The sequence below is a fragment of the Homo sapiens genome, chromosome 21 (genome assembly GCF_000001405.40).
Source record: "Homo sapiens chromosome 21, GRCh38.p14 Primary Assembly".
NCBI lineage: Eukaryota > Metazoa > Chordata > Mammalia > Primates > Hominidae > Homo > Homo sapiens.
The window spans coordinates 20,565,070-20,637,158 of NC_000021.9; the positions used below are offsets into that span (position 1 = coordinate 20,565,070).

Sequence of the window (72,089 nt, forward strand, 5' to 3'; positions counted from 1 at the left end):
CTTTCTGGTAGTTTTTTCATAGGAAATTCAGTACTGATATGCTCTTGGTCCATTTAATCCAGATTTTATCATATAAAGGTAAAAAAATCAGAGAATATATGAAAAACAATACTTATTTGATAAATTGTCTTTCTCACCAGTAGAACAAAATGCATTTGATTCATAAACATGGAAAGGAATACAGATATAAGCAAATATGCATACACACATATCCATAGTTACATAACTAGATAGAAATGATTATATATCTCGCAATTTTTAAGTGATGAGAAAAGCCCTATTATAATGTGCCCAACAGTTGAGATTGTTGTTTCGCTTTTTCTACTGTGAAATAAAAGACAGATATTTTTCAGCATAATACAACTCTTCCATTTACTTAACAATTTTCAGTTATTAGAAGCAGATGGTGTTTTGGTGGTAAACACAATTAATTTACATTTTAGAGAATTTACTTAATTAGAATTGGACTCCATGTCTCGCATACATTGGATTTCATCATTATACATACTGTTTATAATTCTGCCGGCTGTCATAAATGTACACTTATTTTTTCAATTCATAAAAATATAACTTCTAAAAAGGAGATAATCTATCCATTTTCCTGCATAACCTGAAAATAAAATACATTGTTTCAAAATTTCATTTTAAAAGATGTTTGAGCCATCAATTTATCTTGTTTTAAAGTGCGTGAAGAAGTCAAAGTATGTACAACTTTAAGTACATATCTCCATTTTATATCTCTTCAATGTTAATGTATTTTTTTAGTTCTAAAATGTTAACTGAAGTATTTCATACTTTATAGATCTATAAAAATACTATTGATGACAAAAACATGCTTATTGAACCATGAAAACATTTCCAATTTATTCAGTTTATTTCCCCAAAATGTTACCAAAGTATATTTATATAGTCTGATGATAAGTAAACACTCTACCCAATTTCAGATGTTGGTTCTGTAAAATGTTATTCATTGAAATGACTGATGTTTTACACTTTTTTTTCTTTTTTGAGACTGAGTCTCACTCTGTTGCCCTGGCTGGAGTGCAGTGGCATGATCTCAGCTTACTGCAACCTCCGCCTCCTGGATACAAGTGATTTCTCCTGCCTCAGTCTCCCAAGTAGCTGGGATTACAGGAGTGCAACACCACGCCCAGTTAATTTTTGTGTTTTTAGTAGAGACGGGGTTTCACCATGTTGGCCAGGAGGGTCTGAAACTCCTGACTTTAGGTGATCCGCCTGCCTCGACCTCCCAAAGTGCTGGGATTACAGGTGTGAGCCACCACGCCCAACCGATATTTCACACTTCGGATGTGCATGCATGTATGTGCATGCTCATGCATGTGTCTCCTCCCAATTACATTTGGTATTCTAATTTTATATTGCTGGATTAAATATATCATAGAGGTATTAATTCAAGTTATTTAAATTTTAATATTTATGAAAAATGCTCCTTCTTACTATTTCAGACTTTATTTTACTTGTGCCATAGATTTATTCTTTAGAATAAATCATTTATGATGTAATTATTTAAAATAAATCATTTATGATTTAATTATTTAAAATAAATCATAAATAAATAAATCATTCTTTAGAATAAATCTATAACATTTATTTTATAACTTTCTCAGGGTTATAAGATCCCTTTTACCTGTCATGCAACATCAGCAAAGGGTTATTTTAATACTTTGAGCATATTATTATTTTGCTTCATGGAAATGCAATTAATAGTTTTTCTTGAATAATTTCCTTTAATAATGATCTCTACTTAGCAAAACAGGCTATGGTTAAGAGTATGTCCCTAAAAGTAATTTTTAAGAGGGATGATCTTGTTTTGTTGCCCAGGCTGGAATTGAACTCCTGGGCTCAAGCAATCCTCCCACCTCAGCACCCCAAGTAGTTGGGACTACAAGCAATTGTCACTGTGCCCCAAAGAGTTATGTATTTTTAATCTAATTAGAATAAAATTCTAAAGAATATTTTGAATTTGTTTAAAACAGCTTAAACTTAATATGTTCTTAGAAACTGTTCTTAACAAGTTTGGGGGCTTAGGATTAGATTTGATTATTACTTATCTTACATCTAAAAAATTAATTCTACATCATCATTAAAAATGATGTCCAGATATTACGAATGATAATTTAGGGTCCAAAAGTAATAGTTAAGTGGTCTGACAACTTCCCTTAATAGTAAGATGTTATAATCAATAGGCTTATATTTTACATCTTGTTAGCAGGTTTTATTGAAATACCAATAAAGCATCAGTAAAAATTAATTGTCTTTGTCGGTGATTATTTACTTGACTCTGTTGTTAATATTTCAGACATCAGCTTTACATTTTTACCCCCATTTAATGGAAAGCTTTTTTATTTTCAGAAAAAAATATGGCATCTATCTTTCCACTGACTATTAGGGAAGCTATCAAGTAAATATATTTAAGGTAATAATTAGTAATAAACTTTTTTTACCTACTGCATGAAGTATTTTAGATTTGGGAGAAAGAGTGTTTAGATATCTATTTCAGTATTCAGCTCCAGCTCACTCTACCTCTAATATTGTTAAACTATTTATCTTCTCGGATTTATCATTTATCTATCCTGGTATCACTAAGCAGTCAAATTGCAAATCTATAAGGACTTGAATTTTGAAAAGTGCCACCATAGCTTTGTCAATCTAAAATGTAGAATGCATGTACCAGACTGTACACATACCCAAGGAAGACCCAGGAAAGAGAAAGGCACCAGGCACTGACTTCTGGCTGCAAAAGTAGGAAGTAAAATCTAAGGCTGTATTGTAAAGTGTCTACAGTTTGAATGCGTGTCTTCTTGGTCCCCTTGTCAAAGGGTGAAGAACATATCATCAAGGCATTTAAAGAAATCTGGCCAATCATCAGCCAGCTAATATATCATACTTCCCAGATGGGAATGCAAGGATGGTAAACTAAAAAAAAAAAAAAAAATACTTTAAGAAGAGTAGCAGAGATCTCAATGATCACACAATACAGAGAATACACATTATTCCAGAAAAGTTGTTAAACAAACACTCAGCAACCAGGACAAAAATAAACTCTGAGGATGGAGGAATAAATAATGGTTGTTGCAATACATTATTTAAAATTGACAATGTCTAGTTTTTAAAAATAAATTATGTAGTATGCAAATAAATAGGAAATTGTGTAAATCTGCAGGGAGAAAAGCAGATAATTGACAGTTTCTCTATGGAAAGTTCCCCAGATTTTGGAGTTAACAGTCAAATAATTTAAATCACCAATATAAATGTGTTTAAAGAATAAAGGAAAACATTTAAAAAATGAAAAAATAAAAGAAAGTATGGAAGTGTTTCTATCACCAAGTGGGGAATATCAATAAACAGAAATTACAAAAATGAGCCAAATAAAAATTGTACAATAGTTAATTTAAAAAATGAGTGATCACTAGAGGAACTCAATGGCAGATTTGAGCTAGAAGAAAGAATCAGTAAACATAAAATTAGATCAATAGAATTTATCCTGGCTGAGGAGCAGAAAGAAAGTGATGAAACATAAATACAGCCTCACAGAACTGTGGGACATATTGACTGTACCAATATATGCATAAGGAGAATCCCAGAAGGTGAAGAGGAAGGCGTACAGATTGTGATGGAAAACTACCTATATTTGATATGAAATATAAACCTACATATTCAAGAAATTCAGTGTGTTCCAAGGAGGATAAAAACAAATAGATCTACTCATACTCCCCATGCTCAAATTTTTAAAGACAAAGACAAGAACATTTTTAAGACAGCAAGACTAAAATTACTCACGAATATGAGAGAACTCCAGTAAGACTGTGAACTGATTTTTCTTGAGAAACCGTAGGACAAAATACAATGGAATGATACTTTCAAAATATTGAATAAAAATAATGTCAAGCCAACATTTAGGATACAACTAAATTCTTCTTCTTCGAAAAAATGAAGGATATATTAAAACGTTTTCAGATACACAAAAATGGAGAAAATGTGTTGCCAAGAGACTTTTCATACAAGAAATAGACAAGGGAGTTCTTTTTTTAATTTTAGATGGAATCTTGATCTGTTGCCCAGGCTGGAGTGCAGTGGAGCAATCTCAGCTCACTGCCACCTCTGCCTCCAGGTATAAGTGATTCCCCTGCCTCAGTCTCCCAAGTAGCTGGGGTTACAGGTGCCCACCACCACCCCCGGCTAATTTTTGTATTTTTAGTAGAGACAGGGTTTCACCATATTGCTCAGGTTGGTCTCAAACTCCTGACCTTATATGATCCACCCGCCTCAGGCTTCCAAAGTGCTGGGATTACTGGCATAAGCCACCACTCCTGGCTAGACAAGGGAGTTCTTTTGGCTGCAATAAAAGTAAACCAGACAGTAACTCAAGTCCATGTGGATAAATAAAGAGCATCAATAAAGCCATCTTCATAGGTATTAAAAAAGACAATACAAATATTTTCTAGTGTAACTACTTCTTCTCTACATTGTAAATACAACTGCATGAGCAATTATTATAAAAGTTTATTGATAGGCTTATAATGTTTACAGATGGATTTTATCTGACAATAACAGTGCAAAGGATGAAGAGTCCAACACAAGACCACACCAGAATACACATTTATCTAAGTGTATACGGAATGTTCTGTAGGATAGACTTTGTGTTTGAGTATAACATTAGCTTCAATAAATTAAAAAAGAGTGTATTCTATGATCATAGTGGAATTAAGCTGGAAAACAGCAAGGGGAAGGAATTTAGTAAACTCACAGATAAGTGAAACTAAACAGTTAACTCCTAAGTAACCAATAGATCAAAGAAGAAATCACAAGGGACATTAGAGAATACTTTGAGATAAGTGAAAATAAAAACACAACATGAAATTCAAAAACAAAATAAAATAAAAACTAAATATAAAGGGATTTAGCTAAAACAATGCTTAGAGGGAAATGTGTAGCAGTAAATTCCACTGTTAAAAAAGAAAAACAATCTGAAATCAATAACCTTGTGTTTCACCGGGAAAAAGATAGGGCAAGAAAATCAGCGCAGGTATAAGGAAGAAAATAAAAATTTTATTAAATAATAAAATAAATGAAATACAGAAAAGAAACATAATAGAAAAAAATCAACAAAACTAAAGTTGTTGGAAGATCAACAAAATTAATGAATATCTAGGAAAACTGATCAAGAAAAAAGAAAGATTCAAATTTATAAAATCATACATGAAAAAGAAAACATTATTATTGGCCATATAGAAATAAAAATGGTTACATGGAAATATTATGAACAATTGAGTATCAGAAAATTAGATAACTAGATGAAATGGATAAGGCCTGGACACAAAATATTAAAAGTAACTTAAAGAAATACAAAATCTGAAAATAGCTTTAAAAAGTAAAGACATTAAATTAGTAATCAAAAACTTCTCACAAAAAAAAACAGGAAAAGAGAGAATTCTACCAAACATTTCAAGAAAATTAACAGCAAACTTTCTCAAACTATTTCAAACCATATAGAAGGAAGAAACGTTTTCTAAGTGTGTCAGGCCAGTATCACTCTGATACACAAATGCAACAAGCACATCAAAAGAAAACAAAAATGTCAACTGATATTGTTATAGAAATAAGACTTGGGCATATGTTGCTTTTTTAAAGCCAGTTGGGACCATTAGTTAATTCAAAATCCACTGGCAACAAATTCAAGTTTTTACCTGTCCAGTTGCTTTACATATAACCTCAATAAGCAGATTTTTACCCATTTAGAGTCTATCTGTTTTGCACACTCCAAAAAACTACACCCCAAATCTGCTATCCATAGATAAGAAAACCCCTGAGGCCATAAAAGACCAGGAGCGCTGCTGCTCTTAGGAGTTCTCTGACTCAGAGACTCCCATCATGCTGATCCATGTCATCACTTTAACATGTAAGGCCCTGCCTGTTCCCTTGTCTCTGAGGTACGTTTTCCTTCTTCTCCTTCCCAGTGGTGGCCTTGCACTTTTGTGTCTGAAAGGACTCATGCTGTGAGGGACTTACCCTCCAAGGCAAGCCAGTCAAAAGTACCATCCAAGGAAAAATTGTGTGCTACTGCCTCCTTGTGATCTTATCCATTTCCTTGATCAGCCCTGAAATCTCAAACTCCCTGTACTTAAGTATATAGATGCAAAAGTTCCTAATGAAATATTAATAAACCAATTTTATCAATATATTGAAAGACTTATACCCTATGAATACATGGGTTTTATCTCCAGAATACATGAGAGGTTCAACTTTTTTTAAAAAAAATAAATACATGTAATACACCAGTTTAATAAAATAAAGGATAGAAATGCTTTATCATTTCAATTGAAGTAGAAATAACATTTGAAAAATCCAGCACATTTTCATTAAAAAGAAAAAAAAACACTCAACAAACTAGAAATAGAATGACACTTCCTCAGTCCAGGGTCATATAAAAAATCGCACACCTAACATCATAATCAATTGTAAAAGACTCAAAACTCTCTCCCTAAAATCAGGGAGAGAACAAGGATGTCTGCTCTTGCCATTTGTTTTCAAATTTGCATTGGTGGTTCTAGCCAGGAAAATTAAGCAAGACAAACAAATAAAATTCATTAAGGTAGAAGCAAATATGTAAAACTATCTTTATTTGCAGATTACATGATCTTGTATGTAGAAAAACCCTAGGGAATTCATAAAACAATGCTAATAAACAAGTTTATCACAATTATAGGATACAACATTATAATACAAAATCAGTTGGACTTCATTATAATTTACAAATATCGTACTTCTAAAAACACTTGGAAAGTGAAAAGACTACTCAAGTAATAGAAGACTTTTTTTTGCAAATGGTATGCCGGATCAAGAGTCTACTATCTAGATTATGTATGGAACTCCGACAACTTAACAATAAAAATGACAAATGAACTAAGTATACAAATGAATTAATTATTTGAATAAATATTTCACCAAAGAATATATAACCATGACCAATAAATACATTAAAAAATCATTTATCCTTATGGATATTCAAATAAAAATTCCAAGAGAATACCACTTCTCATACACTAATATGGCTATCAGCAAAAAAAAACAGGCAATAACAAGTAATGACAAGGATATAGAGAAATATGAATCCTTACGTATTGCTGATAGAAAGGTCAATGGCGCAGGACTTCAGAAGACACTTTGGCAGTTCCTCAAATAGAATTATTTGAATTTATTTAAATTACTTGAACATAAAATTACCATATGACCCAGCAATATCACACTTAGGTGTATGTATTGAAGATAATTTTAAAAATATGTTTACAAAAAATTGTATACAAATGTTCAAAGTAGCACTATTTAGCCAAAATGTAAAAAAAAAAAAAAACAAACCCAAAGGTATATTAAGTGATGAATAGATAAAAGGTATTTTCGTCCAATGGAATATTATCTGGAATAACAGTAATCATGGGTACATATGAAAACATAGAAAACATAGATGAATCTTGAAGACATTACACTAAACAATAGAAGTCATACTCAGAAGACTAAATATGTATCAATTGCTTTGTATGAAATGTTCTGAATGGGGAAATTCATAGAGATAGAAAGTAGGTTCGTGGAATTCGGGACTGGGTTTGGAGAAGGTGATAACAAGAATGAGCATTGATTGCTAATGAGTACTCCGTTTCTTTTATGAGTGATAAGAACTTTTAAAAATTATAGTGATGATTGCACAATCTTGTGAATATACTAAAGTACATTGAACTGTATAATTTAAATGGGTGAATTGAATTACGTATGCATTATATAAAACTGTGAAAATAAATCTTCATGTTTAAAATAAGATTACTTCAAGCATTTAAATTCTATGATTAGGGGCTCTTTTCAACAAGGAGTCTTTTTGTAAAACATATATACAATTCAAAAATATAAAGATATCAAATAATTCAACTAATAAATCAAACCTAACCCTATCAACCAAAAACTTCAACTATTAAATGTTTACTTTTTCTATGCCCTTAGTGGTCTCTATAGCCAAATTGCCTAGAATTGAATCCTAACTCACTATTTATCTTTTGTGTTACTTTGGTTAATGTATTTAACCTCTCTGCGCCTAAGTTTCCTTTTGTTAACTCAGAAGGTTCTAGTGAAGACTAAATAACTCAATTTCCGTAAAGTGAGTATAGCAATACCTGGCATGTAATAAAAGCCACATAACTGTCAATGTTATAACAATAACACATACAAGCACACACACACACAAATGTCTTTGCACATATAAATGTTAACATGTGTGTTGACACTTAGTACATAATTGATATTATTATAATCACTTTGACTGTAAGAATAACCTAATTAAGATTTACAAAATTGATGTCTTTGAACTTTTTTCACTTAAATGTACATTAAGATTGAACATAAATTTATATGGTTTTATGTGACAATCATTGCTTATTAAAATTCTAGCACATAGAACTTTATGCAGAAACAATAAAAGAATATAAAGGAAGAATATATGTAAGTTTGAAAACCAAAGGGTAGACTAAATAGAATAGTTCGTGAGGTGTTTAATAATAATGTTTCTTGAAAAATATTCCTTGTAAAAATATATTAATAAGCTTTTCAGTCTAATTGCACAAGTGTTGATTTTTAAATGAATAACAATTTGTAATGTTAGCTGATCTTATTTTTTATAAGCCTATGTCTCCAGCAAATCAGAAAATTTTGAATCTAAGGAATTTTATATAGCAAAGTAGTATCCATTACACTTGGGATTGAAAATATCTTTCCAAATCATTAATAGCTTTAATATCCAAAGAACTACGATACTGCCTCAGGAAAAAAATATCAAAATTTCTGTGGCCATTTACACATTTTCTTTTCTGTTTTTATATGTACAGAACACTGAAGGCTGAGAGATAAGAAATAAGAGAAAAATAATAAAATAGACAAACAAAGAGATAAAAATTTATTAAAACTTAAAATATATATGAGTCGACTAACTAAAAGAAAAATTATTTATGTCCTTTCAAGGTATGGACTCTGTCTATTGCATTGTTTTCACTGTTTTATATATATCAAATAAAATTGCAGTGTTTTTATGTGTGTGTCTGGGTGTGTGTTTATGTGTTAATGAACAAACAAAGGAAAAATTATCTAAATTATAAGCCATTTTAACTATATGATTCTGAACTTATTAAATAGTGTATTTTTGAATTCTTATTGATTTTGTCTCTGAAGAGGCCACTGAACCTGTCATGCATGAAGAAATTGCTTCGGAGGGCAACAGATTTATCTGGGCAATTACTATATTGACTAAGGAACCAAGGAGCCCAAGTTCCTTCTTAACACAATTGTTATTTCATTGACTAGTGTTACATGAGAGACAAGGAGAGTCAGAGTTCAAGGACAGCGGAACGATGATGGTCTCCTGGGAACGAAGCGCGATGCTCCATAGAGACTTGAATTCTAGAATAAATCGCTGGAATTGTGTTGGCAGCAGTATGGATCCATTGTTTGAAACTAAATTCATCACGGTGGTTGCCACGCTGACTGAAATAAATGCCCAACAATATACAAACGCAACCATTGTTCCCCAGTGGGAATTATTTTAGTCATTGTTAGTGTGTTTTTTGTTGCTTACATTATATCTGGAAATGCAACTGATATTTGGGAGGCAACTAATATCACAAACAACAAGAAGTTAATTTAACAGTGTTATATTTTTTCTTTCTAGTACTAATTTATTTTAAATGGCATACCATGGCCCATAAAAAACTTACATAAGTTTCAAGTCTAAATTGTATGATAAGCCCAATTTCTCAAAAAGAAAATGGCCATTATTAGAAGTTATATTCAATGCAGCAACTAGCCTCAATGAGAAAAGTCATACATATGCTGGTGTTTAAATATTCAGTGTAAATGTATGTTGTCCACTTCTTATTACTTGATGAATACTAAGGGAAAAATAAGCCTGAGTGAAGAAATAAAGACTTCTTGTGGGTTAAAAACTACAAAATTGGTCAGGTGCAGTGGCTCACGCCTGTAATCCCAAAACTTTGAGAGGCTGAGGTAGGCAGATCACCTGAGGTCAGGAGCTCAAGACCAGCCTGCCCAGCATGGCAAAACTCCGTCTCTACTAAAAATACAAAAAATTAGCCCGGCATGGTGGCAGACACTTGTAATCCCAGCCACTCAGGAGGCTGAGGCAGGAGAATCGCTTGAACCCGGAAGTCGGAGGTTCCAGTGAGCCAAGATCACACCACTGCATTCCAGCCTGGGTGACAGAGAGAAACTCCATCTCAAAAAACAAACAAACAAACAAGCAAACAAAAACACTACAAAATTAGCTTTGTTTTCACGTATTCCTTTCTCAGGTACTTTATATGGGACCTCTTTGTTTCTTCTCACTATCATAATTCATCCTTTGCCCCGAGTCTTGAGAGAGAACCATTCAGGTTCCCATTGCCCTCTTCCATAAAAATGTCTCAAAACATGGTCCCTAAACCTACCCTCTTGATGTAAAGGTTAATGCTAAAAAAACACAGAAAAGATATAAGCTTAATGCTTTTCTCCATTTATTATTTGCATTCATTTAATAATTATTTATTGAGCACCTGTATGTGTTAAGAGTTGAATGTACAATGACACGCACATTATGTCAAAGAACTTCCAAGTGCTTACGTAAACTTGCTTCTTTGCCAAACATCCTTACGTTCATTTTAATTTAATTGTAAAGTAAACTAAAACACATTGACACACACATATACACAATGTACTTAAAAGTGGTCATTGTTTCAAACTGCATAGTTATTAATAATGATATTACCAGGAGTAGCTTAAAATGGTGACAACTGGTTTGATTACAGGTTTACTTGCAATTAAGGTAGAAATTTGTCAATGTTTAAAAAATGTAATTATTTTAGTATTTGATCACAAAGAATTAAGTGAAATAAACATAAACGTAGAAATGAAGAGTACATACTTTTACTGATGTATCTTTAACAGTTTTGTATTTTAATCCTTAGAAATATTCATATAAACCCAAACATTTTGGCTTAAAGTGCTATATTTTGACAAATATTTGAGGACTTTTCATGGACTCTAATGTGGTTTAAATTATGTCTCCTCTGTGTATTTATCTCATAATCTTCTGCAAAGTAGTCAAATGGCTAAGCCTCAGATATATTACCTGCAAAATAGAAATAATAATACCTATGGGCAGATTTATTATCAAGATTAAGATAACATAGGCAAAGTAATTAGCATAAGCGTCTAGCACACATTAATATCAATAAGTGGTAGCTGTCATTTGAGGGCATATTTAGCAATAGACCATCTTCCTTCCCACAAATGAAGTACCTCCCAGTAAGCAAACGATGGAGATATAATTCCTAAAGCCACATTTCTAAACCTTATGGCGCTAACACCAGATTTGGAAAATTCTTGAATATACATAGATTTGGAAGTGGAGAAATGAAAAGTATTCTCAGAATTGGACAATGTTTCCTTGGAATTGCTTTCATCACTTCAAGACTTCTCTCAGCTATGAGATATCATTTATCTACTAATTTTCCTGAGTATAATTTTTGCTGTTCACTTCTAGATTGCAATAAATCTTTTATTTCTATAGTAATGATATGAAATATGAAATTTCACTACTCAAAAATCTTACATATTTTAAGTTTTTATGTCCTATATCAAAGCAAAATGTATGTAATTAACTCCTATATTCCAGAAAAACATTGCTTTATTAATTACATTAATAGGTGTGATTTTCTTTATTAAATTATATTTTACTTAAGGCTCAAATCAGCCCTATTTTTTATGTTAGTGAAGTTTTCCTACTCATTAATGTGAAATGTTTGCTCAAAGACGTAATAGGGCACTGTTAATGGAAAGGATTTCAGCGAAGTGTGAACCATTTACAATTAGGTAATACCAATCATGGTGAGAAAGAAGTTCCAGAAAAACTAACAGTGTTAATATTAAGTGTATCATGGTGCCTGCAATCCCAGAACCTTGGGAGGCCAAGGTGGGCAGATCACCTAAGGTCAGGAGTTCGAGACCAGCCTGGCCAACGTGGTGAAACACCGACTCAACTAAAAATACAAAAATTAGCCAGGCATGGTGGCTCGCACCTGTAATCCCAGCTACTCAGGAGGCTGGGGTGAGAGAATCACCTGAACCCGGGAGGCAGAGGTTGCTGTGAGTTGAGATTATGCCATTGTACTCCAGCCTGGATAAAGGAGTGAGACTCTGTCTCAAAAAAAAAAAAAAAGTATGTCATGGAAATGTTTAATACTTACTAGAGTAAATCAAGCTAAAAATTAAAGTACTGTTAGCAAAACATTTTCAGAATGCAGTGTCACTTGGGAATGAGAATGAGTTTAAAAGAAGGAGCATAAGAGTTAAAAGTAAAATGTTAATAAATGTTTAAAATTACAGTATTTTATAATAAAAATGATAAGTTAAACCATCAAGATTGTCTGTTGAAATTTCCAAGTGGACTTACTGTAATTCTAAAAATTCTTTTTTTAGAATTTTAGATGACTTAGAAACTCATCAAAGTCATTTAATATTCCATAAAAATAACTAAAAAATAAGTTTATTCCTTTAAGAACAATTATATCCACAAAGAAGAGCAAATGTCAGAAAAAAATATATTAAGCAAGTAGAAACATATGTGAAGACTATCTCATTTGTGAAAAATTAAAATCCTTCCAAAATGGAACTCTTTTGTGGCATATCATGAAATTATAATTGAACTAAATCCAGAGTATATCCAGAGTTGAGCACTGTGAATGAATGAATGTTAGATAAATATACAGAAACAGAGTGTGGCTGTGGAGTGTATACACCTGTCTTATATCAGTGAGAGGGATCGTATGCTCATCAAGATTATCTACTCATCGGGGATTCTTTCTAAACCTTCTTCTTTTTTGTTGTTGTTTCTTTTTTTATAATTTTTATTTTTATTTTAAGTTCCAAGATACATGCGCAAGATGTGCAGTTTTGTTACACAGGTAAACGTATGCCATGGTGGTTTGCTGCACCTATCAACCCATCGCCTAGGTATTAAGCCCAACATGCTTTAGCTATTTTTCCTAATGCTCTCCCTTTCCCTACCATCCCCCAACAGGCCCCAGTGTGTGTTGTTCCCCTCCCTGTGTCCCTGTGATCTCATTGTTCAGCTCCCAATTATAAGTGAGACCATGTGGGGTTTGGTTTTCTGTTCCTGTGTTAGCTTGCTAAGAATAATGGCTTCCAACTTCATCCATGTCCCTGAAAAGGACATGATATTGCTCTTTTTTATGGCTGCATAGTATTCCGTGGCATGTACGTACCACATTTTCTTTATCCAGTCTATCATCAACGAGTATTTGAGTTGATTCTATGTCTTTACTATCATGTATAGTGCGGCATTGAACATATGCATGCATGTATCTTTGCAATAAAATGATTTATATTCCTTTGGATATATACCTAGTAATGGCATTGCTGGGTCAAAGGATATTTCCGGTTCTAGATCTTTGAAGAATTACTACACTGTCTTCTATGATGTAGTAAACCTTCCTCTTTAAATTATCCATTTATAAGAGAAATATTTGAAATATTTTCATTTGAAAGAGTGTACTGAAGAAATGTCTGCGTAAAACAAAACACTTCATTCTATATCACGTGGAGTTAGAAATCACTTGGAATGTCCATTAATTCTTGATATTACGATTGAGATTACACACAGATCATATTGACAAATTTTTTTTTTAAAGTTAACCTCTGAAAAAATGTTCTTGCTCTCTTGCTTCTGAGTTTGAAACAGAGTTGAGGGAATATTGTGTTATAACTGACAATGGGAATTAGCACTGGAGTTCAGCTTAGGTAAAATCATTTTCTAAAGTTATGCACTTTCAGTAAGAAAGCAAAATGAGTTACTATTAAGATGTAAAATATGTGGCTGTGAGTACTTATTTTTACATATTGACAAGTTTACTTTCAAAACGTAATTTCAACTACATCCAGAAAAAACTGATATATATATTTTTACACCTATAGACTTATCTAAATGTTAATCATTATACTTAGAAGATGGGACAATGAGATATACATCATATATTTGAGATGATTTTATATGACACAGTTTCATAATCAACCAAAATGGGAAAACATGCAAACATTTGAATGGCTTACATAAGAAACAATCCAAATTAGCTCTCCTCTTTTTAGTCAGAAAAGTATGGATGTAAAATTGTCAGGTACTTATGGAAGTAAATACAGGAAGTTCTTGTGAAATGCATTAGGGTCAACTGGAATTGAATACTTGTTCAACATTTATTGACATTATATTAGCAACAGGTGATGTGAGAAATAAGACAGTCATATTTCTTTTATTTTTTCTTTTTTCTTTTCTTGAGTCGGAGTTTTGCTCTTGTTTCTCAGACTGGAGTGCAGTGGTGGGATCTCAGCTCACTGCAACCTCCACCTCCCGGGTTCAAGAGATACTCCTGCCTCAGCCTTCTGAGTAGCTGGGATTACAGTGGCATGACACCACGCCCAGCTAATTTTTGTATTTTTAGTAGAGACGGGGTTTCACCATGTTGGCCAGGCTGGCCTCAAACTCCTGACCTCAGGTGATCCATTTGCCTCGGCCTCCCAAAGTGTTGAGATTACAGGTGTGAGCCACCATCCCTGGCCAAGACAGTCATATTTCTTAAAACATTTATAGTTATGTAAGATGAACAAAGAAGTCAACAGTTACAATGGGAAGGTATAAATGCTATGGCAGTGAAATGTTGTCAGTTCTATAGGATCTGGGAGAAAATAGGACAGTCTTTGCAAAATTGGAAAAGAAAAAGCACTTCATGTAAAACTAATACACACACACACACACAGTCTAATACTGTTTCAGGGTAGAGAATCAGAATTGGGAAACATGTACACCATCATGATTCTGAGGTATTTGACAAGTCCCTTTACTTCTCCGGTTGATCTCTGGCTTTAAGTTTTAAATTAGAAACATACCATTTAAAATATGTGTACAAATGGAGTGACTTTTTGTGTTCCTCTTTAAAGAAAGCTTCACTGACAATGGAAAAGTTGACATGATTTAATGTTTTTCCCATGAACATAATATTCATATTTGCAGCAATAAAACAGCTTTGCCATTATATTCTATATTCATTAACAAAAAGTACTATTTTAGATTGCTATAACTAATGACAAATTTTAAAAGATTTTATTTATTGGCACTTACCACAAGCCAGGTAGTTTGCTGAAATCATTGCATATACCAACTGATTTAACACCAAGCATACTGTGAGATTGGACTTGCTATCATTTCCATTTTATAAGTAAGAAAACGAGTACAGAGAGAAAAAGACACTTCCCAAAGCCTCCCTGACAGTTAAGGGGAAGAGCCAGGATTCAAGTATAGTTTAAGAGCAAGTTCTTATAAACTACATGCTAAATACATTACAATATCATGTTTTACATTTTTCACTAGGGCTTTTAGGCCAGATGATATAAACTCACATTGATCCCTGTTCCACTGGTGGCAGGCCTGTGCAAACCTACCCCGAAGTCCAAGGAAGCTAAGAGGACAGGGAAGAAAGAGGTTGACATACCCAGTTTCTCAGAAAGAAACATTGAAAAAAGCCATGTCTGTGTCTTGGGCAGCAGTGAGACAAGATGATGAATTCTTGTGCCATCAGCCCCCAGACTCAGGGCTTCTATACCATAGAGAAAGGGCATACATGATTAAGAAGAGATATGTAGTGCAATTGAAGTATGATAAAATCAAGGTTGTTTTGACCTAAGGGCAGGATTTGCATACCTGCTTTTACCTAAGGAACAATAGGTAAGCTAGATATCTTAGACCTTCCTTAAACTAGGGTTAATTAGACATCAGTATAGCAAATTAGCATCCAAGATGGAATTACTTTAGACTCCACAGTCCCATTATATCAACAGCCCTAGCATAGGCCCTTATTTATAAGTACCCAGTGCTATACTGTAAAATAACATTATAACCAGTCTTTTCATTAAAAGACTATTTTAATCGTTCTTCCAAACAGATGTTGGAAGATTTTAAGATTATTGTTATGTTTATACAGATATGCAAGTAGAATAAGAAGAGTACTTTCATATAGCACCATGAGTATGAAAGCAGTAGATACAATTATTAAAAGTATAAAAAAAGTAAAAAATCTTTAAAGGATACACGGTTACCTTTTTAAATCATATCTAACTGCCATGTTTATATGGAAGAAATAAAGAGCACATAGTTATTTCTTAGCCAAAAAAAAAAAAAAAGCCTGTGATTATACAAAGGATATCTAATTAGGGAAAAAATGTAATCATAGCACTTAAAATTAAATTAAATATAACCTGAGTTTCAGTACCAGCTCTGTTGCTAAGAAGCTGTGAGGCCTGTGAAAAATCATTTAATTTCTCTGAGCCTCAGTCTGTTGATCGGTACTAAAGGGAATAGGAATCACAAATTGATCTCTGAGGTCCCCTCAGACTCTCATAAACTATGATGATATGAAATTAGCAGAGTTTGAGTAGAATGAATTCAATAGAGGTAAACATGCCAATTACTGCATACTAATTTAGTGCTTCTCTCTCTGAAAGGCTTGTGCTTTAAAAGACACATATAGCAAATAGAAAAGATTTATGTAGAGATACTCAAACTATTTACCACCATATTTTACTTGCAGAAAAATATTTCCCAAATCAAACATCTTAATACATTTGAAATTTAATAATGAAAGAATTAACTCTAGCAATTTAAAGAGAGGTTTGGGGTTATGTAAAAATCTTCATATCTATATGCAACAGAAAGAATGCTCCATTACAAGCTATATGCATGGCTGTATTTGTGAGGTAGCCTTTTCACTAATTTCCCTTGCATGTTCTATTCAAACAGCTGTTTTTTGTTAGATAAACATTATTATATCTATTACATTCCTTTGCTCTATATTAAAACAAACTTATACGCCACTAAATTCTAACATCATACGTTGGAATTTGATATTGTAAGTATGTCTCTGACATGTATAACTTTTTTGAAATTTTTTAAAAATGTATTGGATATTTTTCTAAGAACAAGTAGGAGTTATATTTTAAATGGAAACATGTTTCTTTTACTAGCAAAAGAGACTCTCCTTCTAGTATTCATCTCTCAAATTCAATGACAACTTATGACAAATTCAAATAGGAGACAACTGTCCTTTCAGAAAAAAACCTCTAAAATATTTTGGGATTTTTTTCCTCCCACATAAAAACCTCTATGTCTAAAAAGATTACGTTAGATTACAAATGCGGAAACAATGACACAAGAGGGGAAGCAGTGAGTGCTTCTATGAAAGAAAAGACTGACTACTCCAAAGATGATATACGTTTTCAAGGCAATGATGGATACCTTTAACATGCCTTGTGAGACAGAAGGATTAGTTCTTTCATCTTTCAGCCTGGCCAACACCTGCGTCCTCATTTTCCTAGGTGTTGAAATAGAAAGAAAGCACGGAGGCAGCACAGCTCTGCTATAAAAGGCTTTGCCTCCAAATACAAAATATAACTTTTGCTTGAATTCCTTTGATTACAAGATGTTTATATGGTCATTTCGATTAGCCTTGCAATGAAGCCAACTGCAAGGACAACTAGGAAATATCTGGGTGCTCACAAAAACAGAGCAAAGAAAATTTTGATTAGCAGTTAGAGACTCAAATGTACCTATGGTTTTTGTATTGTGTTTGTTTTGAGCTGCTACCAGTTAATTCTAACTTTTATGTTATAATGCAGCATAATCAATGTCCTTGAATTAACTTCCTAAAACATAGAGGATAAAAGGCTATATTAACATATTTTTCCAGAAAATGTAAATATACTAGCTAATAAAATAACAAGATCAAATTATAATTGAGAAAGTACTGCTGTTTAAATATTTTTAAACACCTAAAATGGGAAAAAACTTATTAAACATTAGAAAAATATTTTTATGTCTTAAAAAGAATTGCCAGACTGGGTGCGGTGGCTCGCTCCTATAATCCCAGAACTTTGGGAGGCCAAGGCGGGCGGATCACCTGAGGTCAGGAATTCAAGACCAGCCTGGCCAACATGGTGAAACCCCGTCTCTACTAAAAATACAAAAGTTAGCTGGGCGTGGTGGCGCATGCCTGTAATCCCAGCTACTCAGGAAGCCGAGGCAGGAGAATCCCTTGAACCTGGGAGGCGGAGGTTGCAGTGAACCAATCGCACCACTGCACTCCAGCCTGGGTGACAAAAGCAAAACTCCATCTCAAAAAAAAAAAAAAAAAAAAAAAAAAAAGAAAGAATTGACAAACGTAGGAGCAGTTATGTAAATACTTAACATGCTTATTGCTTTATGTAACACAAGCCTTTATCACATTGATTGGAGTTTTTTCTGAGCTATATGTAAAAACAGAAGGTCAGAAAACTTACAAAATCATTATTGTAAAGTAAAGAAGAACTAAACTGTGAAATCATTGCTTTTTTTAGATGAAGTTACTGAAGTGACTCAAGATGCTAAATTCAAAATTTCTTCAGTTACCATTGTACTTGTGGAAAAATATTGTCAAAAAGTGTCATTGTTTATACAGGAAAACTTTCTTTAAAGTTTAGAGTAAGACAATAATCAAATATCACATTATCATGCTGAAAAAAGATGGAAAGTCTATTAATATATATGCCTATATATTTATTTGTTAAGCAAACAATATGTATTTTTTCTATCATGCTATGTTAGAATTTTTGTGTCTAGCTATGATGGAGTAATCATGAACATCTATGAAACTACAGAATATAGGAGGTAAAGATTTTTCAGTATTTTACAGCAGGTAGGAGCAGGACAGGATGTGATATTTGAGAGAAATACATAGAAAGAGGTGAATCCCATATTGGCCCCTGATTTTGGTCTAAGAGAAGTTTCTCAGCGAAAGTGTTGTAAGCTTTTTTCAAATTTTGAATCTTACCTCCTCTTCAGCACAACTTGCCTGCCTACATGTGGAGAAAGTTCTGTGTTTAAAATCTCACGTGATTAGATTGGGCCCGCCGGAATAAGCTCCCTATCTTAAAGTTTGTAACCTTAATTATATACAGAACCCTCACAATTGTTTTCTTCTCTTATTCTCTTAAATGACTGCCATCAGTTTAAAGCAAAAAAAAAAAAAAAAAAAGATAAAATGACTTTATTTCGTTTTGAGAGGAGAAGCCACCTGGACTTCCTGAGTCAAGTGGTAACTTGGAGAACTTTTCTGTCTTACAAGAGGATTGTAAAATGCACCAATCACCGCTCTGTAAACGGCACCAATCAGCATTCTGTACAACGCACCTATCAGCAGGAGTCTAAAAGTAGCCAATCGCAGGGAGGATTGAAAAACAGGCACTCTGATAGGACAAAAACGGAACATGGAGGTTGGGTGCGGTGGCTCACACCTGTAATACCAGCACTTTGGGAGGCCGAGGCGGGTGGATCATGAGGTCAGGAGATCGAGACCATCCTGGCTAACATGGTGAAACCCCATCTCTACTGAAAATACAAAAAATTAGCCGGGCGTGGTGGCGGGTGCCTGTAGTCCCAGCTACTCTGGAGGCTGAGGCAGGAGAATGGCATGAACCCGGGAGGTTGAGCTTGCAGTGAGCCGAGATCGCGCCACTGCACTCCAGCCTGGGAAACAGAGCAAGACTCCATCTCAAAAACAAACAAACAAACAAACAAAAAATAGAACGTGGGAGGGGACAAATAAGGGAATAAAAGCTGGCCACCCCAGCCAGCAGTGGCAACCCACTCAGGTCCCCTTCTACGCTGTCGACGCTTTGTTCTTTGGCTCTTCACAGCAAATCTTGCTGCCACTCACTCTTTGGGTCCATGCAGTCTTTAAGAGCTGTAACACTCATTTCCAAGGTCTGCGGCTCCATCCTTGAAGTCAGCGAGACCACGAACACACACCGGAAGGAACCAAGTCTGGACACAGTTTAACATATTTTACTATATGTAGAAGAAAAATATACAGGAACAATAACATAAATGTTGGGCAGAGGTAAAGGGAGTCATATTTTTCTCATTTTGTTATGATTTACCTGAAGTGGTACAATATTAATTCTTAGCAGACACTTGTAGAAGATGCCTATTTAGATTTCAGGAGCAGTGACTTCCCAAACAAAATATAAAGCAGTATTGCTAGAAAGCAAATAGAGAAAATAAATGGAAAATATTTAGAAGTATTTAATTAACTCAAGACAGGAAAGAGAAAAAACAGAACACACAAACGTGGAAAGGGCAAGGTATAAATGTTTTTAGATGGTATTTAAACATAAACCAAGTATAAAAGACAGAGATTGGCAGCTTTTATGTAAAAAGCAAGACTTAACTATGTGCTGTATTGAAATTTCGTTTGAAAAATCAATCAATGCAATTTACGCCAGTAACCTAATAGAGAAGAAAACATATCATTATTCCCATAGATGAAGAAAAACATCTTGACAAAATGTATTATTTAAACCATTCAGCAAATTAGAAAGAGAAGAAAATTTCCTCAGTTTGAGAAAGGGAATCAATGAAAAACAGCTAATACCACATTTAATGGTGAATGACAGCTTGAAGTTCTCCTGAAATGAGAACAAAGGCAATAAGGTTTATTATCATCACTTCTATTCAGCAACATAATTATGGACTGTAGCCAATTAAATAAGGCAAAAATACGTATAAGAATTGAAAGGAAGAAATAACTGTATTCAGACATAAAACGGTTAGATACACAGAAAATAGTAAGGAATCTGCCACAATTAATGAAATTCATATGTAAGTTTTTCAAGCCCGTGTACTACAAGGCACATATTGCATTCCCTACATACTACCAAAAAAATGGAAAATAAAATTAAGAGCACAATGCCATTTAAAATATCATCAAATTGCTTAAAATACAAGTAAGTTTAGATAGAAAGGTAATAGATAACAGTTGATAGATAGAAAGATAGCTATTGTTATAGGTATTATATGCTAAAAATTATAAAACATTTTAGGAAATAATTGAAGGTGACTTTTAGAAGCTAAGTTATATCGTAGAATCATGGGTGGAAAGATTCAATATTATTAAAAAGTCATACATCTCCATTAGTATATAGAGTCAATCAAAAGAAAATTTCAACAATTTTTATAGCTTCGCTTTAGATATTGACAAGCTATTTACAAACTTATTGAAGAAATGCAAAGCAACAAAGCCAAAATAAACTGTAGAACAAGTTTTTTTTTATATATATATGAAGTCTCGCTCTGTCTCCCAGGCTAGAGTGCAGCGGAGCAATCTCAGCTCACTGCAACCTCTGCCTCCCGGGTTCAAGTGATTCTTACGATTCAGCCCCCCGAATAGCACCACCATGCTCAGCAAATTTTTGTACTTTTAGTAAAGATGGGGTTTTGTCTTATTGGTCGGGCTGGTCTTGAACTCCTGACCTGGTTATCTACCCGTCTTGGCTTCCCAAAGTGCTGGGATAACAGATGTGGGTCACCGCACCTGGCCAGAAAAGATTTTAAAAATGAAAAACTTGGAGGACATTAACGTCTGATTTCACAACTTATTATAATAGTACAATAATTAAGAAAGTGGTATATTGGTGACAGAAAAGGTAAATATGCCAATGGAAGAAGTAGAGCCTATATATATATATACCCAGATATATATATATATATATATATGTATATATATATACCCAGATATATATATATATACCCAGATATATATATATACCCAGATATATATATATACCCAGATATATATATATATATATATATATATATATATATATACCCAGATACATACATATACCCAGGAGGGGTGTGTGTGTGTATATATACCTGGGAGGGGGTGTGTATGTGTCTGTGTGTGTGTATATATTTATAAATTTATATGCAGAAGGGTGTATACACACACACACACTTGGAATGGTGTATATATCCATATATGCACATATATATGTGGGAGTGTGTGTATATATATAGACAAGAGGATGTATATACACACACACACACACACACACACACACACACACACGTATATATATATATATATATATACCCAGGAGGGTGCATATATAGATATATACAGCGAGGGTGTGTGTATATACACACACACACACACACACATATATCCAGGTGTATATAAATATATACATACAAGCGGGAGGGTGTGTATATATATATATATATATATGCGGGAGGGTGTATATATATATACATACACACCCAAGAGGGTGTGTGTATATATATATACCTGGAAGGGTGCATATATATATGTGTATATATATATACCTGGCAGGGGGTATATATACATACCTAGGAGGGGTGTGTGTATATATTTTTATATACCCGGGAGTGGGTGTATATATATATACATACACACTCAGGAGTGTGTGCATATATATGTATCCGAGAGTAGGTATATATGTGTGTGTGTATATATATATGTGTGTGTGTGTACATATATACACACACACACACACATATACACACCTGGGAGTGGGTATTGGAGGGGGTATATATGTAGATATACACCCTGGAGTTGGTATATAAATATACACCCAGGAGTGGGTATATATATATATATATATATATATATATACACACATACCTGAGAGTGTGTGTGTGTGTATATATATATATAAACACCAGAGTGTGTGTGTGTGTGTGTGTGTATATATATATATATATATATATATATATATATGTATATGTATACCTGGGAGTGGGTATGTATATGTATACCTGGAAGTGGGTATATATAGATATATATATCTATATATGCCTGGGAGTGGGTATATGTGTGTGTATATATATATATGGGGGCAGGTATAATATATATATAATGGGAGTGGGTTATGTGTGTGTGTGTGTATATATATATATATATATATATATATATATACACACACACACACATACCCAGGAGGGGTTATACATATATATACGTGGGGTTGGGATGTATATATACCCGGCAGTGGGTATGTGTATGTGTATATATATATATATATACACCCGGGAGTGGGTATATATATATACACCCGGGAGTGGGTATATATATATACACCCGAGAGTGGGTATATACAGCCGGGAGTGGGTATATATATACCCAGTAGTGGGTATATATATACCTGGGGGAGGGAATATATATATATACCCAAGAGGGGTAGGGGTATATATATATATATATATATATGTGTGTGTGTGTGTATATATATATGTGTATATATATATATATATATGTGTGTGTGTGTATATATATGTGTATATATATATATACACACACACACACACACACACACACACACACACCAGGGAGTGGGTATATATGCATATATACAACTGGGAGTGGGTATATATACATATATATATGCAGACACACACCCAGGAGGGGTTATATGTGTGTGTTTGTGTGTGTGTGTGTGTATATATATATATATATATATACCCTGGAGGGGGTATATGTGTGTGCATGTGTGTTTGTGTGTGTGTGCGTGTGTGTGTGTATATACCCGGGAGGGGTATATGTGTGTGTATATATATACCCAGGAGTTGGTATATGTGTATGTATATATACCCTATATAAAAAAATATATAGATATTTTATATCGATATATAGATATGTATCACTGCAATTGGCTACTTTTAGACTCCTGGTGATTGGTGCGTTTTACAGAATATAATATATAAATATATAGATATGGATTTATAAATATATCAATATAAAAAATATATGCCCTGTATGTATTTTTAAAAATCTTGTTTTACAGTTTATTTCGGCTTTGTTGCTTTGCATTTCTTCAATAAATTTGGAAACAGCTTGTCTAGTAATAGATGTTATATACATATATATAACCAATTTGTTTTTTATAGAGCTATGAAAGCATTTAACATACAAAAGAGTGTATTTTCAATAAATTGTCTTGAAGCAAGTGACTATCAATAATAAAAAATAAAACTTGAATGTTACCTCATACCACAGCCTTATTATAATTAATAAATATAATCAATATAATATAATTATAATTATCATAATATAATATATAGTTTTATAAGATGTAGTATTATAACTAATAATTTAGTATTCCAATTAATAATTAATTATAATTATTATAATACAATAATATAATATAGTATTAGAAAACATGATGGTTGCATAGTATAATTAATTATATTAATATAATACTAAAATAGTAATTAATAAAAATAATTAATCAAATTAATTTGTGTATTAGAGTTGAAGAGATCATTTAACTTTGAAATCTAGAACTCTAAAAATTCCTGGAAAAAATATTTCTGACCTTTAGATGAGCCAATATGACAATTTTACAAAGAATACAAACACTTCTTAAAATGATCAATTGGACTTCATCTAAATCAAAAATATATTTGAAAAACAACACTGGAGAAGGAGAGTGAGAGACAGAGAAAGAAAGAGAGAGATTTTAAAAGAAAGTCACTCCTTAAAAGGGAGAGGAAATATTCACAATATACAAATATATGTAATGATTGAGTTGAATGAAGAATCTAGAATATAATGAATAATTAACTATGAGGCAAAAAAAAATGGCTAAAGTCTTGAACAGACATTTCACAAAAAATGTTATGTAAATTACACTTCATTAGCTATCAGGAAAGTGCAAATTAAAACCATAATATAAAGTACTTTTTTTTTACCTTTTCTATGTTTATATATGTTTAGATACACAAATGCTTACCATTGTGTTACAGATGTCCATAGTATTTCATACAAGTAACATGCTATACAGGTTTGTAACCTAGGAGCAATAGCATAGGCCTTAAAGCTAAGGTGAGTAGGAAGCTGTATCATTGAGGTTTTTGTAAGTATACCCTATGATGTTCACATGAAAACAAAATCACCTAATGACACATTTCTCAGAACATATTCCCATCATTAAGTGACACATTACTGTATCATTGTTGCAATGTCTAATTTTTACTTCAATTCTTTCAGTTTCTATTTTATGTCTTTTGTAGATTTGTTGTTAAGTACATATATGTTAATGATTGTTACATCTTTCCGATGGATTGACCCTTTATAATTAGGAAATGTCCCTCTAGTAATATTTTTTTCTTTAAAGACTATGTTGTCTGACAGCTTTTCTGGCTCTTTTTATGATGTTTGCAGAGTATTTTCTTTTTAATACTTTTACTTTCAACCTATTTGTGTTATTTGAATTTCAAATACATCTTCTTTAGAAAGCCTATAGTTGAATCTTACTTAATTCAGCCTGACAGTCTTCACTTTCGATTGGATTATTTAATCCATTCATACGCTGTAATTGATAGGATTTCATTTATATTTTACATTTAGCTTTTTGTTTTTTATATATCTTCTATTTTTTAGTTTCTCCATTTGTTCTTTCTTGCATCCTTTTGCATTAAATATTTTCCAACATTTTAATTCAATTAATATTTTAGTTTTTGAGGTTTTTCTTAGCAGATACACTAGGGATTATGGTATAAATCTTAACTGATCATACTCTAGCTTTATAATGACTTAGTTACAATAAGATGTTAAAATATTCCACCTATACTGTTCATTTCCTTCTCCACTTTTTTATGCAGTTACTGGTATATATACTGTTTATATTTGATATAGACCTAACAGTACATGGTTATACATATTACTTTGTATTACCTTATGTATTTTAAAGAGGCTAACGAAAGAAGAAAAACAAAGACATATTTATAGATTTTGTTATAGCAACCCTTTTATTTACTGTTTCTTGCTCTCTTCATTTCTTGTGGATTTGAGCTACTAACTAGTGTCATTTGTTTGTGCCAATACAGCTTTTTTTTCACTCAACTGTTTTATGCTGTTATTGGCAAATGTATTACATTTCTAAAAGTTATAGGTTCAGCAGTGAAGTACATACATATACTTTTGAGACAATTGCTTTTTAAATCAGTAAAGAGAAGAAAAGAGGAAACAAAATGCAATTATACAGTCTTTTGCAACTACCAACATAATTAGCTTTACCTGCACTCATTGTTTTTTATTCTAATCTAATGTCTCGCTTTTATTTTAAAGAACTTCCTTTAGAATTTCTTGTAAGGTATGTCTTTAAGCAATGATTGTGAAGCTAAAATTGTCTTTATTTTTCATAATTTTTGGAACTTAGTTATAATTAGCAAAACACGAATATAAGACTCTTGATTTGCAATTCTTTTGTTTTGTTTTGTTTTCTTTTCCTACTTTCATCTCTTTGAATCTGTTGTACCATTCTGAAATTCATTGTTGAGATAAGAAGTCAGCCAACAGTCTTACTGGGATGCAAACATGCATACTGAGTCATTTCTCCATTGATGTTTTAAAGATTTTCTCTCTGTCTTTGACTTTTAACATTTGATTATGAGGTATCTGAATGTAGATCTCTTTGTGGTTATCCTCTTTGGAGTTTGTCATACCTCTTGAGTGAGCAGATTAAATTTTTATCAGATCTGGAAGTCTTTCAGCCCTTATTCCTCTATGTTGATTCTTCTTCTTTCTCTCCCTTCTCATACATATTTTCCGGGATAAATGTGTATCACATCCTTTCAGGCACTATTTTTCTTGAATTGTTCTTTGATTGGTGTTTCAGATTACATAATCTCTATTGATCTATCTTCAAGTTTGATCATTCTTTTATTCTCCCAATTCAAAACTATTTTTAAATTCCTCTGGTGAATGTCTAATTTGGGTTATTGCATTTTTCCAACTGCAGAATTTCCATTTCATTATTTATAATAATTTCTATGATTTTATCAATACTCTGTATTTAATAAGATACTTTCATTTTATCTTCTTGCATTTTTTTTTGCATAGTTTACTTTTTGAACATATTTACGGTAGCTACATTGGGTTTGTGATGGCTGATTTTATGGTGAACTTTACTGAGACAGGAAGTGCCAAAAATCGTTATTTCTATGAGTGTCTTTGAGAGTTTTCTGGATGAAATTAGTATCTGAATCAGTGCATTCAGTAAATTAGATGCATCTCCTCCAAATGTGCGTGGGTATTGTTTAATCTTGTGAGGGCCTGCATAAAATAAAAAGGTGGAGGAATGAGAAATTTGCCCTTTTTTTCTTCCTGCTTGCCTCCATAAACTAGGACCTCAGTCTTCTCCTGCCCTCTTTTGGGATTTATATCATCAGCTTCTCTGGTTCTCAGTCCTGTTGAAACAGCCTCGTTGTCTGAGTGCCACATGAATTTCTTTGTCTCACAGCCGAGGAAATCAAGGAAATGGACATTCCAAGGGTGAGGTTAGAGCAGAAGTTTAATAAGTGAAAGAGAGAAAGCTCTCTGCTGCAACCCCCAAAAAGGTTGCTGTTATTACAGTTGAATGCAAAGGCTCTTATAAACAACAAATGAGGGCTGGGCATCTCATTTGCATAAGGAGCAAATTTCTGGCAGCTCCACCCCAATCTGTTGTGCATATGGGCCCTTAGTTTGAGTTACTCCATATTGCTTTGCTCCCCTTACTGTGCCTGTGTTGAGGGATGGAATTTTCCATTGTGGGCATGTCTGGGCAAGTCACATGTGTAGCCTTTCTTATCTATGTGGCTGTGGGCATGTCTTAGGCAAGCCCCTCTGTGTAAGTTCCCTTATCTATGCCTGCAGCTTGAATTTTTAGGCTGTTCTTTGGTTTAAAACAATTTACCCAAGGACCCACCCTAACTGACTGCCTGACCAGTTTCTTCCTTTCTCCTCTCTCATTGTAGTCTCAGATACCACTAGCTTTCCTGAGTCTCAAGCTTGCAGATGGCAGACTGTGGGACTTCTCAGCCATCATAATTGTATGAGCCAGTTCCTCATAATATATTTTCCTATCTTTCATGCGTGTCCATGTGAAGAGACCACCAAACAGGCTTTGTGTGAGAAACTTGGCTGTTTATTTCACTGGGGTGCAGGTGGGCTGAGTCCGAAAAAGAGAGTCAGCGAAGGGAGATGGATTACCATTAGTTCTTATAGGTTTTGGGTTAGGTGGTGAAGTTAAGAGCAATGTTTTGCGGTCAGGGTGGATCTCACAAAGTACATTCTCAAGGGTGGGGAGAATTACAAAGAAACTTCTTAAGGGTGGGGGAGATTACAAAGTACATTGATCAGTTAGGGTGGGGTAGGAACAAATCACAATGGTGGAATGTCATCAGTTAAGGCTGTTTTTACTTCTTTTGTGGATCTTCAGTTACTTTAGGCCATCTGGATGTATACGTGCAAGTCACAGGGGATGCAATGGCTTGGCTTGGGCTCAGAGGCCTGACACTATCTATGTATCTATATGCATCTATTATCTACCTATCATCTATCTCCTACTGGCTTTGTTTCTCTGAAGAACCTTGACTAACATAAGGTTTTTGTCTTTTAGTTCCATCATCTGGGCCCCTTCAAAGACAGATTCTATTTCCTGTTTTTGGTTTCTAAGTATGTGTACACTTACTTGTTTGTTTATTTGTTTTTAGAAAGCTGGCCATTTCTGATGATACAGGATGGCAACTCTATATCCTGAGGGTCCCTTCCCAGAGGTTGCTGTTGTTGTTTCTTGCTTGGTCACTTTTTATTTGTTTGTTTGTTTCTTTATAGATTTTACTGAACTAATCCTGTAAAATACCTTTTCTTTGCATTTGAAAGCCTCCAATATTTCTGCTTAAATTATTTTCCCCTTATTTTTATATTTGAGCTGAACTTCCCATGAATCAGTGGGTTCAGTCACTCTTGAGTTGGCCTAAGCTGTTTATTTTATTTTACAAAGGGTTTACATAAGGCATCTGAGCTATTTAGATTTTACTGTTTGCTGTGAGATGACTCTGTGTGTGTGTGTGTGTGTGTTTGTGTGTGTCTGTATGTCTCTGTGTGTGACTTTTTATGTTCTAAGTTTCAGCTAGACACCACTAGTTTGAAGTCACCCTATTTCATCACTCCTAAGTGAATTTGGTCTTGGGATGCACGCAGTGTTCCAGAATGCCAGGAATTAAGTAATTTTGTTTTAATCCTAACTGTCTAGAATCACTCATGGTTCCCAGTAGCTTTTTATTCAATTAGTGGTTTTATTTAAGCCCTTATGTCAGTGGATCTTTTATCCTCTGTTGATGAGTCTGTCTGTGGCTTGTGGATACACTCAAGTCAACCCCACGTCTTGCTCTGATTGCTCCTGAGTGGGTGCAAACTAGATCATGTTACAAACTAGTGCACAAGCTCCCTAAATCCCAGGGTGTCTCTCATTCCAGAAGGCCTATTCTTGACTTTCTCATTCCTTGTTTCTCTCTATTAAACTTACTATGGAGCTACCAACTCCCTCTTATTTTTTCTTTAACAAGATCTCTTTCATTTTTTTTTATTACACTTTAAGTTTTAGGGTACATGTGCACAACGTGCAGGTTTGTTACATATGTATACATGTGCCATGTTGGTGTGCTGCACCTATTAACTCGTTATTTAACATTAGATATATCTCCTAATGCTATCCCTCTCCCCTCCCTCCACCCCACAACAGGCCCCGGTGTGTGATGTTCCCCTTCCTTTGTCCACGTGTTCTCATTGTTCAATTCCCACCTATGAGTGAGAACATGCAGTGTTTGGTTTTTTGTCCTTGCAATGGTTTGCTGAGAATGATGGTTTCCAGCTTCATCCATGTCCCTACAAAGGACATGAACTCATCATTTTTTATGGCTGCATAGTATTCCATGGTGTATATGTGCCACATTTTCTTAATCCAGTCTATCATTGTTGGACATTTGGCTTGGTTCCAAGTCTTTGCTATTTCATTTTTTTAACATCATCCTTTGGCATGAGGTTTTCCATTTTCCATTTCCACACAAATGAAGTGTAGAGGAAACAAAATTTCACCTCGATGCTCTTAGCGTTCCAAATGGGTCGAATAATTACACTGATCTAAGATATAGATTAATAGAGAAAAAGTCTAATACAAATTTTATGTAGCATTGGAGCCCTCATAAAGAAATGAAGACCCCAAAAAAACAAAGTCAGTTACTTATTTACTGAATTGGACAAATAGTCAACTTGAGAATGTGATAAGGCAAAGGGCCTTGGGTTAACACAGTTAACTGGGTAGAGAAGTAGCTAAAAAGATAAGGGTTGGTGTACTAACCCTTTAGAAGTAGCTAAAAAGATAAGGGTTGGCTTGAGTCTCAACTTTCTCGTCCTTGATTAGAATGTTTTTCTCTAGTATAGGGACGGTATCTTTCACATGGGAATTTTCTCTGTTTTTTTTTTGAGACGCACTCTTACTCTGTCGCCCAGGCTGGAGTGCCGTGGTGCGATCTTGGCTCACTGCAAGCTCCGCCTCCCGGGTTCACGCCATTCTCCTTCCTCAGCCTCCCCAGTAGCTGGGACTACAGGCGCCCGCCACCACAACCAGCTAATTTTTTGTATTTTTAGTAGAGACGGGGTTTCACCAGTTTAGCCAGGATGGTCTCGATCTCCTGACCTCGTGATCCGCCCACCTCGGCCTCCCAAAGTGCTGGGATTACAGGAGTGAGCCACTGCACCCGGCCCCGAATTTCTTCTGCTGTTAAGACATAGCATGAAGGTCAGAATGATCTTCTTGCACCTGCTGTTTTTCATGTGCTTTTAATTTACTGTTTATGCCAGGGTGGTACATTTTTAACTCCTTCAAAAGCCAGTCCCCTTAAGCAGAGCTTTTCCTGGAGACTCTCACTGCCTCTACAGTGTACGGAATTTTTAGAAGTACATTAAAATAATGCTAAGTACTTTCTTATTATGCAGAAGCAAATTGAATTTAAAAACTAATCTCAGATGAGTGTTAGCCATGTGTTTTGTTTTGTTTTAGCCTACTTAGTGAGATGTTTTAAAATCTGTGCATTATTTGATCATTTTTTCTGCTTTTGCTGTTGCGTAGTGCATTTTTGAGGGATATTTAATATTACCTGTTACTACTCACTAAATGTCAGTAGTACTATACCAATCATTGTGACTATCACAATGCTGTAGCAAATTTATAATGTATACACTTTTATAAGAATGTGGCCATAGCATATATATATTCTATAATTAGAGTGTTTATGACCATAATATATCTTTGACAAAATTTAATCTCAGTTTGCGAAGATCTACCTCATTTTTAACTGCTATTTAGTTTCAATATTATGTATGTATTTTATTTTTCTATTCCAAAACTAATATTAGGTTGCCCTCTGTTAAAATTTTCCAGGTGGATTCGATTCCAAAGGCTCCTATTTAAAAACCTTTAAAAGTAATTTCTTTCAGATTAATTCATTATCACCATAGTTAGACCAAACAAAAATTATTTTAAAATATGTCATGCCTTTTAGCTTAAATTTTACTTTTCACAAACATGATTTCTTTTGATTTTCCCAACCTACTAAGATTCTATTATCATATGTTGTAGAGGAAAAAATGAGGATCAAAAGGGCTAAGCAATTTTGAAATGATTGAACAACATTAAGAGTCAGAGGGAAATTTAATAGCAGGTGGTTATGGCTCTTCTTTTCCACTCTAAGGCAGGGCCACTCTCCTATGTCTGATCTAACCACTTCACACTTCTACCAATAGTCTTGAATTCTGGTCTTTTAAAATATTTCTTCCTTCATCCAGCTTTCCTGAGTAGGATCTAGTGTGTAAATTGAAATGTCCCTTCCAAAGAAAGCCTATAAGCAATGAAATTGTTTAGAAATTGGGGAAATGTCTGTTACCTTGCCTACAAGATCCTATTCCATTTATCGATTGCAATTGCCTCGATCAAAGCTGAAGGGCACATGAAATTCACTATGAAGCCTGCAAACTGCAGAACTTGTGGCATTTATTTCTTTAGTTTGTTTCAGTACAAAACCTTGAAATTTGCCCTTGTATTCTGAACAGATTTTTAACAAGCATTATTGCTATTGTGTGTTTAATATCAAAGAATAAACAAAGACAATTCCCTTGAAAAAATTATGCTAATTGATTGAAAAGCATCAAAAACATTTACAATTCTTTTAATGAGTAGATAATTCTGCATTGATTTTTTTGAAACACAAGCATTTTCTGGCATAGAAATATGCCAGATCTCTATTGGTTATATTTTGCTTATATTTTTCTCTAAGTCAATATTATGAATGCTATGTTTCTATTGCTACACATACATTATTTTACCTCTAGTTGACAATGAAAAACAGCAGACTAGCCAATTATATAAAAGGATCATAAGAGAAAATATATTTTCATTTTCTGGAAATTGTATTTCTCCCAAATCTCATCTTCATAGAGTCTACAAATTCATTTTCCTTAGATTAAAATTGCTTCCAGACAAAAAATCCAGAATGATAATTGGAGTATTATCTTCCTAGTTGGAAGTCAAAAATAGATACTTTTTTTTCTTCTGTTTAGGTAATAATAGTTCTCATCCAAAATAGGAATCTGGCAAAGAAAATGAAGGAGGGAGAGAGAGTCGCATGGTTTGACTTTGATTTTTTTCCATGTAATAATCAGGAGATAATTCTGATCGCATGCATCATCTGGTGCGAGAATAACGCCCATTCAATTGAGCCTTTTCATCTCTAAAGGCCATTTTATCCTCAACTTTATAGTCACCTTTCTTGACTACAGTCGCAATAGTTAACTCTGTAAGTTTGAAGATATTATGGGAAGTTGAGGGATCTAAAGAGCATGTGAATAGGCTGACACTGCATCAGGGAAAATAAAACAAAACAAAAACAAAATAGCCTGTCATTTATGGAAGAACATTTTGGGCTCTTTAATGTGAGTTAAGAAGAACATATTTTACCTCTTATAATAGGATGTTATTAATGGTCGAAAATATGCTACTAAAATAGAATCAAGCTGGAGAAACCCACCCCCAACTATAAGAAATGTGGCTTGGAAATATAAAAGGACTCACACTGAAGAATAGTCCTAAGAATGTTAGATATGTGGTAATGTCTTCAGTGGTTCCAGCTCTGTTTGATGACATAAAATAATCCATTCTGGAGAAAAACTTTATGAATTTTTGGGATGTGGGAATGCTTCATTTTCTCACATCCATTCAAAGACACATGATAATGCATATTAGAGATGGACCTTGAAAATATAAGAATGCACACCTAACTGAAACCCAAGTAGTATGGAAGTACTGAAAAGCTCTCCATTTCAACAATTATTTTAAAAGTCACATGAAAACTACTAGAATGAAATTCTACAAATGTAAGTAATATGGAAATCCTGAAACAAATTAATTATTGTATAGTGCTTGAGAAAATTCAAAACATGAAAGAAATAGTATATGAGTTACACATATATTGTGTTTATCAGTGGTTCATTATGAAAGAGGGTCTCTGCGCTACAATTTTCACTGCTTTTGCAAGGGAACATTGAGGTGAGAATTGCTCAGATACTTCGTAATCAACAGTATGAGTTTAACGGGCAGTGGTTTTTTTTAAGCCAGTTAAAGTATTTTTCTATCCATTTTAAAGTGTGTTGAATCTTAGAGTGAACTAAAATGTATTCCTAATATATAGGTAGGTTTAATTTTTATATAGTTGTTTAATTCTTCTGTGATTAATAGGCCATTGAAAAATGAGTATTTGATTATTGTTGAGATTTTTCTTATTCACCTTATCTGGAAGGTTCTGAATATCCTCACCCATTTTATATATTCCACCTTTTATTCATATGGGAAAAACTTCTCTTTTTTGGTGTAAAAATATTTATCTTATTTTCTTGCTAATAAAGAGTTGGGGTTAATCTGTAAGGATGTAAAGTTTATTATGGAGTATAGTCTCATGTGAAATATTATTTTCATATATTGCCCTTTACTGTTTGTCATTATTTCTGCTTGTTATTTGGATATTTCACTTGAATTAAAGAGAGCACTGTGATAGAACAATATATTGTGTCTAATCTGAGAGAGAAAACCTCCAGTCTCACCCTCAAGTATAATGTTAGATCTGGGTTTTTAATAACTGCCTTAATGAAGGTTGAAAAAAAGAAAATACTGTAACATGTTTATTCATTTAGATATTTAGAAAGTTATAAATATTTTATACATTCTTGAGATAATTCTTTAGAAAACAAGAAATTTCTTGTTGCATATAATGTGTATGCAACACATTAGATCAGTAATATAACAAGCTATGTGGAAGAATAACAGCAGTAAAAGGCAATTATATATTAATACATTTAAACAATAAGAATTATCGATTACATTATTAAAAATCAAAGAAGATTGATGACTGACAGGCCTGTTAATATGTGTTGCATGGTAATTGTTTGGGTGTCTGTGTGCATATGTGTACACATATACACAAATACATATATATGTATAGTTATATATTATTTATAAAACCATCAAATCATCAATTTTAACATAAATTTACATCATAATGTTTTATATAATCTCTAATTATAACTTGCATATTCTTTTATCAACTTATTTTCTATATAAAAATTTCTAAGGTCCTCAAGCTGCCATTATATTCCTCAGGACAAAGGGCGTTTTAGTCTTTACATTTTAAAGTAATTTATAATAATGTGAGATGATGGATATGTTAATTTGCTTGATGCAGTAACCACTTTACTATTTATATGTAGCAAAACGTCATATTGTACATTTTAAATACATACAATAAAAATGAGTAGACTAATTTATGATTTATGTTATTACTTAGTCTTTAAAAATTTCATGAACAATTATTTGGTTAAATATTGCTTTTTACTTTGCAGATAAAACCAAATTTTTTTTTTAAATGAAATAAAGCAAACTGCCTTTGTGTAGGCATTTCTTTTTCAAACATCTGTAGACACTTAACAGCTTTTATCACTGGTGAGAGAGGTGGCTCATGCCTGTAATCCCAGCACTTTGGGAGGCTGAGGCAGGTGGATCTCTTGAGGTCAAGAGTTCAAGACCAACCAGGCCAACTTGGTGAAACTCCGTCTCTACTAAAAATACAAAAATTAGCTGGCGTAGTGGTGCACGCCTGTTAATTGCAGCTAGTCTGGAGGCTAAGGCAGGAGAATTGCTTGAACCCAGGAGGCAGAGTTTGCAGTGAGCCGAGATTTCACCACTGTACTCACATCTGGGCAACAGGGCAAGACTCCATCTCCAAAAAAAAAAAAAAAATAGATTTTACAACAAATCTATTTCAAATTATGTAGTATTACTTACACGTTAAATGTATTGTGCATGGAAGTCAATGCTTTAAAGATTTTAAAATATTTTAAATATGATTGTTTTAGTTAAATAGAATTTGACTATGTTAAGTAATTTGTCCAAATGATTGTATATTTTGGATTAAAAATAAGTTTGCAACAAACTTTTATTTCAAAATACTAACATCTGTGTTTATCTAAATCAAAAACGTGATAAAGTTCTATTTCAAAAAATAAAATAAAAATTTCAGAATACATAAAGTAGAAATTAAAAGACTTTCTTAATTTTAACTTTCTGTATACTTGCTATTAGTTTATAATATATAGACTATCTTAAGTTAAACATTGGCATTTGTAATAACAGGTGCTGTACATATGTGTGTGTGTGTGTGTGTGTGTACATATGTCTCTGTGTCTCTGTGTATATGTATGTGTGTGTGTTAGAATTAAAAAAGGAATCAAGAAGCTGAGGTGGGAGAGTAGCTTGAGCCCAGGAGTTTGAGGCTACAGTTACATGCTCACACTCCTGCACTCCAGCCTGGGCAACAGAGTGAGACCAAGTCTCAAAAAAATAAAAATAGAAAAAGGAATCATTGCATGTGAGAATACATGAAACTCTTTTTGTGTTCATTAGCTACAGAATGTTTCATTGTTTGTAGTCCCATAAAGTGAAATAAGTTAATTAGTCTGCAAAAACTCTACAGTATTAACAAAAAATACATAATTTAAAAACAAATGGACAAAGAGAAAATGTGTAAGGGCCAGTAAAGCAGAGCATAGTTGTTAAAGGACTTGTTAACATATTATAATAGGCTGTTAGATAAACTACAGCAAACATTCTTTTGAAGTCACTACTATGCTCAAAATCATTAAAAGAGCATCCTATGGGCCTTAGAAAAAAACAATATGTAAAAAGCTGAGACTGATCAGGCTGCTCCCAGAACATATAAACTTATCATTCATAGGGTGTGGAGAGAAAATGTTAATGCCAGAGTGAAACAAAGGCAGTGAGTCCATGAAATATTCCAAAGCTCCAAAATGGAGCTAAACCTGAAAGGACTTCTTTAAGTCAAGATCCAATAAGAGGGAATGCTCAATTGCTTATATGACATTGACGTTATTTCTTTCTCACATGGCAGTCCATAGGTGAATGCTCCAATATTGGTAGAGTTTCTCCTCTGTGGAATTATCCAGGACCATAAAATGGCAGATTGGTGTTAGTCATACTAAGCTTATGGCTTCCATCACTAGGTCTACAGTTTAATATTATAGAAGCCATTTCTGTCCATATGATCGGTAAAGACGGCAAAAAAGGTTATCAGTTGACATGTACTTTTGAATAAATTCAGGGTATTTGAATTGGCAATATGTACGAATATTTGACACATGCATACATCTTTGGTACAATGATTCTACTTCTAAGAATTTTATTTATAGAGGAATTATGTAGATGTGTACAAATATGTGAACAGTAATGTAGCATAGCATTGATTATATGATTAAACTATGTAATCTCTATTTTTTAAAAAATTTATGTGTTACTGGTGATTTAAAGTAGCCTTGTTTTTCAGACCTTAGTTAATAAACATAAAAGAATAAGGAGAGATTTCTGAAATGTAATTTTAAGAAGAAAATATTTTTAAATGTTTAAAAGTGGAAGAATTTATTTTATCTTCCTTTCCGGATGTTAAAAAGCCAGAATCCCCCAAATTAAATGCATAATATTGCATATTATATATTTATGTAATTTGATTGTATTTGCATATATATACACATATGTGTATAAATATATATATATACACATATGTATATAACTAAATGAAATTACTAGAAATATGAACTAATGAAAATAATAGATAGTGTTAGAGAAAGGACATGGGCTTGGAGAAACATTTATCTCAATTTGAATCCCACCTCTACTATCTGTGAGATTTTCAACAAATTATTGATTTTCCCTCATTTTCAATTTCATTACTTGAAGAATCAGTCCAACGAAGACTTTATTTGTGTAACCATGGATACTAGATGAGGCAGTGTTTGTAAAGTACTCAGTACAATGCTAAGAAGTAAGTGCTCAACAATGTTAGTTTTATTGCTGTTTTTGTTGTTTTCATTATTGTTACTGACATACATATTTATTAAAGCTATCTCTGAAATCATCTGTGTCAATAATTGTACACATACCGTTTTTAAAGAGGTTAACCAGGCTCTGCTACAATATTTCCAGGGACAGGGACAACATTATATTTTAAGAGATCCCACAACCTGTAAGTATTATAATTGTACATAACTGTTGCTATACAAAATATACCCCAGTATATGTTAGTAAAATGTATAACTTTAATATTTTAAATATATATCCAAAATTCTTGTGTTTTCCTAAAAATATATGAGTAAGTAATTCATACATTTAAGGTATTTTATTATTTAGAATAAAATCAAAAGTAACTATAAAGGATAACTAGCATATAATCAATTAGATGAGACAAAATGCAGTTATGGATTTCCTTTGAAAGCCAATTTTTTTTAAAAAAAACATATATTGAAGATGGAAGGCTTATACCTTGCAAAACAAGGCTTATATCTTAAGCCATTCTTGAAAAATAATGTTTAATATTTAGGAAAATGGCAGACTTGTACCCTTCCATATTTCTATTATAATAGACTTATTTTGAAAATTAGATTTTGCTTATTAGCATGTTAAATTTCATTTTGCTGGGAGAGGGAGATTAATGAGCTTAAAGCAATAATTGCCTAGGCACCTGTAAGAAAGCACTCATATAGAGGAAGCCTTTGATTTTAGTTTTCTTAAATACAGATCTCTTAGATTGCTTTCTTTTTGCACATAGCTAGAATGTAATTAAAATAGATAATTAGAGAAAGTAATTACTGAGTACTTCTTTCATCCTTGTGCATTCATTAAGGATTATATATAAATCTAAATTAGCCCGAAATGTACAGTAGTTGACAGTTTGAAAACTATCTTGAAGTATAACATTAAGAACAGTCATTTTTTCTCATAAATGTGTGTGTTTAACTTGGAACCATGCACAGTTCTATTAATTTGTATAACTGGGGTTTTAAAATGATGCAAAGTAGTGAATGATGGACTAGCAGAAAAATCTAAATTTCTATTTTATATTTATTTTAAATAAAAAGAAAGAGATTTATTTTCCTTATTCTATTTTACTTGTTTATAATTTTATATCCCCAACATTTTGCTGAGTCATTATTATTTCTTTTCTTTTCTTTTCTTTTCTTTTCTTTTCTTTTCTTTTCTTTTTTTTCTTTTCTTTTCTTTTCTCTTCTTTTTTGAGAGGGAGCCTCGCTCTGTTGCCCAGGCTGGAGTGCAGTGGCGTGATATTGGCTCACTGCAACCTCCTCCTCCCAGGTTCAAGCGGTTCTCCTGCCTCAGCCTCCTGAGTAGCTGGGACTACAGGTGTGCGCCACCATGCCCAGCTAATTTATTTGTTTTTAGTAGAGTCGGGGTTTCACCATATTGGCCAGGATGGTCTCAATCTCCTGACCTCGTGATCCGCCCACCTTGGCCTCCCAAAGTGCTGGCACTACAGGAGTGAGCCACTGCACGTAGGCTGAGTCATTATTATTTTTATTATTTCTATAAGATAAACTCTATGCAAATTGATAGCTTTTCCAACTTAATTGTCCTGTTCAGAATATGAGCTAAGGTCAATTTTTCTTATTATTAAAAACAAAGCACCAAACAATGTGAATTGTTACTGCATTATAGTCATTGGTGTCTCCTACTGGAAGTAAACTCCAAATATGTTAATTGTATAGAATTCCAACCCAAATAAAGAATCATAGAAGAATCCCTAGTGTTACTAGATATTAACATTTGCAATCTTGAGTAAATTAGATTATGATGTGAATTGAATGAATTTACAGGCAAACCTTGTTATATTGCACTTCCTTTTACTGCACTTTGCAGATACAGTCTTTTTTTAACAAATTGAAGATTTGTGGCAACCCTGCATCCAGCAAGTCTATTAGCAACATTTTTTCAACAGCATATGCTCACATCATGTGTTTGTGTCACAATTTGGTAATTCTCACAATATTTCAAACTTAATATTGATTATTATTAAATCTATTTTGGTGATCTGTGACCAGTGATCTTTGATGTTGCTATTATAATCGTTTTGGGGAATCCCAAACCAAACTTATAAAAGACAGCAAACTTAATTGATAGCGGGAGTGTGCGTTCTGACTGCTCTACTGACCACCGTTTCGCTTGTCTTCTCACCTTCTCTTAGGGTCTCTCTGTTCCTTGAGACAAAACAATATTGAAATTTGGCCAATTAATAACCATACTGGGGCCTCTAAGTGTCCAAGTGAAAGGAAAAGCTGCATATCTCACCTTTTAAATCAAAAGCTAGAAATGATTAAGTTTAGGTAGGAAGACATGTCAAAAACCAAGAAAGGCCCAAATTAGGCCTCTCGCACCAGTTAGCCAAGTTAGAAAAGCAAAGAAAAAGTTCTTAAAGGAAATTAAAAAGTACTACTTCCGTGAATACATAAAGAATAAGCAAAACAGCTTTATTGCTGATATAAAGAAAGTTCGAGTGATCTGGGTAGATGATCAAACCACAATATTCCCTTCAGACAAAACCTAATTGAGGGCCAGTATTAACTCTATTGAATTCTAGGAAAGTCAAGAAAGGTAAGGAAGCTACAAAAGAAAATTTGAAGCTAAGAGAAATTAGTTCATGAGGTTTAAGGAAAGAAGCTGTTTTTATAACATAAATGTTCAAGATGTAATAGCAAGTGCTGATGTAGAAGTTGCAGCCAGTTTTCCACAAGATCTAGCTAAGAAAATCAATGAGGGGGGCTACACTAAACAACAGATTTTCAATGTACATAAAGCAGCTTTCTATTAGAAGAATAGACCACCTAGGAGTTTTAGAGCTAGAGAGGAATCAATGCCTGACTTCAAAGCTTCAAAAAATAGGCGGCAAGTTGGTGGAATAGTAAGCCACCAAGGGCTACAGCTCTCTGTGACTCCAAGTGAAGTTGAAAAGCATTCTAGGCCATAAGAACTGCAACTCTTAGGTGAGTCCTACGGCTGAACTAGGCCCAGAGAAGGGTAACTAGGGAGTCACATGACGTACTGAGATAGAAGCTGGGGTAGCCAAAGGAGTTCCGGCAAGGGAGTTCCCCTAACCTCAGGCTGCACACCTCAGAGCTCCAAAAGCGACTCTTCCCTTCTGCATGAGGGGAGCAAAGGGAAGAGCAGATAGGACTTTGTTTTGCATTTTGGATACCAGTTCAGCCACAGAAGAACTCTGGACACCAGCCAGAGTTGTGAGGTCCCTGTTCCAAGCCCTAGCTCCCAGATGACATTTCTAGACATACCCTGGGCCAAAGAGAATCTGCTGCCTTGAAGAAAAGAACCCAGTCCTGGCACCATTCATCACTTGCTAGTTAAAGAGTCCTTGGACCCTGAATAACCAGCAGTGATACCCAAGTCCTACATCAAGGGCCTTTGTGAGCCTCTGAAACTTGCTGGCTTAAGGTGAGACTCAGCATTCTACCATCTGTGGTGGCTACAGGGCAAAACTCCTTCGGCTTGAGAAAAGCAGAGCAAAAATTAAAGGGGACTTTATCTTTCACCTTTAGGTATCAGCATGCCCACAGCAGGGTGGAGCACCAAGCAGCGTGTTGGAATCCCTGATTCTAGGACTAAAGTCTTAGATGGCATTTCTGGACCTGCCCTGGGCCAGACGGGAGCCCACTTCCCAGAAGGTGAGTCCCAGGCCAGGCAGCATTCAGGACAAGCTAACTTAAGAGACCTTGGGCCTTAAGGAAATATTGGCAGTATTCTGGAAGTACTCTTTGTGACCTGGGGTGGTGGTGACTCTGGGGTGAGGCTCCCCTGCCATTGGAAAAAAACAGGGAAGAGTGGGAAGGACTGCATCTTGTGGTTGGAGTACCAGCTCAGCTGCAATACAATAGAATACCAGGTAGACTTCTACAATTTTTGACTCTAGTCCCTGACTACTGGACTGTACTTCTGGACTCACCCAGGACCTGGTGGACCTCGCCATCCTGAAGGGAATGACACAAGCCTTGCTGCCTTTAATATCTACTGATAGTCGAGTCTCAGGGCCTTGAGCTAACATAGGTGGTGGCCTGGGAGTGGTTACAGCAGGCCTTGGGCAAGACTTAGTGCTGTGTTGGCTTCAGATCAGACTCAGCACAGTTATAGTGATGGTGGCCACAGGGGTGCTTGTGTCACTCCATCCCCAGCTTTAGGTAACTCAGAACAGTGAGAGAGAGAGAGAGAGAGAGATTCTGTGTGTTTGGGAGGTTGTAAGGGAAGAGAACAATAGTCTTTGCCTGATAATCCAGAGAATTCTCCCAGATCTTGTCCAAGACCTTCTAAGGTGGTATGGTACCTCTACAAGTCTGCAAGAACCACAGTATTACTGGGCTTTGGGTACCCTCTAAAGCAGATGGAGTTTAGATCACAACACCCAAGTCATTTCAAATACCCAGAGAGACTTCCCAAGAAGGACAGCTACAGATAAGCCTGGACATTGATGACTACAATAAATACCCAACTCTTCAATGCCCAGACACCAAAGAACATCTACCAGCAATGACACCATCCAGGAAAACATGGCCTCAACAAATGAACTAAATAAGGCATTAGGGACCAATCCTTGAGAAACAGAAATAAGTGACATTTCCCATAGATAATTCAAAATAGCTGTTTTGAGGAAACTCAAAGAAATGTATGATAATACAGGAAAGGAATTCAGAATCCTATCAGATAAATTTAATAAACAGATTGAAATAATTAAATATAATCAAGCAGAAATTCTAAAGCTGAAAAATGCAATTTGCATACTAGAAAAAGAATTAGAGTCCTTGAATAGAAGAATTGATCAAGCAAAAGAAAGAATTAGTGAACTTGAAGATAGGTTATTTGAAAATACACAGTCGAAGAGACCAAAAGAAAAAGAATAAAAAGCAATGAAGCATGCCTACAGCATGTAGAAAATAGCTTCAAAAGGGCAGATCTGCAACTTATTGGCCTTAAAGAGGAGGTAGAGAAAGAGATAGGAGTAGAAAGTTCATTCAAAGGGATAATAACAGAGAACTTCCCAAATCTAGAGTAAGATATCAATATCAAAGTACAAGAACACTACAGAATACCAAGCAGATTTAGCTTGAAAAAGCATACCTCCAGGCACTTAATAATCAAACTCCGAATGTTCAAAGATAAAGAAAGGATCCTAAAAGCAGCAAGAGAAAAGAAACAAACAATATTTAATGGAGCTCCAACATATCTGGTGGTTGACTTGTCAGTGGAAACTTTACAGGTCAGGAGAGAGTGGTATAACATGTATAAAGTGCTGAAGAAAAATAACATTTATTAGAAGAGTATATCTGGTGAAAATATATTTCAAACATGAAGAAGAAATAAAGACTTCCCCAGACAGGTAAAAGCTGAGGGATTTCATTAATACCAGACCTTTTCAACAAGAAATATTGAAAGAAAGAAAAGAACATTAGTGAGCAATAAAAAATCACCTGAAGGTACAAAACTCACAATAATAGTAAGGTAGAAAACTCACTGGAAATAGAATATTATAACACCGTAACTGTGGTGTGCAAACTACCCTTATTCTAAGTAGAAAGACTAAAGGATGAACCAATCTAAAATAATAACTACAACAACTTTGCAAAACACATTCAGTACAAACAATATAAATAGAAACAACAAAAAGTTAAAAAGTGGGGGGATGAAGTTAAGGTATATTATTTTTATTAGTTTTCTTTTTTCTTATTTGTTTATGCAAATGATGCTGTTATCAGGTTAAAATAATTTGTTATAATATAGTATTTGCAAGACTCCTAGTAACCTCAAACCAAAAAACATACAGTGGACACACAAAAAATATTATATCACCAGAGAAAATCACCTTCACTAGAGAAAGATAGGAAGGAAATAAGGAAGAAAAAAAATAAAGAAAACAGAAAACAAATAACAAAATGGCAGGGGTAAGTCCTTACTTAATGTAAAAATGTAAATGAACTAAACTCTTCAATCAAAAGAATAGACTGGATGAATGGATGAGATAAATAAGACCCATTGATCTGTTGCCTACAAGAAGCACACTTCACCTATAAAAACACAAATAGAGTGAAAATAAAGAGATAGAAAAAGATATTTCATGCCAATGGAAACCAAAAAAGAGCAGGAGTCACTTTGCTTATATCAGTCAAAATAGACTTCAAAACAAAAACTATAAGAAGAGACAAAGAAATTCACTATATAATGATAAAGGAGTCAATCCAGCAAGAGGATGTAACAATCTTAAATATATATGCACTCAGCACTGGAGGACTCAGATATATAAAGGAAATATTATTAGAGCTAAAGAGATAGATAGGCCCCAATACAATAATAACCAGATACTTCAACACCCCACTTTCAGCATTGGACAGATCTTCCAGACAGAAAATAAACAAAGAAACATCAGACTTAATTGGCTCTATAGACCAAATGGATCTAATGGATATTTACAGAATAGTTTCACCTAATAGCTGCAGAATACACATTCTTTTCTTTAGCACATGGATTATTCTGAAGGATAGACCATATTTTAGGTCACAAAACAAGTCTAAAAACATTCCAAAAAATTGCAATCATATCAAGCGTCTTCTATGACCACAGTGGAATAAAACTAGAAATAAATAACATGAGGAATTTTGGAAACTATACAAATATATCAAAGTTAAACAACATCCTCCTGAATCACCAGTGGGAAAATGAAGCAATAAAGAAGAGATTTGAAAACATTTTTGAAACAAATGATAATGGAAACACAACTTACCATACCTATGGGATACAGAAAAAGCAGTACTAAGAGAGAAGTTTGTAGCTATAAGTGCCCACATCAAAAAAGAGAAAAAAACTTCAAACGAACAATCTAATGGTGCATCTTAGAAATTAGAAAAGCAAGGACAAACCAAACTCAAAATTAGTAGAAAAAAATGCGTAGTAAAGATCAGAGCAGAAAAAAATGAAATTGAAATTAAAAAAAAAACAGTGAAAAAAAATTTGTTTTTTTGAAAAGTTAAACAAAATTGACAAACTTCAGCCAGATTGAGAAAAAAAAGAGAGAAAATCCAAATAAATAAAATCAGAAATTTAAAAAGAGACATTAAACTGATATTGCAGAAATTCCAAAGATCATTAGTGGCTACTTTGAGCAACTATATGCCAATAACTTAAAAAATCTAGAAGAAGTGGACAAATTCCTAGACATATACAACCTGCCTAGATTGAATCAGGAAGAAATTCAAAACCTGGTTAGACCAATAACAAGTAACAGGATCAAAGTTGTAATAAAAATGGACAAATGGGATAACATCAAGCTAAAAAATCTTCTGTAAAGAAAAAGATAATCAACAGAGTGAAGAGACAACTCACAGAATGGGAGAAAATATTTACAAACTACCCACTTGACAAGAGATTAATAAGCAGAATATATAAGGAGCTCAAACAACTCTATGTGAAAAAATCTAATAATCCAGTCAAAAGATGAGCAAAAAATATGTATAGACTTTTCTCAAAAGAAGACAAACGAATGGCAACCAGGCATATGGAAACGTGTTCAACATCATTGATCATCATAGAAATGCAAAGTAAAACTATAATGAGATATCATCTCATCCCAATTAAAATGATTTATATACAAAAGACAGGCAATAAAAAATGCTGGAGAGGGTATGGAGAAAAGGGAACCCTTGTACATTGATGGTGGGAATGTACATTAGTACAACAACCATGGAGAACAGTTCAGAGGTTCTTATAAAACTTAAAATTAAGCTGTCATATGATCCAGTAATCTCACCACTGGACATATATCCGAAAGAATGGAAATCAGCATATTTGAGAGATAGCTGCACTCCTATGTTTGTTGTAGCACTGTTTACAATAGCTAAGATCTGGAAGCAACCTAAGTGTCCATCAACAGACAAGTGGATAAAGAAAATGTGGTACATATACACGATGAAGTACTATTCAGTCATATAAAAGAATGAGATCCAGCCATTTTCAACAACATGGATGGAACTGGGCATCATTATGTTAAGGTCATCCAAACTGGAAATTAAGAAGTCAAATTATCCTTGTTTGCTGATGATATGATCTTATATTTGGAAAAATCTAAAGACTTCCCAGGAAAACTGTTAGAACTCATCAACTGATTACAGATTTATTTCACAAACGTAATGATCTCCAGTTCCATCCATGTTGTTACAAATGACTGGATCTTACATGATAAACATCACATGTTCTCACTTATTTGTGGGATTTAAAAATCAAAACAATTGAACTCATGGACACCAAGTAGAAGGATGGTTACCAGTGGCTGGGAAAGGTAATGGAGGGTTGGGGGGAGGTGGGCATGATTAATGAGTACAAAATCAGTTACAAAGAATGAATAAGACCTACTTTTAATAGCACAAGAGGGTGACTATACTCAATAATCACTTAATTGTACATTTTAAAATAACTTGAATAGTGTAACTAGATTGTTTCTAACTCAAAGGATAAATCCTGGAAGGGATGGAAACCCCACTTTCCATGATGTGTTTATGTCACATTGTATGCTTGTATCAAAACAACTCATGTACCCCATAAATATATACACCTACTATGTACTCAAAAACATTAAAATAAAAACTAATAAAAAAAGCTTCAAAAAACAGGCTGACTTTCTTGGTAGGGGCAAATGCAGCTGATGGCTTTAAATTGAAGCCTATGCTCATTTACCATTCTGAAGTATTTAGGGCCCTTGAGAATTATGCCAAATCTACGCTGCCTGTCCTGTAGAAATGGAACAACAAAGCCTGAATGACAGCACGTCTGTTTATAGCCTGGTTTCCTGAGTATGTTGAGTCCACAGCTGAGACTTAAGCAGCTGAGACTGCTTAGAAAAAAAAAATTATTTCATAATATTACCTCTCATTGACCATGTATCAGGTCACCCAAGAGCTCTGATGGAGACGTACAAGGGGATTAATGATGTTTTCATGCCTATTAACACAACATCCATTCTGCAGCCCATGGATCAAAAAGACATTTTATATTCGATTATTCTTGTTTAAGAAATACATTTTGTAAGATTATAGCTGCCACAGATACTGATTCCTCTGATGGATCTGGGAAAAGTAAATTGAAAACCTCCTGGACAGAATTTATCATTGTAGATGCCTTTAATTGTAATTATGTAATTACAATTGTAATTACATTTGTAATTCATGGGAGGAAGTCAAAATATCTACATTAACAGGCATTTGGAAGAAGTTGACTCCAGCCTTCACTGATGACTTTGAGGGATCAGGACTTCAAGGGAAGACAAAACTACATATGTGGCAGAAATAGCAAGTTAGTTAGAATCAGAGGTGAAGCCTAAAGATGTGACTGAATTGCTTAAATCTAATGATAACCTTGAATGAATGAGAAGTTCTTTTTATAGATGATCAAAGAAAGTTGCTTTTATTTTTTTTCATTGTTTAGGACAGGGTGTTGCTGTCACCCAGGCTACTGTGCAGTGGCAAGACATAGCTCATTGCAGCCTAGAACTCCTGAACTTAAACAATCCCTCCACCTCAACCTTCCAAGTGGCTGGGCCTACATGTATGCACCACAATACCCAGCTAACTTTTCTTATTATTATTACTCTTAGTTTGTAGAAACAGGGACCCACTGTGTTGCCCAGTCTGGTCTCAAATTCCTGGCTTTAAGTAATCTGCCTCAGCCTCCCAAAGGGCTGGGATTAAAGATGTGAGCCGCCACACCCAGGTAGAGAATTGGTTTTTGAGATGGAATTTACTCCTGATGAAGATGCTCTAAATATTGATGAAATTACAACAAAGAATTTAAAATTTTATTTCAACTTAGTTGTTAAAAAAGTAGCAGGGTTTGGCAGGGTTGAATCCAATGCTGAAATAATTTCTACTGTGAGGAAAATGATATCAAAAACAGCATCATATTCTACAGAGGAATCTTTCCTGAAAGGAAGATTCAGTCCAGCAAACTTCATGACTGTCTTATTTTAAGTAATTGCCACAGCTACCTCAATTCTCAGTATCCACAGCCCTGATCAGTTAGGAGCCATTAACATCAAGGACCAGACTCTCCGTCGAAAAAATATTACAACTCACTGCACGCTCAGATAATTGTTAGCATTTATTTTCAACAATTTTTTTTTTTTTTTGAGACGGAGTCTTGCTCCGTCATCAAGCTGGAGTCCACTGGTGTGATCTCAGCTCACTGCAACCTCCACCTCTTGGGTTAAAGGATTCTCCTGCCTCAGCTTCCCGAGTAGCTGGGAGTACAGGCACGTGCCACCATGCCCAGCTAATTTTTTTGTATTTTTATTAGAGACAGGGTTTCACCATGTTGGCCAGGATGGTCTCGATCTCCTGATCTCATAATTCGCCTGCCTTGGCCTCCCAAAGTGCTGGGATTACAGGCAAACAAAATATTTTTAAATTAACGTATATTCATTGCTTTTGTAAGACATAATGCTATGGGACACTTGATGGACTATAATATAGCATAAACATAACGTTTATATGGACTGGAAAACTGAGAAGTTTATGTGACTTACTTTATTGCAATGTTTACTTTATTGCTGTGGTCTGGAACTGAACCTGCAATATCTCTTAGGTATTTCTGTAATTTTATAATTACAGTATTTCCTTTTTTCTCCCTTTATCCTACTCATAGATGCCTGCCTTATATTGTTTATGTATTCAAGGCCCATAAATAATTTATTTTCCCATCAAATGTTATACATTTTATAGAAAAAAAAGAATGTAGAAACTAAACAAGTATGTTAAAACTGTTAAAAAATAAGATTTAGTTTTTTCAGGCATGTTTTATCATTTTAGAGAAATCAGTTCTGAGCAACATATACCAGATAGTTTCATATTATAAGGGGAGTAGATACACACACATACATATGTATATATACACATATATATTTACACATACATATATGCATGTATATATATAAACAAATTAAGGTATATAACATATATTTTAAATTTTTCCCTTGTTAACTTAAATTTCAATATTTCTTCAGTGTTGTCAAATATTAAACCACAGTAATTTTTATGTTAATCACTCAAGTAGAGATAATGTAAAGAAATAGAAGATTTGAAAGACATTCATGAAGAGAGGGAGAGGGAAGAAGCTTGCCCTACAAGATATTGGGAAATTGTATATCTATAGTATCTGATATGGTTTGACTCTGTGTCCCTGCCCAAATCTCATCTCCAGTTGTAATCCTCACATGTCAAGAGAGGAAGGTGATTGGATCATGGGGGCACTTTACCCCATGCTGTTCTCGTGATAGTGAGTGAGTTCTCACATCTCATGGTTTTGTATTTGGAAGTTCCTTCTTTTTTTTCTTTTCCATGTTGCCTTGTAAATAAGGTGCCTGCTTCCCCTTCCACCATAATTGTAAATTTCCTGAGTCCACCCCAGCCATGCAGAATTGTGAGTCAATTCAACCACCTTTGTTTGTAAACATGTCCAGAACATGTCACAGACTTTCCCAGCAGCCCCTCCCATCACAGGCCCAGAGGGGTAGAAGGGAAAAATCGTTTTGTGGGCAGGGCCCAGGGCCCTGCTGCTGTGTTCAGCCTCAGGACTTGGTGCTCTATATCCCAGCTGCTCCAGCTCCAGCCATGACTAAAAGGGGCCATGGCACAGCTCAGGCCATTGCTTCAGAGGGTGCAAACCCCAAGCCTTGATGGCTTTCACATGATGACGGCCTGTGGGTGCACAGAAGTCAAGAATTGAGGTTTGGAAAACCCTGCCTGGATTTCAGAGGTTATATCGAAACACCTGGATGTCCAGGCCAAAGTTTACTGCAGGGACAGAGTCTTCATGGAGAACCTCTGCTAGGGCAGTGTAGAAGGGAAATATGGGGTTGGAGCCCCCACACAGAGCACTACCTAGTGGAGCTGTGAGAAGAGGGCTACTGTCCTCCAAACCCCAGAATGATAGATCCACTGACAGCTTGCCCTGTGGGCCTGGAAAAGCCACAGGCACTCAATGTCAGTCCATGAAGGAGCTGCCCAAGATCTTGGGAGCCCACCCCTTGCATCAGCATGTCCCAGATGTGAGACATAGAGTCAAAGGTGATCATTTTGGTGCCGTAAGGTTTAATGACTGCTTCACTGAATTTTGGACTTGCATGGGGCCTGTAGCCCCCTTTGTTTTGGCCAATTTCTCCCATTTAGAATGGATGTATTTGCCCAATGCCTGTACCCCCTTTGTATCTTGGAAAGAGCTAACTTGTTTTTTATTTTACAGGTTCATAGGCAGAAGGGACTTGCCTTTACTCAGATGAGACTTTGGACTTGGACTATTGAGTTAATGCTGGACTGAGTTAAGACTTTGGGGGACTGTTAGGAAGGCAAGATTGGTTTTGAAATGTGAAAAGACATGAGATTTGGGAGGGGCCAGTGTCAGAATGATATGGTTTGGCTCTGTGTCCCCACCCAAATCTCCTCTTGCACTGTAATCCCCACGTGTTGAGGGAGGGACCTGTAATCCCTATGTGTTGAGGGAGAGAGGTGATTGGATCATGGAGGCAGTTTCCCCCATGCTGTTCTCATGATAGTCAGTTAGTTCTTATGAGATCTGATGGTTTTACAAGTGGAAGTTCCTCCTTCATTCTTTTTCCTGCTCCCTTGTGAAGAAGGTGCCTGCTTCCCCTTCTGCCATGATTGTAAGTTTCTTGAGGCCTCCCCAGCCATGAGGAACTGTGAGCCAATTAAACCTCATTTGTTTATATTAATAAATTACCCAGTCTCAAATATTTCTTTATAGCAGTGTGACAACAGACTAATACAGATCCAAGACAGTGTGCATAGGGATGAAAATAGTTCAGTGAAACACAAAAGAGAGTAGTCAAAAAGACACTGTCATATATGAGCATCTGCAGTATGACATAGACAGAAGTTTATGTTGCTGAAGAACATATACTGTTCATGAATGAGACAGAGAAAACAAGTTTACCCACCAGATTGGAAAAAAAAGTAAATGGTATTACAATCTCAATTGTTGATGGTATGTGGAACAATGGGAGTATGCACACACTGCTGAGAATAAATTGGTATTGCATTTAGAAAATCAATTTGGCATTACATTATCTCATAAAATTAAATGGACACATACTTTATTATCCAGCAATAGCATTTCTTGGAAGATAGTCTTGTACAGAGAAAGCCATGTACTATCTGTATTGTCCACAATAAAAAAAGAAATAATAACCAGGGAATAACATGGGAAAATGACTATCATTTGTAAAATAAATATTGACTTAGAGTATATTCAAACAATGCAAAATTAATTAATGTATAATTTGGGATATTTAGCTACTAGATAGAAGTATAATGTTAATAAGCACGGCATTAAACAACATAGAATTAGAAATATTAGAGTCTACTAAAAAGAAGGAGCACAAATGTGATTCAAGGTTCATTTAATGCTTCATTTCTTAAAAAATTTGGCAGAACACAGCCATTTATTTCATATATATATATATTTAAAACATTCCATCTTTAGTGTGCAAGAAAACAAATAGAAATAAAACACTATGAAAACTGGGATATCAACTGCCTGTGAAGCTAAAATCATGTAAAGGTCAAATAGAATTTTTAATTTAAGGAAATTTTAAGATAATGGAAAAATGGAGGTGATCTAAATTATTTTATAAAGAAGATATTATTATAATGATTTTATTCCATTAAATCAAATATAATTTTTAAATGAATAGTACATACTTGTGGTACGTGTTCAAAGCTTCAAATGAATTTTAATATAATTGTATTAATAATTTTTTAAAAAACAAGAGGACGCTCAGCATCCTACATTATTATGGAAAAGAGAGAGTTGAAATAGAGTCCACGGTTATTATGAGGCATTATTTTCTTCCAATCAGCAAATGGAGAAACCGCCTTTTAATTAACCCTTTTAATTAGAAGCATAATTTTTCAATTCACCCACCCGTATGGTGCAGCCGAACCCTTGACTTCATTTCTAGATGGAGGAAATTGCAGTGGCTCATTTGTTGTGACAGACTGTCCCGTCTTAAACTACAAACAATATTGGTTAATTTATTTATCAAGAATAATACATGTTTATCTAGAGTTTACCTACCATATCAGTTAATGTATTTCAACATATATTTACAAAATATATCATTATATCCCCTCAAATATAAAGGCAATCTTTCTACCGAATTAAAATGAAAACTAGAATGTGGTGTGACTAGTACATACTAACAGATAGTGTGCAGCAAGTATAATTTTAAGAAAAATATTTCTATTGAGGAATAAAACATGAACACCCTTTTGTCATTCCCAAACCACTGTATATAAATACATACAGTGATACATATAATACATATAAATCCACATATGTATTCATATACATATATGTATATGTATAATATGTATTTATATATATTTATTCAGATCAAATGGGTTGAAGTGAATTATTAATTGTATTTCATTATATTGGTATTTATTGGCAGTCATAAATTAATAGACTAATTGTATTCAGATACTAATATTTAATTTTTTATGTAATCACAATGGAAATAGAGTTTATTCTCTTTTTATTTCTTAGAGCATGCAATAGTTTTGGAAACATTATAAAATTTTGACGTTATTAAGCTAAAGCAAAGATAACATTATGCAAAATTCATCTGAAAAGTTAATTAAATAATGGCAATAGAGATTTACCAAGTAGCTTATTGGGATTCAATCAGGCTGGTGGGAAAAATATTAGAGACAGTTATAGAGATAGACACAAATCTTCTCGGAAGGCCGAGAAGTTTGCGTAACTTTGGTAGTAGACCTGGCTGAAGGCGGCCTGGTCCCTTTACCTTTAGTTAAACAAATTAAAGTAGTAGCAAAGGAAGGCAGAGTAGTTTACCTAGCTAGCTTGTTTACTCATGTGATCTTAAGACTAACCTTTGATGTACCGCAGGTGCTGAAGTGCTTTTTACTCAAGAAGTCCACAATGTCAATTATTACCCTCTAATGGTGTTGACTCAAGCCTTTGTTAATTAATCATACTGAATAAATGCGAGTCTCACTAGGTGATCAGGGCCGAGTCCCAACTGTTTAGAGGACTCTGCTGGAGTCTGTAAGCCATTCGAACACTCAGCAGGACTGGCAAAGCAGAGTATCTGTGTGCCAGTGTACTTCATTCATCTGTCGTGGGTCAGAGGTATGCAAGGGACAGACTCCCTGCAGCTGGTGCTCCCGTATAAGGAGCACTGCCACACTAGCCTATAAGTCCAAACCAATGTATTTAAAAACTAAGAGAAATATATTTTAAAAGATTTATCAGAGACATACTTTCCTCTTTGCCTAACAAGAACTTAGAACAGATAAATAATGCCTCTTGAAATCTATGTTTCCATTCTTTTTCCTTTAATACTTGAGTGTCATAAAAATGAACTGGATTTCATATTTTTTTTAGAAGACAGGCTTGAAGAAGGGCATTTCACTGGAAGCACTATTACTTATACAACTTAAAGAGCAATGCAATCATGGTAAGTGGAAGATTCAAAAAAGAAAGCCATATCCCTTTCCTCATTTTTGGAGCACGTTATAATAATATAACCTCTAGTTTGTTCTTTCCTCTTGATTGTTTTCTTCAGTGTCACTTCTCCGAATTCTTTCACTGATAATCTCTGTAACCTCATTAGGAGTTCTGCTGCTGCTTCATTTTACTTGATGATAGTTATTTTATTTCTCTTAGATATTACTTTTCAACTAGACTGTAAGCCCTGGGAGAAACATCCCTGATTTAGGATGATCTCTCAGTTCTCCTGCCCTCATGGTGTGGCCCACCCATTGACTTCATTTCTAGAGGGAAGAAATTGTGGTGGCTCATTTGTGAGAGACTGTTTCATCTTAAACTACAAACAATATCAGTTAATTTATTTATTAGGAATAATACATGTTTATCTAGAGTTTTCCTTCCCCATTAGTTGGCATATTATCATAGATATTTACCTATGAATGTGACTATATGCACTTAAATATAATAGCAATTTTCCAACTGAAGAAGGGTTTAAACAGAAATCTGGGGTTAGTAGAACTTTGTGCAACAAGAAGTTTAATTTTAAGAAAATGATTTATTTGAGTCATAATGCATTGTTTCCCTTTCAGTATCTCCTAATCACAATGAAATATGTATTTATAGAGAAGAAATAGGCTGAACTATATGTTAGGCACTCTTAAGATTTAGAGGACCAGAAAATGGGTTATGTCTCGTCAGACTTCAGCTGAGCGTTAAGGAACAGATAGTAGATTCAGTATTACAAGAGAATGGAAAACAGCCTGCTGAAAATGAAATCAAGGGTAGAGGAAGCAGGACTAATTTAAGAGAGGAGAACCAGATAAAGATCTTAATTTAAGTAAAAAGAAGATTTTCTGTTATTAATTCAGTCTAAAAATATTTTTGACATCACCTTCTTTTTGGGAGAGGATTCTCCATGCCTCCTTCTGTTTTTGAACATCTTGCAAGCAGAGGTACTGACAGCTTTTTTTTCCAGACTGTATTTTCAAAGATGTCTATATAGTGAAACTTCCTAAAAGATACAGATAGTGTCTTTCTCTAGAGCGAAGAGATTTGTTTGCTGGACACAAGTAAAAAAGTTGGTTTTCCTCTGAGGCAAATGTTGGGCAGGTTTGAGTGTATCGCCTGATAGAAGATTGGCATTTTCTGAAACTGAAATTCTTTGTATTTGAGAAAAACATTGCAAGGGCTTCATCCAGCCAGACCAATCTGAATCATTGTCATGAGACCCGAGAGGCACAGAGAGCAAGAGCAAACATGAAACTCATGGCATCTGTTTTGCTTTGAATTAAAAAACAACAACAAAAAATCACTTTTATATCTGATGTCTGATGCAGGGGACTTGGGTTAGCTCTGAAAGAAGAATAAAATCTCAGCCTATGTAGTTTGTGACACCTACTATGTAGCAGGCATATTTTTAGGCATTAGAGAACATGAGTGAATAAAATAGAAAATGATTTCTGCTTTACTAAAATTTGCACTCTAGGGATGCAAAATTGTAATTTCTAGGGTTAAAAAATTTAAAAAAATAATTAAAATAAATAAAATACAAAGTAAGTAAATATTTAAAATCTTAACAAAACAAAATTAAGCCTGGGGCCAAATTTTGTATATGGTAGTTGCCTGAGAAAATGTAACAGTGGGCTAAGGCTGGAAAGATGCTCTTTAGTACACAACGATGGTAAATACATTATGAGTGCAGTCTAAAATGAATAAATTAGTGTATATTTTGTAGCCGACTAGAGACCCCTTGTAGGCTCATATTTTGAAATTATTGGTCATAATGAAGATAAAAAAATGGTGATCATTTGTGTTTCAGGGAAAGTGGTGTAATTACAATTGTAGCATTCACTGTAGAAAGGGGCTAATATAACATTTTAAAAATAATTGTTAGTCTGAAGTTGACGGAATCAGGAAACTAGACAGCGTAGCCACGAAGATAAAACTCTGGTCTTGAAAATGAGTAGTATAGAAACTGATAACATGAATGAGAGAGGAAAACTTATCAAGAAGGAACTTCCCTTCTAGTTTAGGCACCTTGAGTTTGAGATGACAGAAAGACCACCAAGTGTAAGGGCTCATGAGACAGTTGAAAATTTGGCCCATTAATTCAGAAAAAAATTTAAATATGAGGCAAGATTTTGGAATCATTCCTGTGGTGTAGATTTCTAACACTTTGAGACTAGATAAGCTCTAAAAGATGGTGCAAAAATGGAAGAACAGATGACTAATGACCTAATGCTGAACCACACTCACTGTCAGAGATGTATAAAACAACCAACTCAACAGAAATAGAAGAGGAGAAAGAGAGCAGGAAGGGGAAAAGAAAATTCAAGATAGTACAGATCTCTGAATACCAGGAGAGGTGAGAGCATCAGCAAAGAGGGCATGACCACATTGCAGAGTGACAAAAAGATTTTAGCTCCAGAGAAGAAAGTATAGGTGACCTTCAATTTTGTAAAAATAGAGGTTACAGAATTCATAGATAAGAAAACAAGATAGTTTTAAAACAATTATTTTAAATATTATCTATGCTTGTTAATTTTTTTAAATTAATATTATAATTCTCTATTTTAATTGTTTGAATGATAGAAATAATGTTTGATATATAAAGATGTTTGATATATAAAGTAACATTGAAGCAAAATTTATTCTTCTGTATGTGTAATGTTCCAATGTTAAAACTAATAATAATAGTATTTAACTATAAGTTTCTTTATTTTCAACAAGTCCTTTATTTGTTATCATTGCTGAGTTTGGCAGAATATTTATGATGTTCTTTCATTCGTTCAGCTTAAATGAATAAGTGGATAAAATGATGAGATCACTCAGTATGAGCAGGGACTATCACACTGGAATAGCAATACAAATATTTGGTATCTTTGGGAAAAAATCTATTTCCACTTCAATTTTTAGATTTTTGATATAGGGATAATAATAAAACTGGCTATAAACTTATCTAAAATTGTATAATTGATTTATAAGCAAGTGGGAAAAAAAAGAGACCGGGAGAATATAATTTAAAGTTTCAGGACTATCTAAATAGTTGGGAGGAATTCTTCGCTGTATTGTTTGGTTTAGCATCACCACCTTACTATATGAAGCAGTAACATAAAAATGTATATGTTTATCTAAAGTACATGTAAATCCCCAAGTCTCTATCTCTCCAACCTAATTCTGTCTAGGTTTATGAATAACCTCTGAGTTCATTAGAAACTACTGATGTGTGCAAAATAATTTGATAGTTCATAACTTCATATTTGTGAAAAAATATTGTAAATTCTATTAGATTTGATGCCACTTTTATGTGGCTAACACCTTTTGCATCAACTGGAATGAAAATTAAAATGCAGTGGTTTGTTAGAATTCTAATTTTTACAACTTCTTGAAAAGGCTTCAGTAGACTATTATATGCTCCGTGTTGGAGAAAAGAAAACAAAATAACAGTACAGATTATTTACTGTGATTTATGCCACCAGGGTGACATCATAAGCCTGGTAAAAACTTAGCCATTTCACCTTCATCTCTTTTTAATTTTTATTTTCATATTTTTGTGAGAAATGATTATGTACAGAAAAGAAGAATAGCACTAAGAAAACAGCAGAAGGATATTCCAAAACTCTATTTAAAGCAAAGATAACAAAAATAGGTCAACATACACATGCTACCACTTACAGCTTACAAGTTAGCATAAAATTTCAAGGACTGTCAATCAATTCTGGATGTAAACTATTGCCCTATGGTGGCAGTAAGAAATATAACTCCTGAATTTTATTTCTGTGAAGATGGAGATGGATGCAGTAAGAAATATAACTGCTGAATTTTATTTCTGTGAAGATGGAGATGGATGCTTTATGTATTATTAGGACTAAAATGCTAGATTTTGAAGCATGTGACACCACTTAAAACTAAAATATTCTAACAAACTACAAACTCCCAATAAATTGGGAGTTGAGTATATTCTAAGCACTATCTTTGTGTGCAGGTTTTTATTTAATTCTTAAAATATCTCCATATCCTTGGTATTATTATCACAATGTCTAAATGAAAAGAAAGAAAGAAGGGAAGGATAAAAAATGAGGGAAGGGATAGGCTTAACAGCATACAAAAGAATCATGGCATAATTGCAATATAATTCGTTACATGAATTAAAAATGCATATTAATTATTCCTGGTTGTATGTTGCCTAAAATATCACTGTTAACTGTAATACACAATGTAAGCAAATGCATATGTCTATGTTTTTTAAGAATTATAGTGAACATTCTCATGTAAACTCCAACATTAATTGGAAAATCCTATTTTTTAATAAAAATAGGTTTTATTCTTGTATGATGTAAATTATAAGTACTTTTTTTCTCTACCATTACTTTCCTCAATACTAACCTCATTTCAACAAATACCTGTATTTTCCTTCCCTTTCATCAGTTACATATTTCAACTATAGACAGCTAGAGTATATAATGAACAAATATAAATCAGTTTATGCTTGAACTGAGACACTTTGTATGATAAGAAGCAATTTTGTTTTCATTTCATTAAAATAATATAGATAATAATCAATATAAACAAGCTTGGTCAGTACTGAAATATCCTTCCATGTCACTCACTTAGGTTTGCTCAGTCACAGTGATCTTTCCAAACTTTAAATCAAAGATTATCTTTTATGCATCACCACTGTCACAGGTATGCATGTACTTAATTCTTAAATCTCCATACTGTAACCTAGTATTATTTTACAACCAATTTATGTTTGATAGTCTGACTTAAAAAAAAATTATAACCATGTGTCAACATTGGGAATTACAACTGAATATGAGATGAGATTTTGATGGGAACAAAAATCCAAACCATACCATTCCACCCCAGCCATTCCCAAATCTCATGTCCTCTTCACATTTCAAAATACAGTCATGTCTTCCCAACATTCCCCCTAAGTCTTAGCTTATTTTAGCATTAACTGAAAAGTCCACAGTCGAAAGTCTAATCTGACACAAGGCAAGTCCCTTCTGCCTATGAGCCTGTGAAACCAAAAACAAGTTAGTTACCTGGAGGTATAGTCATTGGGTAAATACTTCTCTTCAAAAAGGAGAAATTGGCCAAAAGAAAGGGGCTACAAGCCCCATGCAAGTCCAAAACTCAAAAGGGCAGTCATTAAACCTCAAAGCTCAATAATCTCCTTTGATTTTATGTCTCACAGCCAGGGCACCCTGGTGCAAGAGGCAGGTTCCCAAGGTCTTAGACAGCAGAGCTCTATGGCTTTGTAGGGTTATGTCTCCTGCAGCTGCTTTCATAGGCTGGCATTGAGTGCCTGCAGCTTTTCCAGGCTCAGAATACAAGTTACCAGTGGATCTACATTTCCGGGGTCTGGAGGACTTAGCTCTCTTCTCACAGCTCCACAAGGCTGTTCCAAAGTGGGGATTCTATGTGGGGGCTCTAACTCCACATTTCCCCTCAGCAGTGCCTTACTAGGGGATTTCCATGAGGGTTCTGCCCCACAGAGGCTTCTGTTTGGACATCCAGTGTTTTCCATAGATCATCTGAAATCTAAACAAAGGCCCCCAAGCCTTAACTCTTCCATTTTGCACACCTGCAGACTTACCCTGACATAGAAGCCACCAAGGCTTACAGCTTGCACCCTCCAAAGCAGTGACCCAAGCTGTACCTGGACCCCTTTTAGCCACAGCAGGAGCTAGAGTGGCTGGAATTCAGGGAGCATTTTATGCAGTTGCACAGGGCAGCAGGACCCTGGGCCTGGCCCAGCAAACCATTCAGTCCTCCTAGGCCTCCAGGTATGTGATGAGAGGGGCTGCTGCAAAGGTCTCTGAAATGCCTTCAAGGCCTTCTCCCCATTGTCTCATCTTGGCTAACAGCACTTGCCTTCCTTTCAGTTATGTAAATTTCTGCAGCCAGTTTGCATTGCTCCCCTGAAAATGGACTTTTCTTTTCTACCACATGGCCAGGCTGCAAATTTTCCAAACTTTTATACTCTGCTTCCCTTTTAAATATAAGTACTAGTTTCAGGTCATTGCTTATGCTTATGAAACAGGTTGCTAGAAGCAGCCAGGCCACATCTTGAAATCTTTTAGAAGTTTCTTCCACCAGATACCCTGAATCATCACTCTCAAGTTCAAAGTTTCACAAATCCCTAGAGCAGGGGCATAATGCAGTCAAGTTCTTTGCTAAGACATAGCAAAAGTGACCTTTACTTTAGTTCCAATAAGTTACTCATTTCCATCTGAGACCTCCTCAGCTTGACCACCTCTGTCCATATCATTATCAGCATTTTAGTCACAACCATTCAACAAGATTTTTAGGAAGTTCCAAACCTTCCCTCATCTTCCTGTATTCTTCTGAGCCCTCCACACTCTTCCAACCTCTGCCTGTTACCCAGTTCTAAAGCTGCTTCCACATTTTCAGGTATCTTTATAGCAATGCCCACTTCTCTGTACCAATTTTCTGTATTAGTCCATTCTTGCATTGCTATAAGGAAATACCTGACACTGAGAGGTTTAATTGGTTCATGGTTCCGTATGGCTGTACAGAAAGCATGATGCTGGCATCTACTCCTCTTCTGGGGAGATCTTAAACAACTTATAATCATGATGGAAAGCAAAGTGGAAGCAAGATGTCTCATACAGTATGAGCAAGAGAAAGAGAGAGGGGGTGGAGATGCCACACACTTTTAAACAACCAGATTTCATGATAACTCTATCATGAGCACAGCACCAAAAGGATGGTGCCAAATCATTCATGAAGGATCCACCCTCATGATTCAATCACCTCCCACCAGACCCCACCTCCAACATTTAGGATTACAATTTAACATGAGATTTGGAAGGGGCAACAGATCCAAACCATATCACCATATTACAAATACCTTGAAAACAATACATATTCAATAAGTATTTGTTATTGAATTTCCAAGTATTTTGCTTAGAGAGTGTATTCATTCTTGCATTGCTATAAATTACTTGATAATTACTGGGTAATTTATAAAGGAAAAAGGTCTAACTGGCTCAAAGTTCCACAGGCTGTACAGAAAGCATGGCCGGGGAGGCCTCAGGAAACTTACAATCATGGTGTGAAGAGGAAGGAAGCACATCTTAGGTGGTGAGAGCAGGAGAAAGAGAGTGAAGGGGGAGGTGCTACACACTTTTAAACAACCAGATCTCATGAGAACTCTATCACAAGACAGCACTAGGAGGATGGTGCTAAATCTTTAAAAACTACACCATGATCCAATCACCTCCCACCGGGCCCCACCTCCAACACTGAGGATTACAATTTAACATGAGATTTCGGTGGGAACAGAGCCAAACCATTTCAGAGAGGAAACGAACACCACTCACCCGCCACTGTTGCTACTTCTACTTGCTTTTTATTTTATGAAACTAGAGGAATATTTCAGCCTCTAATTGAACTGAGACATCCCAAAGAATATCAGAAGTATAATAATAAAAATTTTGAAATACTCCTAAGTTTCTTATGTTGTATATGCAAATTACTATTCCTTTTGGATTTAATTCTATCATATAATTTATTTATTGCACTACCCCATTACCTTCCAATGGGCTAATCAGATGATTTGGCACTTCTTACATGTAAACTCAGTATTTCTTTGTAAACAAAGCCAACAAAACATATAGTGTATTAGAAACCCCTGATGTAAATGTTTTCATTGACATTCTTTTTTTTATTTTTATTTATTTCCATTTTATTTTGGTATCAGAGTCAAGTTTTTCTCCTACTCTTAGATCCAGTCAGGCTTCCATTGCATAAACAGGCCCTAAGCAGTGTGAATTCATTAGTTTTTTTTTTTAAACTATAAATAGGTATCTTTCTCTCTTATGTTAACTTCTAAAATATTTTAATAGTTCTATTCATATGCTATAGGTACATTATTGTTACATAATTTGATGAATTGGATTTTCTATCTCTGTGTTTCTTATTTCATAGTTGTAAATGCCAAATAGTTTTTTATTTATACCAGAGGACTGCACATTTTGCTGTGCTGACATATATCTCTTTTGGATTACAAATATATTTGAGCATGACTCACTGAGGAGCAAGAGCAACTTATAGAAGGAAGACAAAACAAAGCAGAGTATATGGTGATATCAAGGAAAGCATATGAAACATAAAGATTCACCAAAGTAATCAGAAGAGAAAAGAGGAGAGATACTAGAAGGCTATGTACACAAGGAAAAGACAAAGAGGAAGGTTACCCTAAGGGAAAGGAAGAACGATAAAAGTTGGAGAAATTATATATTTATGTAAGATCTCCAAAAAGGACTCTTAATGTTTCTGCTAATAACCAACATTTATTACATATCATCCAAATTCAACTCAAATTTACATGATCCCATTTAAAACAGATCTTCAATAATGAATAAGTGAGTTTCAATATAATTAACTCAAGAGCTTTAAGTTAAGAAGTTTTTATGTATCTTCTGCTGATTGACACGTCTCATGAAAATAATGAATGTGTACCAGGAATGCCTCATAAGTCTGTTGATTTTTTTTAAACTCAAGGTGTCATCAGAGTAAAGTTTAGTTTTTTTTTTTTAAGAAGTAGTTTGACTCTAGATAATCTTTTATTTTTTGTTTGTAATAGTCTAAAAGCAGAACAGACCACCTTGAGCCAACTGTGAGCCACAAGGGACCTATCAGAATCTATTAGTAGCAATCACTATTTCAAATTTGAGAAGAGTGATCAGTTTTTACATTTTAAGTGCATATAATTTATATGTCAAGAGATGAATTGAAAGAGAATATTCTTTATCCACTATAAAATAAATAAAATAAGGGAATGTGGGTTAGTGTGTTCTTTATAAAAGCTAAACATTTAAATTAACCTTTCCATTTCAAATAAGACTAATGTTTGAAAGCTTGCATTTTTAATGATGCTACCAAAAATGTAATAGCGTCTCAGCTACATCACACCTAGCGCATTTAATTTCAGCCAATCTCATTATGGATGGATAGAGGTAAGAGGTTTATGGAAGTGACTGCCTGAATCGGCCTTAAAGAAACAAAATGCAAATTTACACAAGTAAAATCTCAGCACACATATATGGAAAAATGCAACTCTAAAACTCGGTACCTGAATTTAATGCCAACATGATTGCCAACTCTTCCTGGTATTTTTAAAAGGATCGATGTTAGGTCCATGTAAAAAAAAAAATAGTCAAATAAGGGTTTTCTCAGTCAACTTAGCATTTCCTCGTCCCTTCCTACGGTAGGTAACAATTGTGAAAAAGCACATGCATAGTCAATACATAAACAGAAAATCATCATTTCACTCTATGTTTATATACAGAGACATACATGGTGGGGACATCATGTAATCCGGTTCTAACATTGTCATTTAAATCGCGTAACATTAATCGCTTCTCGGCCTTTTGGCTAAGACCGAACGTAGTATCTGTTCTTATCCGTGAATCCAGTAGCATTCACTGAGACATTTGGCTCAGATCTGACATCTTATGGTCAATCTTCTATTTGCTACAGCAATTTTCCTACTCAAACTATGAGGTCTCTTCAAATCCCACTCTTTGCCTATGTCTCCCTAACTTAGGGATCTTTTGATTTCAGGTAACAGAATAATTATTAAAAAGAGAGTTAAAGAAGAGAGGTTTACTTTTACGTTTAATAATAAGTTCAGGAGGCCGAGTGTGGTGGTTCGCGTCTGCATTCCCAGCACTTTGGGGGGCCAAGGGGAGTGGATCCCTTGAGTGCAGAAGTTGGACACCAGCTTAGACAATGTGGCGAAAACCCTTCTCTACAAAAGATACAAAAATTAGCCAGGCATGGTGGTCAGCACCTGTAGAAACAGTTACTAGATAGGCTGAGGTGGGAGAATTGCTTCAGCCCATGAGGCTGAGGCTGCAGTGAGCCATTAGCATGACACTGCACTCCAGCCTAGGTGACAGAGCCAGATGCTGTCAAAAGAAAAAAAAAAGTAGTATAGGAGCAACTCGTTCTACAATTAACTCATTAAAATGACAATGTCAAGGCTCTGGGTGACTTCACTGTTCTGGTCGTCTCCTTGTGTCTACGAGTTGGATGTTATAGTTTCAAATATTATCTAATCTCATAATGATAGGACCTGAAGAGCCTCTACCGTGAGGACATGATTAAGACACAATAAGTTATGTTTAATAAGTATCCCATAGTCTTTTATCTATTATACACCACTACAGATGTATTATTTTACCTATTTCTCTAAAACATGAAATTACTTATTAGGAAAATGTAAAAGTAAAAATCACACAGAAAGACCTCATAAGTCCTATGAAAATGGCCAAAGTTGGAAATACAGACCTTGAAAAAAATGAACACAGATATATGCAAAAAGTGGGGGAGAGAACACTCATACTTAAAGGCTTATAGAATAAATGTTTTTCATAGTAGCCCAAATGACATAACCCAAATATCCATCCATCAACAGGACGAGACAAAGGATAAATTGAGTTATATACAAATACATTTGTGCACATGTACCCTAAAACTTAAAGTATAATAAAAAATAAAATAAAATAAAAAATAAAATTGAGACTTACCATTTGAAAAAAAAAAAGGAATTAGAGGACAAGTCTATTCCAAATATACTAAGTAACATTTATGAAAATCTTATGTAACCCAATTCTGAGCAATGTATGATTCCCTTTTCTCTTTCGTAAAACTAAATGAAAGCTAAAAAAAAAAATACATTGGAATACTACTGAATCATCAAAGGCGGGGAAACACTACTTACTTACTTTATTTCCAACAACCTGGGTGATTCTAAACAACATCTGAGCAAAAATTGCTAGAGGCAAAAAAAAAAAAATACATGCTGCATGATTTTATCCATGGGAAGTAAAAAGGTAGGATTGAAAAACAAATAATACTTGGTTAGGGGATTGTGAAAGTAAAGATTGACTGGGAAAAGGCGTAAGAGGTCTTTCCATCTGAGATGATCTAACTCATATATCTGATACCAGGGTGGGTCATTCAGGTATGTGCAAATATAAAAAAGTGATGTCTCACTATGTTGCCCAGGCTGACCTTGAACACTTAGGCTCAAGCAATCCTCCTGCCTCAGCCCCCCAAGTAGCTGGGATTACAGGCATGACCCTACCTGGCTGTAAATTTCACCCTAACTACGGTAATGTAAATATACATACACACACAGACACACACACACGCACTCATATAGCTACAGAACTGTAATTTTCCTAAAGATATTCTATGCATTTTTTTGACATTAGACATACGTTGGTTGAGGTAGGCTGTAAACAATATCTTGTGTTACCTAAAGTAAAACAGGGAGTTTCAATATGAGTCAAAAAAAAAAAAGTTAAGGGCTATACAAAAGTTTTTCCTGCAAACAAAATGGAAAATGTCTCTGAACTTCAGTGTTATTTCAGATCTGCTGCAGGATATGCAGAAAGCTTTCCGCCATCTTAGCTAATAACTAACAACTTATCATATCTAACAAAAGCTACCTGCCGTGGGTACAATTTGTTCATAAATATTTTTGATAATTCATGTTTTTATTCTATTAAATTGTATTCATTGGACATTTTGTCCTATTGTAATTAACAGATATGAATATGTAATTAGGATAGGAAAACATTAGTGAGCAACCCATGATTAAACTTAAACAATCCACAATATAACGTGAAAAGTGACTGATTTTGATACCAGAATTGTCTTCCTATTATCAATCTGTATCATATTATAATTGCTTCATGTAACAAAATTTTAAAATAAAAATTGAGGTAACTTCAAAAATTAATTCAACATTATATTAACAATATAGAAACTTGATTTATTTGTATAATACTTAGACATATTTTAGCAAAGGTTTATCTATGGTTGAGGGAGACACAGTATTTTTAGACAACTTTAGAAAACAAGAAAGTAATCCATTTATAATGATTCTCACTACTAAATCAAATGCTTATATTGTTCTACCTGTAAAGTATATACTGTCTCATTTTAACAACTTGCCTTTAATTTAATGAGCCTGTATACATTTAATTGAAAAGTACATAACATTTTTTCCATACACATAATAGTTTTTTAAAAAAGAAAGTCTAGATAAAATCCACTATGACTCAAATTCTTTCTCCCTCCTCATTGCAGTATTTTCACATTTGTTCTCTATTTTTCTTTCAGTTTCAAACAATTAATCCATATGAAGATTAAACATAGAAACATGATGAAAGATTATAGAGAGAAGCAAAATAACTTTAAAGACAATAAAATCAGATAATTTAATTAATGTACTTTATTAAATATATGACTTGTTTTAAATTTACCTTCTCATTTTAAGAGAATAAAAATAAACATGTTCTCAAATTCTCCAAAAATATTTAATCCAAAATATTTTTCTCTGCTTCATTTATCAATGTACCTTAAACAAGCGTAACATTTATTTTATCAGTGTGTAGGAGTAGTTATCTATTGTCTAATGGTGTTATTAAAAAGATCCATAATTTTCTTAGAAAAATCATCCACTAGGTGATATCCTTACATGTTCTTGTAACATTTTGTAAGATTTTAAACAAATATTTCATATAGAATTTATTATACTATATTTATGTCACCTATTTACTTTTATATTTTTTCTACTAAATTACAAAGTTCCTAAATCTAGGAACTATAGCTCTTTCATTACTGTATTATCAATAACATAGGTAATAATGTAACTGCCCAACGGGTTCATTTTGCCCACTATCCAGACAGAAATTGCAGTGGAAAAAGAGTAATTCATGCAGAGCCAGCTGAACAAGAGGCCAGAGTTTTATTATGACTCAAATCAGTCTCCCTGAAAATTCAGAGTGGGGTTTTTAAGAATAATTTGGTGGGCAGGGGATCGGGAAGTGGGGAGTGCTGATTGGTTGGTTTGATTTATAGGGAGCCAAAGCTGATCTCTTGCATTGAGTCAGTCCTTTCCTGGACGGGGACCATGAGACCAGGTGAGCCAGTTTATCGATCTTGGTGGTGCCAGCTTATCCATCAATTGCAGGGCCTGAAAAATATTTCCGGCACCAGTCTTAGGTTTTCCAACAGTGGTGTTTTCCCTAGGAGATATTGGGGAAGTTTGCAATCTTGAGGTCTCTATCTTCATGACTCCTAAACCGTAATTTCTAATCTTGTGGCTAACTTGTTAGTCTTACAAAGGTAGTCTGATCCTCAGGCAAGAAGGGGGATTGTTTCAGAAAGGGGATGGTATCATCTTTGTTTCAAAGTTAAACAATAAACTAAGTTCCTCTCAAAGTCAGTCTGGCATACACCCAGGAATAAACAAGGACAGCTCGGAGGTTAGAAGCAAGATGGGGTTGGTTAGGTTAGATCTCTGTCACTGTCATAATTTTCTCACTGTTATAACTTTTGCAAAGGCAGTTTCAATAGCCAATAAATCTTTGGTGATTAGGAAGTATCCTTTACTCAAAACATTTTCTAGTCACCAAAATTTTCTTTTTTTAACTTAATTTGGTAATCTTAGTTCAAATATTATCAATTTTTATTTGAGTTCACGTTTGCTAGTTTATAAAATAAATAACCTGAAAGTTTAAAGTACTGTCAGTTTTGTAGTGCTTTTCTTTCTTCTAACATACTTCTTTTTCTAACATCTTGAGGTAAATAAAAACAGAAGTAAAAATGGACATCTTTAATAAGTATATGGTGATGGAGGAAAAAAAGGATCTTTTCAAATATGTATAAATTTGGGGAGAAGCGGCTTTTGTAAGGCTAATTTACTGAGTTAGAAAGTTGAGGGTACACAGTAACTGGGGGAAACAGAAGTTTGTGATGGAGAAATAGGAGATTACCAAAGATGAACATCTTCTACTTGATATTTTTCCCAGGAAATGGGAGGCTGTTCTCATTTCCTTCTACCTCTTTTACTTCTTGACTGACTCACTACATATATATGTAGATTTGTTTCCTCATATCCATTTGTTTTTCATTTTTTACAATGAAGCTCAGTCCAAATTCTAGCTACTATACATGCTTTAATATTGTAAAAGAGGATACATAAATCTAAACTCCCACAAAGATTGTTAAAAGTATGCGTGTTTCAATACCACATTTTCAAATTTAATGTGGTATTTCTTTCAGGGCTTCCCTGAAACTGATTTTCATATCTGGCTGCTCATTCCTATAGCCTAGAGAGATTTTAAAATACACAGAGTCACACATCTGTGTATATATTTAAAGCACTCCCGGTGATTCGAACGCATAGCTATAGAAGGAGCTACTGCCGAATATTGACTAAAACAATTGATGCGCTTAGTGAACCTTCCATATATAACAGATAATGTCTTCAAAATCAGGCAAGAAAATGATGTGTTAGAATATTTTCCATATATAAGCTGAGATACAAGTGTTTACCATGTTTACCCAAAAAGAAGAGTAAAAATATCAATTTCCAAGATGAATGTGCCAGAAAAGACAGAAAATTACCTTTGAAATGCATTGTTTGCTTCCTTCTTTTTTTTTTTTTTTCTTTTTTTGTTTGAGACAGAACCTCACTCTGTCTCCCAGGCTGGAGTGCAGTGGTGCGATCTCAGCTCACTGCAACCTCCGCCTCCCAGGTTCAAGTGATTCTCCTGCCTCAACCTCCTGAGTAGCGGGGATTACAGTGGCACACCACCACGCCCAGCTAATTTTTAATTTTTAGTAGAGATGGGGTTTCACCATGTTGGCCAGGATGGTCTCAATCTCTTGACCTTGTGATCCACCCACCTTTGCCTCCCAAAGTGCTAGGATTACAGGCGTGAGCCACTGTGCCAGGCCTTGCTTCCTCTTTTTTTAAAAAAGTTTACTTTTAAAATCAAAGATATTATATTTGCCCTCTTCCCTCTCTATTTTTTCTTCTGCCATAACACAGCACAGGAGCTACCAGACCAACAATCTATTTTTACTTTTCTATTTGTAGAATCCTTTAAAAGAAAGCATGACCCATAAGAAAAGTGGTACTTAATGTGGCACAGCAATTCTTTTAATAAATGCAATACTTGTGTTCAGTAACTTAAATTTGAAAAATAAGTTTTATTTTGAAATGTCTTAAATAGGAAATTAATTTGTTAAGTTTAAGTTCCAAAAAAACAGAAATCAGTAAGAAAAAACTGCTTATAATAATGAATGCAACACTGAAATGCATGTATCTATCTATCTATATATACACACACACAAACACACATATATATATATTTAATTTAATATACACTTTTGTTTTCCACAGGGAAAAGGTGATTGATATCTCAGTTTGGCCTAGAAAGTTATTTTTTTATGTCCTATTCTGGGAAAAGACCAAGCCAGACCGGTTTACCTCAGAAATAGGTAATATATGTATCTTAGCGGAATATCTAAGATGACCTTAATTGGTGCTGGTTTGCAATGTGATTCGTGCTTCTTTATACATTATACAAAAATTGTTTAGTTTTCTAGGAAACATACTGTCTCAATAGTTTGATTTTATTTTCTATAAAGAAATTATGAATTCCAGAAAATTTCAGGTTTTAAAGACATTTCTGAACTTAGGTTGAGACCACCTGCTTACCTCAGGAAATATTGACTTTTAGGACAAACAGATTCACATAATCTATGAGCCACTGTTTCAGGAAGCTTCTGCTTCTCTGGCTTTCCATTTCCCTGTGGAGAGTCTTCATCTCAAGTAACACACCTGCCTCTCTCTTACCTCTCAGCCTCTGCTCTCTCTAGGAGGTGACCCGTGGTGAGCTTGAGAAGAAGAAAAAAATCTGAGCACATCTGGTTCTCTCCTCTACTCTTTAAAATTTTATCTGGCTGAAAAAAGAATACATTCTGGTTTATCCTTTAAGATAATCTCATCAGGGCAGCTTCTCTTCCCTTGTATACGTGGGATAGTGTGGGTGGAAATTCATGTAATGAATGGGGCTCCGGAGGAGAGGTCTGAATTGTCTACCTATGCCAATAACAAGGTCAAATACATGTTTATTCTTGTGATAAAATACTGTCAAGCTGTTTTGACTGAAATGTAAAACGATGTTTAAAATTAGTTTACATATAACTGAGCTAACATTTTGATCTCTATTTTCTAGTCCTGTCTCTAACCCTTGATTTGTTCTGAAATGTGGAAATGAACAGATAAATCTTATTTAATGGCCTTCCTGAGACCTTAACATTTTGGCACATTAACCATTGAAGTAGATGATAAGGAGTGAGATTTGGGGAACAGTTTTATATACAGAGATACAGGATCCTAGCCCATCACCGGAGGTGGTTCTGAACATATGCCTTATAGGTTTGAGCATGGTGAGTTATAGTTAGTTTCTACTACTTGCTGATGATTTTAATAATTGCTTGAATGGTTTTAATTGCAGGGAGGCAGTATCTGGATGAGCAAATACCAACTGCTTTGGTAAGAATACACAAATCTGATTTAGACCACACCTAGTCATTTGTTACTCAAACAGATTCAACTATAAGGAAGAGAGAGTGTTTATATATCTAAGCCTCTAGGTATCTGTGGACTTAGTTTCTCAGCCAGGAGCTCAAAAACACGTTCCATTTTGGAGTTTCTTACAGTATGGGCAAGTGCATTCAAACAAGCAGCCCCCAAACTGCTTATTCTTTATATTAATTTGAACTGTTTCCGGGGCCTGTTTTGGGCTAAATGCTTATATCACCTCAAAATTTGTAGGTTGTAGCCCTACCCCCAGTGTGATGGTAATTAGGAGGTGGAATATTTGCACGGTGATTAGGTTATGAATGTGTGTGGTGGGGGTCATGGTGGAATTAGTGGCCTTATGAAAAGTGGAAAACACATCAGAGCCCACTCTCCCAACTTTCACTAAAGAAAGGTCATATGAGCATACAGTGAGAAGTCGGCCAACTGGAAGCCAGGAAGAGATACCTCACCAGAGCCTGACCATGTTGGCACACTGCACTTTGGATTTCCAGCCTCCAGAACTGCAGTGAGAAAATAAATATCTATTGTTTAAGACACCTACTCTATGTCAGTTTGTTATAGTAGCACAAGGAGGCTAACACAGGGCCAAAAGAAGGAACTGTGAATAAGCTAGCCTCCTGGGTCCATGTGACTTTTTGGTAGGCGACAGACTGTTCTCTAGTTAACTAACTACATAAACTCTGAATATGGCTTTAAGAAGCAGACATCAAAACTCTTTCATCACCCATGAAAGGGAAAGGTCACACATTTTATAAGCAGAAAAAAAAATTAAAGAAATAGAGCATGTGATATTATTTAGTTGAAGTACACAAATAACTTGTTGAAATTACTGTAAATTAAAGACTTAAACATTTTCAGACATATCTATAATAATGTGAAAATCAGTTTTGCTCAAGAAATTAAGAAAATCTTGGGGTAATTTGAATAAAAAAGTTGATTATTAAGGTCAAAAATGAAAGAAAGAAATAATAAAATTAAAATAAAATACTGTTGTATACTATTCACTTGGCTTAAATGAAGATATCTGAGCATGTATAGTGTTGGAATGGCTGTGGATAAAGAATTTTCACAAATTACTGTTGAATGTGTCAATCGATAAAACTACTTTGAAACCAACAACTTGGATTTATATTGTAAGATTAAACAGATATATAAAGATACATATATCTATATATGTATATATGAATCTATATATATAGACAGATCTTATGATACAATAATTTCATACTTCTGTTTACCCAAGAGAATCTTTTTTATATATAAATCTTTTTTATATATATAAAAGTTTATATATAATTTGTATAAATGCATATATATCTTTAATATGCCTATATATGTTTGTGTATATATATGCCTGGAGCCATTTAAAGAATATGGTTCCTGATTGTTATAATGATATACTCAATATGTTCAAACTAACCAAGACACTAATCCAATGGAGAATGAGTAAACATATTACAAAAAAGTCACACAATTAAATATCACACAAGAGTAAAAATGAAGGGACTATGTAAATAAATATAGGTAACAAATACTGAGTCAAGAAAGCCAGTCCCAGAAGACCATAGGGGACAATTTTATATAAAATTCAAATATAAGTAAAATATTACATTTTAGGTAAATATATATAGAGAGAGATAAAACATACAGAAAGATGTGATAAACCCCAAAGTCAAAGTAGGAATTAATTCTATCAGTGATAAAATAGAGAAGTGCTAAAAAAAATTGTTTAATGATACTTAAATCATCAGGCTGGCTTTATTCAGGACCATTGTAATAGGTATAGAGATAACTGCAATGGGATTTTCCAGTGGGAAAGAGAGATTGGGCTTAACTCCGAATACAGCATGGGGAAGTGGGAATTTATAGCCAAGGAGCAGGGTGGGGGTTAGTGGATAGAAAATCACTAACAGGAAACATCGGGAATAAGGGGGATTCTGGCTAAACAGACCTTAAGGATTTTGATGTCACTTGAGAGATGGTAGAGAATGACAAATCTGATCAGATATTGAGGGTGATCTGATATCAAAGATAGAAGGTTCTTGGTAAACTGACTTAGCAGGGTTCTTTGCTAAAACTGGATTTTACAAGGAGGTTCATAGACTGGCCTATAAGAAAGTGCAGGAGCATGACTAAAGCTTGGCCAAAGACTCCTTTGTCATTAGGAATGTACGGATAGGAGTTGTTGGCATTCACTACTCCTTATCTTTGGCAATGTGTTCGTGGATGTTCATCATATTATTAAAATAAATATTTTAAAATAAATTAATAATAAAAGCCCCCACATGAAGTTAATGTGTAATAAATTAAATAATTTTAATCAGTTCAGGTTTTTGCACTTGAATGCCAAAAAGTAGGCGTTTCAGTAAACTTATAAACAAAAAGAAACCAAAAAAAAGGAAGAGTTGCAATTAGCTAGGCAGAAGTTGGATGAAGCAATGATAAATGAGGAGTGTTCCACATGAAGAGAACATTTGACTAAAAAATAGGCAGGGTGCTGTGGCTTACGCCTGCAATCCCAGCACTTTGGGAGGCCGAGGCGGGCGGATCACAAGGTCAGGATATTGAGAACATCTTGACCAACATGGAGAAACCCATCTCTACTAAAAATACAAAAGTTAGCCAGGTGTGGTGGTGGGCACCTGTAGTCCCAGCTGCTCTGGAGGCTGAGTCAGGAGAATCACTTGAACCCGGGAGGTGGAGGTTGCAGTGAGCCGAGATCGTGCCAATACACTCCAGCTTGGGCGACAAGAGCAAAACTCTGTCTCAAAAAATAATAATAATAATAAATAAATAAATAAATAATAATTCACAACACATGCCTCAGCTTCTG

The 72,089-nt window shown here is 34.4% G+C and overlaps 1 pseudogene, besides 4 other annotated features; it reads left to right on the forward strand.

Annotated features, from left to right (window-relative positions):
- Positions 5,712–6,265: an enhancer, noted in NCBI's record as "NANOG hESC enhancer chr21:21943094-21943647 (GRCh37/hg19 assembly coordinates)". NCBI's record gives its function as "activates a minimal SCP1, AML or CMV promoter by ChIP-STARR-seq in naive H9 embryonic stem cells {active_cell/tissue: H9 hESC(naive)}" and the evidence as "EXISTENCE:reporter gene assay evidence [ECO:0000049][PMID:30033119]".
- Positions 17,274–17,474: a silencer, noted in NCBI's record as "peak4374 fragment used in MPRA reporter construct". NCBI's record gives its function as "represses an SCP1 promoter by STARR-seq MPRAs in K562 erythroleukemia cells {active_cell/tissue: K562}" and the evidence as "EXISTENCE:reporter gene assay evidence [ECO:0000049][PMID:32103011]".
- Positions 27,027–28,226: an enhancer, noted in NCBI's record as "MED14-independent group 3 enhancer chr21:21964409-21965608 (GRCh37/hg19 assembly coordinates)". NCBI's record gives its function as "activates an origin of replication core promoter dependent on BRD2, BRD4, P300/CBP and CDK7 cofactors, and independent of MED14, by STARR-seq in HCT116 cells {active_cell/tissue: HCT116}" and the evidence as "EXISTENCE:reporter gene assay evidence [ECO:0000049][PMID:35650434]".
- Positions 27,171–27,672: an enhancer, noted in NCBI's record as "H3K27ac hESC enhancer chr21:21964553-21965054 (GRCh37/hg19 assembly coordinates)". NCBI's record gives its function as "activates a minimal SCP1, AML or CMV promoter by ChIP-STARR-seq in primed H9 embryonic stem cells {active_cell/tissue: H9 hESC(primed)}" and the evidence as "EXISTENCE:reporter gene assay evidence [ECO:0000049][PMID:30033119]".
- LOC124905064 (uncharacterized) lies at positions 62,195–62,327 on the forward strand (annotated as a pseudogene).
- The last annotated feature ends 9,762 nt before the right edge of the window (positions 62,328–72,089 follow it).